This window comes from Protobothrops mucrosquamatus, unplaced genomic scaffold (genome assembly GCF_001527695.2).
Source record: "Protobothrops mucrosquamatus isolate PMUCROS unplaced genomic scaffold, P.Mucros_1.0 scaffold814, whole genome shotgun sequence".
Taxonomy (NCBI): Eukaryota; Metazoa; Chordata; class Lepidosauria; order Squamata; family Viperidae; genus Protobothrops; species Protobothrops mucrosquamatus.
This window is the reverse complement of record NW_015387077.1, coordinates 304,531-358,989: the sequence shown is the minus strand read 5'-3', so window position 1 is coordinate 358,989 and position 54,459 is coordinate 304,531. Positions and strand designations below refer to the sequence as shown.

Sequence of the window (54,459 nt, the reverse complement as noted above, 5' to 3'; positions counted from 1 at the left end):
TTTTATGATTGTGTGTATTAGCTAATCTTAGAAACTTGAAATAGGAACCGTACACAAAAAGTATTACTATTTTCCTGTTCTTTTCATATGTTTGTAACAGAGTAGAATCAGAAGTTACTTAGAATCAAGGAGACCCTCAGTGAAATCATTTTTCAACTATAGCCCTTCCAGTTTCAGAAATAATTTGTATATAACCCAAAATATATAACTTTGTTGAACATTTTTTTCTCATTTGTCTTGCTCTCTCTCTTCCCCCTTTCCCGATTTCAGATGGCTGACGCTGGATTTATTCACTGTCCTGTTGAGAATGCTTCCGATGTGGCACAATGTTTTATATGCTTTAAAGAATTAGAGGGATGGGAACCTGATGATGACCCCATGTAAGTACTCTGGAATTGTTATCCTAAGACTTTTAATGATACCAAGTGAGTTTTAGGAAAGATAGCTGAACAAATGTACTTAGACAAATCTTGCAAAACATTACATTTCATTGGTATAATTAAGGACGATAGAATTCTATACAAATATAGAATTGTAGTATTAGATATTAATAATTTATTATGTTATCTACTCTTTTTCCATAGTCCTGTTAAAGCCACGTCAAACAAATTAAGATATTTTCCATCGTTTAGCCACAGAAACAAAGGAGTCAGAAAAGCAAGCCAGCCCTTGGGAATTTTTGCTTCAAGAGGCACCAAAGTGATACCCCCTCGGGAACAGTGGGAGGGACTCTCAGCCCCTAAGGGAGCCCGAGAAATGTCCCAGTCTTCTGACTCCATCTTTGATGTATATAATAGCTTTTTATGTAAGCTTGCCCAAGCCTCTCCCAAAAGTGTTACACATTTTATCCAGTTAGAAACATAGGTTTTATGGCTATAACAGTGACACAGGAAGGTTGTTACTTATTCTATTCTTTCCAAAAGAATGGAAAGAACAATTAAAATAGTTCATTTAAAAAGATAGTCTGGTCCTAGAGCAGTGGTTCTCAACCTTTTTAATGCCGTGACCCCCAACCGGTCGTAAGTTGAGGACTAAACTGGTTGTAAGTCGAGGACTTTCCCTGCCCGAGAGCACCGCGCATGCATGGTTCCACCCCCTGCGCCGGCAGAGGCGTAGCTGGCAAGCGGCAGAGACGGAGCAGACCGACCACCAGCTGGCCCAGCTCAAGGGAGGTAAGGCACCCGCCGGAAAAGGGGAAAAAAATGGCGGACAGCCTTGCTTGGCGACCCCCGTGAAATGGTCGATCGACCCCAAATGGGGTCGCGACCCATAGGTTGAGAACCGCTGTCCTAGAGCAATTGTTATTCTACAAATGTAGAAATAGAACATAAGATAGAAAGGAAGGCAGCTGATAAAGAATTCCTATTTCTAGCTTCAGGGTGCAAGTCAGTTTCCCACAGGACCAAGAGCAGAGTTTCCCCACCTGGCATATGTACATGTTTGGGGGAAAGTAGTTGTTTAATAGTAAATTGGTGGACAAAAGGTTTGTGTGCAGTGGGGCATGGGATCCACATTAGGGTGGCATTCTTCACATGTAGTAGGCTTGCTAATTATTTTAATTGCCTTTAAAAATCCATTGCCTGATTATGACTTGTATTTCCAATTTCTAGGGAAGAGCACCGTAAACACTCCCCCAAATGTGCATTTCTTGCTCTACAGAAAGACATTTGTGACCTGACAGTACAGGAATTTATGAAACTTCGTAAAGAGAGGATGAACAATTTGATTGTGAGTATAACTTGCAAGGAACCATTAACTTAGCCTAAGTACTCTCATCACTCTGCAGGAGTTTGGTAGCATCTTTTCAGATTAACACATTTTATTAAAGACTAGCTGTACCCGGCCACACGTTGCTGTGGCTCAGTCTGGTAAAAGCGTGTGTTGCTTTTACGTCCAACAGATGGCGCTGTTTTTCAAAAAAAAGCATGTTTTTACCTGTCACAGGTGTGACATCTATATAATATAGGTATATAAAAACACGCGCGTTGTGTCAAAATTTCAAAGCAATCGGTGAAGAACTTTCGGAGATTTAAGATTTTGAACAAACGAACATTTACATTTTTATTTATATAGATTGAGCTACATCTCATCAGATGCATGAAATGCCAAACTGATATAAGAATTAAACTGGGACAACCCAGGGAATTGGGGACGGGGAGGAGAAGACAGGTTACTCAGATGTAGGTTACCTGCGATATAGATTACAAGTTTCTTATTGCATAACAATTGTGTTGTATTAAAGTCTATTGTGTTTGTCCAGACCTCCTGAGATAGCTTGAAGCCCTTTGACATAGGTGAGTTCAGCAATCTCTGATTCAGCAGTGTTGTCAAAGTTTCTTTTCTCCAAAATTGCTACTTTAACACCTGTAATGGAGTATCTATCCTGTGAGGTTGAAATGTTCTAATGTTACTTTGCCCTTGTTCTGAGTCATGCATTTGGTGAAGAAGCTGTAATAAAATGTGTTACCCTGAAAATATGCCTCAAGACTCCTTTCAGTTTTTATCATAAATTATTGCAGTTTTCCTTCTAGGATGTCTTATTACTCTGCTTTCCCTAGTGCAGTGATGGCAAACCTTTTAGAGACCGAGTGCCCCAAAACCGTTCCCGCCCTGCCCCCCACCCCTGCTCCGCCGCCCGCCCGCAGGGCCACCCACCGCCTCCACGGCCTGCCGCAGATCGCCCAGGCGGCCCTGTAGCACCATGGCCATGCCCTCTGCCCGCACCCCGCAGCATCATCTGCACGTGACGGGGCGCGAGGACGGAGTCTTGTCCCCGCTGGCCAGCTGCCATCTCCTTGGCTGCTCTGTTCTATGCAGGCCGCACCCGGGGGTGACTGTCCTCCGGGGGTGCTGCTAGTGAAGAGGGGACTGCGGGGGGAGGCGGGGCTGGGGCAACAGCGCGTGTGCCCACAGAGAGGGCTCTGAGTGCCCCCCTCTGGCACACGTGCCATAGGTTCGCCACCACTGCCCTAGTGTGTGGTAAGGGTCATATGGCTACATAGTCTTATACCCTAATTTAGCTACAGTGCGTAGGCCTGACTATTACTGGCTGATTTCTATCTTAAAGTGAATTATTTAGGTACATTTCTCTTCATCAGCATAATATCCTTGTATAGTTTTTTCTTATAACTCAAGAGCTGCCTATTTATTAATGAATATGTCTTTTTAATTTTCTTCTAGGAAAAAGAAGTTAAGCAGGCAATTATCGAGGTGGAGAAATATGCTAATCTGATCCGTGGACAAATAGACAACCTGCGTTCATAAACAGTATAATCCATTGGATGATGTGGGCTTTTTAACTGTCTAAATGGTATTGAGCAAAGTTGAATTGCTCAAAGTTTGCTGTTCAAGCTTAAGTTTTTTTTATAGTTATTTCTTATGGAATTCCTTCTGATGTGTTTATGAATAAATATTCCTTTTTATAAAATACCATGTTTATCATATTTTAATAGTTTCCTGGGCAAAGTTATTTTCCCAGTGTTGCCTGCAAACATTGCTCTCAAGTGCTAAATGAAGCCCTGATCCATTCTTGAAGTAGGATCAATTGAGAAGAGTGGGTGAACTGCTTTCTTAGGAAGGTGCTTTATTTTGATTATGTCTTTGGCTCTTTGGAATAGTTATCCTCATAGGGGTACTGTGAAAGAGCAGGCTGCTTAGAAAAAATGCAGGCACTTGTTGCGTTCTTTACCTCCTATTTAAGCCTTCTCCCTACATCAGCACTGCAGAGTTGCCAATAAAGCTGCAACCTTTAAACAGCTATAGGTAGAAATAGGAAGGGATGTGCATTTTGGAAGCTCCGCAACTACCAGCAAACCGAAAAGCAGCTGAACAAAAGAAGATATTTTTCCTTCAAAGTAGTGAATACCTCAGAGGAAAAGAAGCACAACAAAAATAGTGTCACAGCTAGGAAAAATGTAAGTACAAAATAATATGAAATAGTTGCAAATACTCTACATGCTGAGCAGTAATAGAAAAGAAAAAAACAAAAGAAATTCTAGAGAGAGGAATTAAAGCAGAATAATGTTTGAAAGAAGAAAACTTTGTTATATCAGTATTACTATAGATAGTAACATAGAAAAAATATAGAATAGGAGCAATAGAAAACACGTATAGGCTTGTAGGCTTCATATTTCACTGGTATAAACTAAAAAGAAATGTTAGAAAAGATTCCAAATATCTTATCATATGCTAATAGTAGAGTTTGCTTTGCTTATGAGAAAATGAACAGAAAATTATCCTTTAGTTGACTTGCAATCATCAAACGAAACTAAGTAGTGCACAACGAACTTTCAAAATGTATTGTTTGCAGAAAGATTGACTGGATATGTAGGATGAACAGTGTGATGATTCATCATCATAATTAGGTCCTGTATGGAGCACACTGGGCAGCAAGTGCTTTCCAGTGGTTTCGATCATTCACAGCATCTTCGGCATTGTCCCAAGGGACATTAATAGTCTTAAGCTCTTCCTTAACTGTTTGGTACCAAGTTTTCCGAGGCCGGCCTCGTTTCCTCTTTCCTCCAGAAGGTATCCAACATAGAACAATTTTTGGATTCTGGTCTTTAGGCATATGTAAGATGTGGCCAACAAGCCACATTCGGCATTCATTCACTTGTCTCAATAGGTGTTCTAAACCTGATCTTTGTAGTACCTCTTTATTAGTGATGTCACGATATGAGATGCGAAGTATTCTTTTCAAGCAGCATTGTTGGAAAACATTTAATTGTTTAATCATCCTGGTTGTACACTTCCATGTTTTACAAGCATATGCAGTATTGCAGTTGGTATAACAACACTCGTGAAGAGTTTTATCTTTGTGGTAATACTTATAGCTGCCATAGACCAAACTGGGCACATGCATTGAAACACAGCCGCTGCTAAACTAAACTAAATAAGAATTGGAAGAACAAGGCATTGAGCTATCATGGTGACCACACCTGCAAATGCAAATGAGATATGAGAAAGATGCAAAAATATATGGTTTTTACAAAGACCAGACAACGTTAGACCAGATACTATTGTCATCAGATGACAAATTGATTAAGAAACTGTACAGCTTTCTGTTAAATTTAAAGATGGAAGATGAACAAGTTAAAAGTTTTTTGGGCAAAAAACTTTGGGAACAATGTAGAGCTAGAAAAATGGCAAAACCTATGGGAAAGAAACTACAAAATAAGGAGGGCAGCTACTTATAAAGAAAATTTATATAAAGTGGCACTCACCACTTGCAAGATTAGCAAAAGTGTTTAAAAATGTGTCTAGCAATTGTTGGAAATGCAAACAAAATCCAGGCACATACTATCATCTTTGGTGGACATGCCCTAAAGCAAAGAACTATTGCTCAAAAATACATAGGTGGCTAGAAAAGATGATAGAGCACATGTAGACTATAAACTGGAATTATTTCTTTTAGGCATAATTTCAGAAAATTATAAGAAATGTGTATACTTAATATTACATATATTAACAGCAGCGAGGATTATATTTGCTCAATACTGGAAAAATGAAATACCATCTGAAGAAGATATAATTAAGAAAATTTTGGACAGTGCAGAAATGGATAGGCTCACATTGAAAATGAAGGGGAAGCGCCTCATATACAGAAAACTTATACAAAATGTTTTATAGATGGCATATGACACCAGTTAGATTAGCGAGAATGTTTAAAAACGTATCGAATATTTGCTGGAAATGTAAACAAAAACCAGGTATCTACTACCATGCCTGGTGGACATGCCCTAAGAAAAAGAAATTTTGGTTTAAGATCCATCGATGGCTGGAAAAAATGACTAAAATACAAATAGAATTTAAGCCAGAATTGTTTTTGTTAGGATTATTAGGAACTAATTATGGAAAAGAGAATAAATATTTAATATTACATGTATTGACAGCGGCGAGAATAGTATTTGCCCAATTTTGGAAAAATGAAGATTTACCATCTGATCAGACTATAATTACTAAAATTTTAGAATGTGCAGAAATGGATAGATTAACTTTAGAGATCAAAGAGAAAGAAGACTCTATCTACTTTAAAACATGGGAAAATTTTTATCAATGGCTAGCAATACGATAGAATGAGAAAAGATTTTGAAATTAACTTGGATGAATGTGATTTTAAGCATTAGTGATTATAACTAATTAATATTTTATTAATTATGGTTATTTAGTAAGATGAATATTATTTATTTATTATCTTTTATTCTTATGATTATTAACCCAGTTTATTATAATTGTTTAGTATTATATACAGTAAGTGATGTTTATTTGATTTTGGTACCCGGGCGGTAACTTGCTTGTTAAGCGTGGATTTTTTGCTGGGGGTAACCCCATCACTGTACCCATCCCCAATTCTCTTACGTTTACCTTTTCCTATACCCCTACTGATCCCATCCATTTCCTATCCTTATAAAACCCAATAAAATATTTATAAAAAGAAAAAAGAAAATGAAGGGGAAGCAAGATTCAGAATACTTTCAAACATGAGAATTTTTTTATAAATGGTTAGAAAAACGCAATAAACGGTAGGAATGGAAATTGTATTACGATTAATGTTAAACACATAAACCCAGACAAAGTGTTGCTTATTAAATATTAAAGACTGTTACTATAAAAATTAATAAAATATAAATAAAAGAAACAGCCGCTGCCATTCTAAGTCAATATAATTAATGTCCTTATCTGTATCTCCATTGATAGATATAATGTTGCCAAGTTAAGTAAATTGTTGGACTTTTTCTATAGCCTGGCCATTGACTGCTATAGGCATATCCTGAGCATTTCCGACTTGCATAAACTTGGTCTTCTCAAAATTTATATGTAAGCCAATTTTGTTGGCCTCGTTATCTAAAGTGGTGATCATTTCTTGCAAACACTCCTTTGTTTCACCAAGCAGTGCAATGTCATCCACAAAAAGTTGCTCTATGCATATCAAAACTCATGGAGAAGAGAAACAAGAATGGAGATAGTATACACCCCTCTTACTCCTGTATTGATGTTAAAGAAGGCTATGTTGCCACATTCTGTTTGAACACAGCAGCTAAAATTATAATACAGACTTTTAAAGATGTTGATAAAACATTGAGGAATACCATAGAACTTTACAATATTCCATAGTGATTCTTCATTAATCGAATCCAACCACTTTTTGAAGTCAATAAAATTGATTTCCATTGAAATTCTAAAACTCTTTTAGATGATATTTCTTAAGGTCAGGATCTGGTTGTTTACCAGAGTGTCCTTTCCTGAATCCTGTTTGTTCTTCACAAGTATGCATCCACTTGATGCTGCAATCTCCTGAGCAACAGAAGGCATAGTAACAATATTGTGTCTTGAACTTCAGTAATTGTAATTGGTTTCATATTAACTTCAAGGTCTTCTGGTTATGCAATGTTGGTAAAATCATAGATTAATTGTGATGTCGATTCACAATTATGTAATTCATTCCTTCTCAGTATTACTCTAGATTGCCTTTTAAAAGATTTAGGAAAAATTGAAAAGGTGTCAATTTCTTTAAATGATGGTGGTTAAAATAGATGTGGGATTTAGATGCTTGCCAATTAGCTAAAGAGCAGTGATTTTATTTCATTTGTAGATCTTAAAATATCGGGTCCCTGTTGGGAATTAAATGATGTGATTGACCATTTAATTGTGCCCCTCAAAACAAGAACTGCTCTATCACTGTAGCTTAAAATGGATCCTGCTCTTTAATAGTTAACAATATTATAGAGAAAAGACAGTCCAATTGTAGTTGAAAGCTTGTGGTATTATCAGTACTTATAACAGCCACACAACATATATTGGAACAAATCATTCCTTGTTTGAGCAATACAAAAACTTTATTGCAAGAATAGTTGGTGTTGTCAGGTCTGGCAAGTAAACAACTGTTTTGTAATAAGCCTCTGACTTCTATTATTTCTTTAAAAATTCACTTTTCAGGGTAGAGATGGACAAAAAGGTAACAGGCAGGCCCTGTAGTAAGGCTTTGTTTAGTAAGCTGATTTTTATTTAATTTTTTTAACTACAGTAGGCTTATACAACATTTCCAGCATGGCCAGAAATCACTCACATTGTGAGACTGTAAAGGTCTCTCACACTCTCACAAAGCTTAACAAGCTGAACAAACAGTCTCAGCTTGGAAAGATGCTTTATGCTGCTAAAAAGTTGAGAGCATTCCTAATGACCTCCAACAATGAGTTGCAGTGGGTAGCATTGCTGAGTTTCCTAGAAAGTTAACTATGCTCTTTGCTTAGTGGTGAAACCATAACAGATCCCTAGTGCAACTGCAGTCATTCATTCATTGGCATCCTTCAGTCTCGAGAGACTATGGTATTGTGCTCTGGAAAGAGGTCCTAAGGCAGCATCTGGTGTGGCTAAAAAGGCCAATTCGAGAATGGCAGTCCCTTCCACACTGATACAATCTGTTCCCTGTCCAGCCCCCAGATTTCGCTGGTTCGGGGACTGCCTCTTTACTTCAGCCTGCCGCACACGTATCTCTTCGAATTGGAGAAGGCCATGCTGCGTCTTTAGCCTCCAGACTGAACGATCAGAGGTCAAGGATTCCCAGCTGTTAATGTCCATTCCCAAGGCCTTTAGGTCCCTCTTGCAGATATCCTTATATCACAGCTCAGGTCTCCCTCTGGGGCGCTTTCCCTGCACTAGTTCTCTATACAGGAGATCTTTCGGAATCCGACCATCAGCCATTTTCACGACATGCCCAAGCCAGCGTAGACGTCGCTGCTTCAATAGTGTATACATGCTAGAGATTCCAGCACATTCCAGGACTGCGCTATTTGGAACTTTGTCATGCCAGGTGATACCGAGAATACATCGGAGACAGTACTAGTGAAACAATGGCACTGCAATTTCTTGATACATTTACACTAATTCATACCTCAACAGGATATTTCTAATAAGACAGGGTGGCTGCAACATCTTTCAGATGAGAGAGAGTCCTACAGCTAGACAGGGTGGAGCCTTCCCCCCCTCCCCATCCCCGCCCCACATAGCAAGTTTTTGGATGCCACTGAAGGGCAGTGAATCATCCATTCACTGCCTGGTATTGAAAGTTTAGTGATTAATGGAAGAGGATATTGTATTTTCTATTTCATAATTTTGTTTCTTAACAAATTAACTATATGAAGGGAATACAGGGTGATTGTTACATTATTTGACGTAGTATTGCCTTTGTGAATGGCACTTTGCAAGCCTCTTGAATCCCTTCCTTGTAATCTAGGGCATACAGAAATAAAGGAAAAGAGAAATGTGCTTACTTCAATTATGGATATATTAGAGCAATTGGAACATAATAGGAACCAGGGAGATTAATGGCTCCTCAGAAATAATGAGTTTTGAGGAAAAACTTAAAGCATCTTCGATTTGGTTAGCATGATTATTGCAGATGTTTCAAATGAATGTAGGGAATGAACACAAGAGGATGGGAGAAACTTCAGCAGTGCAGCTTAAATATGTTGAGTCTGACAACTATTTTTGACTTGCCATGTTTACTAACCCAACTAAATGGATAATTCAATAAACAAAATCAATGCAGCATAAAACCATGGCTTAATATGAATTGAGAACCCAAGCTTTATAAATATTTTGGATACTTCTGAGATGTTTTAGCGCTTGTTAGCTCTCACTTCAGACAGTAAGTTCTTTTTCTGCTGTTATCCTGGTCTGTTTCCTTAGCTTCTATAACTAATAATTTCATTTGCTTGGTCACTTGCAGCATTATTGCTCAAATCAGAAAAGATTCAGGTACAGAAAAAAAATGCTTTTTTCCAAACTTTGCAGTTTTACTCCAAGAACGAGAATGGAGTTGTCTGTTTTGTATCTGTGAATTAAGGGTGTGAGAGAGAACCCCTCAGCCCCAACCCCTCTTAATATTCTTCTCATCTTGAGGGGCATAGACCCAAAAACTGACCAGGACATCCCATCCCAGGTTTTAGCGTATTGTATGAATCTCAACTGTATTTCTAGATGGGATGGAAGCAGATGAAAAATGAATGGGAGAGATCTAGTCGGGTTTCCAAGATCTGGTTCTGCTGTTGTGTGGTACAGCCTCTCTTCTGGATGAAGCTGGGTCTGCCCTTTCGCCCACAGAGGCCTCTTCGTGCTGTTCCCCAATTTGAAGTACAAAGGCCGGTCGCAATTGACCCCCCCCCCCGCTACCTGTCCGTTGTCAGTTGACTGGGCGACTCTCTCATGGGCTCCCCAGAGGTCTCTCAGAAGGTAGAGCTGCGTCCCAAAAGGGGGCGTCTCTCTCTCTCTCTCTCTCTCTCTGTCTCTCTCTCTCTCTCTCTCTCTGTCTCTCTCTCTCTCTGTCTGTCTGTCTGTCTGTCTGTCCTTCTCTCTCTGCAGCTTCTCGGCTCCTGCTCTCGCCGTGCTGGAGGCGGGATCATGGTATGGAAGTGCGGGGCGGCTCTGTCCCCCGGCACGCTCTGCCTGGCCGCTGCGCTCAATGGGCTACTCAGCTTCGGCTTCTTGGCTGCGGCCATCGGCACCGACTACTGGTACTTGATCCACGTGGATGGGGCTGGGCGCAACGGCAGCGCTCGGGATGGCGAGCAACTGAGTTCTCACTCCGGGCTCTGGCGACTCTGCGAAGGTGAGGGCTGAGGCAACCTTGCTTGCTCCTTGCCTGCCGATGCCGCTGTGCCATACCATCTCCCTGGCGTGGACTGGACTCCGTGGCTAACTGATCAGTGGCGTTTCCATCCATCCATCCATCCATCCATCCATCCATCCATCCATCCATCCATCCATCCAGGCGGCGGCTTTTAGCGGCGGGGAAAACCGCACCCGCCTGGGAGCTGCAGTCCCCACTGAAGGCTGAGCGCTTGAGGCGAGCGAGTAGCGGCTCAGGACGTTGAACTCAGCTCGCCCTTCATGCCCGCCGTCCCTCTCCGCACATTTGTGCTCCCTCAGTTGTTTTCCTCCGCTAGTTGAATAATATGAGATAGTTCGACGACAAATGCGAAGGATTTTTTTGGGGGGGACTCCTAACTCTCTTGTGGCTTTCCCTGGGTCTCATTAATGCCCCCCCCCCCAATCCCTAGATTCAGTATCCCGGTGCCTTTCCGGTACCCGTGGGAGCTGGGGTCTGCAAGCTCTAGAAATACTGGCTTAAGAGAATAATTGTTCGGAGAAGAGGAGAGAGCTGATTTCCTGGGCAAAGGAGACAACAATGGAAAAAAAAAACACCGGGTGTTGCTGCCGCCAAGGGCTGCTGTCTGCTTCTTTAGCCACCAGTTCTGAAGAATGCACCTCATTTTTCATGTATTTTTTTTTTATAAGTGCAAGCCCTACTGTTGGGAAGGTACTTGCTACCGGTATCTCTTTCTGATGTCTAGCGTGACTTTTAGTATCTCTCCTTGTCAACTGGATTCCCGATGAAATGGCACGGTATATGCTGGATCCCAAAGCTGATCCTCAGCGTCTGCATTGGGCTGTGAAATAAGAGCCTTACTTTTGTCTTCTGAGCTTTGCTTCCTTTTGTCACAACTGACTGTAGCATGGAGACCCCTTCTTCTAAGTATAGGGATGGGCATTGTTATGGTCGCCTCATTTCTCAATATGACATAATCTGGGGAGGGGAAGAACTTTTATGGCAGTCGAGGTGGGTGAAGTATGCAGTTATCTACTTGCTTAGCTAGGAGAAAAGGGTGCCCGCCATCCAGAGAGATTTGGAACAAGCCAGGCAGAGTCTCTTTCCCACCCAAGAGACACACATCCCCATTCTTCCCATTTGATCTTCCTCCAAGTCACATCAGATTCGTGCAACTGGGTATGAAATGAGGAAAGCGTGCCCCTGCTGTGATATTATCCTGGGAAGAAGTGAGAGCACAACCGGCTATCTAAAAGGGCTTGATTTGCCCCCTCTAACTTTTTAAAGAGATTTAATTGTCAACAATCAACTAAGTTACTGATCTTGACAAAAAAAAAGCACCTCTAAGTACCGTCACTCAGCACAAATGTTAGCTGGACTGCTACTGTTTAGTTTTAACTTGTGGCCTTTTTGAAGTTTTTACTGAACTAGGGCATGCCTGTTGCTGATTTTGCCTTGGTCAGCATTCCAGCACCCTGAACCCCATTGCTAGGTGTCTGTTGCTTTTCTTATGTTACTGCTTCCCCAGGACAAAATGCCTGTATGCCCCTGATCGACCCCTTTGGCGCAGAGAGTTGGCTGGTGCCGGCATCACTCCAGCATCTTATCTGTGAGTAGAGAGATTTATGTGACTCCAGCATCCTTGACGGTGGTAGGAAATTTTATATTGCTCTTCCTATTTTGAAATGCACACTTGTCCTCTGTAAAAACACTCAGTTCAGAAAGGGGGATGGAGCCTTTTGTAAAGCCGATTATTTCCAGAAGTGGGCACTGTTTTTATTTTTGGGCATGGGCATAAGGGGAGTATTTGTTCTTTCAGAGAAAAATTGATAGATGTTTAAGAAGGAGTGATGTTTCTGGCAGAAAGATTCTTGTAATTTAATCGATGGATATTCCTTTATTCAACTTCTAGGATTTTGCTTTCTTCTTTTGCTATGCCACTGTTTTTTCTCCCCTTGTCAGACATGCATCGAGCCTTCATGGTCTTGCTGCCACTCAGTCTCATCCTGATTATTTTTGGCTGGATCTGTGGGATCATTGGCTTCTTGGCCCAGATTTCCTGGCTTCTGCTCTTCACAGGCTGCTATTTTCTATTGGGTGGTAAGTGAAATTATGTCCGGAAAGATTTTGAAGAATCCCATAGCTGCATCTCTGCATTGTGAGCGTGCCACCTACTCCTTGTCGGATCTGACATTTCAAATGGCAGTGCATGCTTTGTTTATTATCAAATATTCACCCATATCATCTCAGATCCAAGTAGTACCTCTTGAGATTATGCAGGGCAGATTGTATTTTTAGCAATTGAGACTCATAGCAGACTTGGACATAGGTTATCTGTAGCCATCTCATAATAACCGGCTCAAATTGCCAGCAAATGAAGCGGTGGGATTGCTGTAACAATCACATTCACTATGTTAGAAACTATAAATAATTCATTTATTCTGAAGCTAATAGGACATATGACTGAAGCGCAGTTGGTAGCTAGATTTATCCAGGTCTTTTCTGGATAGAATCCCCAAGCATTTTTCTGGCAGGGACCACTCTCCTATGAGACTTATTTCTTGGATACTTACAGCAAGATCTCTCTGGAAACTATTTTACGATGGTGTGGCATATAAGGATTCCCTTTATTAGAATGCAAAGATCTATCTAGTTTACAAATGCTTCTAGAAACTTCCAAGCAAACAAGGAGATGGTAGCCCTGCCTCTTTGCTTGATCATCTGTTTGTGACATTGCTCCATTTACCTCCACTGATACCAACAGAATGAATATATTTGCTACTCAAATTGCTTCTCTGATGACCTTTTCTCCACTTTTCTTCCCATTCAGCACTCCTGACTCTGTCAGGGACAAGCACCTATATCTGCTACTCCAAAGCAGCATTCATTGAGACTGTGCGTATGTTTGACCGACAGCGTTTTGACCGTGTCCATATTACTTTTGGCTGGTCCCTGGCACTTGCGTGGCTCTCTTTTGGCACAGAGGGTTTGGCTGGCATCCTGCTTTTCCTGGCTGCCCAAGGACTCCGTCTGAAGCTGGATGCACATTCAGCAGACATTTAATTTTGGGAGAAAGTGGGAAAGGGGTTGAAATGAGACAGTGCCAGGCCTGAGAAATAATTCTGCTCTGCAATATTGTTTTCCTTAATGTTTCTTATAGGAAAGGCTGATACTCACTCCCAGCTCTGTTGTAAATACAGCACACACAGGTAGACTGTGGGGCTACAGGGCCGAGACTGTGCCTATGAATTACTATAGAAGAATCCCTGGTGAATGTGAAAGGCTAAGGGGTAGCACAAATGGAAACTTCTGTTAAAAAGACATCATGATTCCAATTCTGATTGTTGTTTTAATGAACATTGGCAAGGAACATAAAATTGAACTCCTGCTGTGCAATATTTAGTTAAGGCATGCAAGCCAGGATTTGTTGCCTCTCCAAGAATTATGACAAATCTGGCTAGTTTGCCCTGATTATGTAATGCATTCCTTATTTCTCCTTTTCTTCAAAGTATGACTTAATTTCTGCCTTCTGATTAATCTGGCATCTCTTGAAATAAAACAAGCAAATCTAACATCTGGCTGCTGGTTTCTTATTCTCTCCTTGAAGCAAAAGGAAAATGTAGCTTCCATGTACCACAAGTATAAAGTAGTTATCTGTGCTGTGAAAATTGGATTCTCCAGAATCACAGAAGACCTCATTTAGCAGATATAATTAAATAGTTTGGAGTAACCCAGAGAGGTTATCTCCCATCCTACCTTAAAAATGCAACAAGGTATAAAAAAAGAAGAATGTACAACAGTGTCTCTTTCCTTGCAGGAAGCAAGAATGATTCACAGTCAAAACTGATCTTGATGCAAAGAGTTTTGGAGAACATTGGAGCCATAGGCCTTCAGACCTACAAACCAGCTGTTTTCCCTCACCCTGCTGAGATAGGACTGGTTACTTGCAATCTGCTACTCTCCTATTGTTTATGCATGGTGTTTTAATGAACTTAAAAGGTTTTAGTGCAAGGATATGACATAATAAAAGATGGCATACACATTGGACCAATTTCTGTCTTAGCCTTTGGAGTTTTTTGGGAGCAGAGAATGGGAAGCAAATTTCCCTAAACATACCATGTCTTAAAAAAACAGAATAGTCAAGGAGAGTTTTAATGGAAAGGGATGAAATACCCAGGTTGGAATCTTATTCTGCTAAATGCTTCTCTCTTTGAGAGTAAGTCTAACCTAGCTGGCCAAGATGGGTATATTTTGATGTAGTCTAGATTGGTGTGCTAAGCATCAACTTCACTTCTGGTGTGCAGATTGACTTGTCTTCCAAAATATATAATTTAAGCTCTGTTACTTTGATGTTTTTTTCCTGGAGACTTATAATGCCAGATAGCACATAGGTAGAATTGACCCTATTGGATGAACTGGATGTTAATAACTTAGGCCATGACTGCAACACCTTTCTCATTCATGAGTTCACATAACTGGGCAGGAGGTAATTACTGCATGGTAATACTGGTTTCTACTATTACTGGACTGATAGAATAGAACAGAGTACAGACCGCTATAGAAGAATTCTGAGGTGAGAAGGCTGGGATGATCTGTCATCCAAAGCACATTAATTTTCAATGTATAAAAACTGTGCCTATTAGGAGGAAGGGACTGAGTAGTTGCTGCAGAAGGCTTCAACTTGCACAAACAGATTTGAAAAAGAATCCCAGGAAAAAATGTACTCTCCGGTTTAGCTCAAATAGTTAACTATGCAACTCTCTTGCTCTTTATCTTCCTCATAGGAATGGTACCTTGAGCAAACCTATTAGACTGGAGGCTAAAACATATAAGGAACGGTTGCGGGAACTGGGTATGTCTAGTTCAGTGGTTCTCAACCTTTTTAATGCCGTGACCCCAACCGGTCGTAAGTCGAGGACTAAACCGGTCGTAAGTCGAGGACTAAACCAGTCGTAAGTCGAGGACTAAACCGGTCGTAAGTTGAGGACTACCCAACCGGTCGTAAGTCGAGGACTTTCCCTGCCCGGGAGCACTGCGCATGCGTGGTTCCGCCCCCTGCGCCGGCCGAGGCGTAGCTGGCAAGCGGCAGAGACGGAGCAGGCCGACCACCAGCTGGCCCAGCCCAAGGGAGGTAAGGCACCCGCTGGAAAAGGGGAAAAAAATGGTGGACAAAAAAAATGGCGGACAAAAAAAATGGCGGACAGCCTTGTTTGGCGACCCCCATGAAATGGTCGATCGACCCCAAATGGGGTCCCGACCTACAGGTTGAGAACCACTGGTCTAGTTTAATGAAGAGAAGGACGAGGGGGGACATGATAGCAGTGTTCCAATACCTCAGGGGCTGCCACAAAGAAGAGGGAGTCAAGCTATTCTCCAAAGCGCCTGAAGGCAGGACAAGAAGCAACAGGTGGAAACTAATCAAGGAGAGAAGCAACTTAGAACTAAGGAGAAACTTCCTGACAGTTAGAACAATTAACCAGTGGAACAACCTGCCTCCAGAAGCGGTGAATGCTCCAACCCTGGAAGTTTTTAAGAAGAGACTGGATAGCCATTTGGGTTTCCTGACTGAGCAGGGGGTTGGACTAGATGACCTCCAAGGTCCCTTCCAACTTTATTATTATTATTATTATTATTATTATTATTATTATTATTATTATTATTATTATTATTATTATTATTACTACTACTACTACTACTATTATTACTATTATCATCATCATCATTATTATTATCCATACAGCTTAATCCAACAGAGCAGTTGTCAGAACCTACCTTTCTCCTCCAAGAAGCTTATTCATGGGCTACACTTCCGTGATGGGTTTCCTTGCCTTTAGCCAGAGGACTCCTGGCAGGGGATACCCACCTCTTGTCGAACAAAAGGGGAAAGAAAGGGAGGCCACATGGGAAGGCACTGGAGAATGCGAAAGCCAATCCCCTCTGAATCCAGTTAGAGGCCTTGTTTAGAATCCTGAGAAACTTCTGTTGCAACCATTTCTTGGTTCTTGCAAGCTCCACTAAGATTGGTCTGTCCAGGTGTCCAATTTAGCTACATATCCAAGTAATAATCACAGCCTATCCATTTTTGTTAGGAACAGGAGACATCGTGGGAGTGAGAGAAGATTTGGGCAAGAAATTACTATAGTCTTCTTTTCACTACAAGGTTATTATTTTGGAAGCAGTGAGGTGGGAATACATATACAAGATAGTGGTGTAGATCATATTGCTGCTACTCAAAATGGCCCAAGATGCCCATTTATCGAGAGAACAAGATGATTCTTCAGAAAAAAATTAGTTGGGCTAAGAAAGGCTGGCTGGCTCTTAAGATTTATCTCTTTGAGTTACTGAATGAATCAACACCTCTGGGTCTCTCCCCTCCCCCCCCATCTGAACAATCTGCCTTCTCAAGGCAGAGGTGAGGATAGTACTTATTCCTGTGCATCTGCTGGAATGTGTATTCCAATTCATCATGACTCACGATCCCAAGAGAGGAATCTGAAAGGACCCCAACTTCCTATTCCGGGATGAAGTGGGTAGGTCCATTATACCACTTCTATTTAATTATCCCTTAGCACAATAATTTTAATATAATTGCTGTTCTAATTAAATATAATTATAGAGAGTTGTGGGCAAGTACTTTGTGTACACCTCTACATTCTGAAACATCTTGTGCAGAACAAAATCTGAAGTGCTGCACAGCCTGATTTATTAATATCGAGATGGGAGATTATTACAGCCAGACTGGAAAGCTGAAAAGAAAAACAAAACAACTCAAAAAAAGCCAGTGATGAATCATTTTCATAACATCGTCAAAAAGCAGCATGGAACATGTCCATGTCATCACCAGGAGTTAAGCTTGTCTTGAGAGAGGCCCCTGCTAAGTTTCATCTTAATATTTCATATGCAGAAATCAGAAGAACTTAGGAATCTAAAGATGAAGGCTTCTTAGCCATTATAGGCGCATCTCATTAATGTACCTATCCCAGGAGAAGAAAAGGAGGCTTATACTAATGGCCACTAGAGGGAAACCAATGACCAGGTTTCTCTGCCTTCCTGTAGGTATTTCATTCAGGTTTGTGCAAACTTTGCAAAGTAGCTCTCTAAATCTTGCAGAACTGTAACATCACAAAGCCTTGGTAACTGTTAGCAGCCAAGTTACCTTCTGATCTAGCTCAAGTTCATTCATTTATTTCAGATGCAATCTGGGGACTGTGTTTCAGTCTGACGTTGATTCGCTAACAATTGCAGTGCCCAGTTTCTCAAACTGGTGTTCAGATTTTCCTGGTTTTTCTAGGGGGTCACTCAATGGATTCCTTTTGCTGAACTAAATCCAGGAGAGAAACAGAAATGGCTATTAATTTCTTTCATGGGTCCTACTTGCTATAAGGACAGAGATAACTTTCTCATGTTAGGTTTAAATAAGTTCCTAATTTGAATATCAAACTCATGTGGACTGAAATATACATTCAACTGTTCTAAATTGTCTCCTAGTGTAGTACACTTTCGCATGAATAGAAAGAAAGAAAGATGCATTTTTAGTATACTGTATCAGAACATCTTCCTATATTAATCAGGATGCACTGGACCAGGGGTAGGCAACCTTGGCTCTTTTATGACTTGTGGACTTCAACTCCCAGAATTCCTGAGCCAGCCAGCCTGCACTGGACCAATCCAACTTGCCCCAAATCTGTGCACTGCAGGGTTTCTTCTAACATTTATGTCTGATTGTTTCCCATAATAGTGACACATGAATAGTGTTAAGAGAACAGCTGTGAAGTAAGGGATTCTGTGGGGAGAGGGGAATTGTAGATAGTCTTCAACTTACAACCATTTATTGTAAGTGACCATTCAAAGTTACAACAGCACTGAAAAAAGTAACTTGTGGCCTTTTCTCACACTTACGATCACTGCCGCATCCCCATGGTCACATGATCAAAATTCTGGTACTTGGCAACTCACTCATATTTATGATAGTTCGAGTGTGATCATCTTTTGTGACCTTCTGAAAGCAAAGTCACTGGGGAAGCCAGATTCATTTAACAACTATTACTAACTTAACACTGCAGCGATTCACTTAACTGAAAGGTTGTAAAATGGGGCAAAACTCACTTAACAAATGTCTCACTTAGCAACAGAAATGTTGGGCTCAATTGTGGTCATAAGTCGAGGACTACCTGTAGAGTAAAATGCAAAGATAAGGCTTCAAAGACAAGTATTTTCACAAAGACAAGTATTTTCAAAGACAAGTATTTTCACCAGTTTTATATTTGAACAAAGATTAAAGTTCCATCTATTATTTTTTTTTGAAGTGTTGCTGGTGAATTACATTTTATCCCTTTATATAAGATGCAGTGATAAAATGTGTAATTTATTGCTGTTTGATCTTTTCTGGAGGCATCCAATAATAGAACTAGACTTCTATAATTACAGGGAACGAAAGCGTCCCACTATCAGTAATAACACAAGCATCAACATGCATATCCTTCCTTTTTAAAAATGTTATGGTGGCTCTTCTCTCCCATATTCTTCTAGCTGTCATGTGATCCCTGGACACATATCAGTTCTCTGGTGCTCTTACCTGTACCCTTTGCCATAGAGATGAGCAGAATCAGTGCCTGTAAAACTGCAAATAAGTTCAGAATATGATTGCAATGTGAATCCTGCCATGAGCTGCCTCTTCTGCTTGCATAGGGTCCACACTCCTCTCTGCCTGAGCCACAGTATAACTCCTGTCTGGGCCAGGCAGATTCATCCAGTCTCTCTGTAGAACTGCCACACAGCAATTAGTCTCTGTGGTGCAGTAACTATGAGTATTAGGCTTTATATCTGAGACAAGGGAAGATATATTCAGTCTCCTGGATTAACAATACTTTTTTGGTCAGGAACAAATTGGCTGTAATTTTTAATATGATGCTTAAGAAGCAAGGCTACCTAGCAGGCACTAAGAGGTTGGCTCTTTGTCTGGGTCTGGCTGAACAGATGTCCAAAATTCTGCCCTGATTCCTGTTCCAAAAGATAGTAACCACCCTGCCACAGGTCCCAAGGTTTGTATAGGCCCAAACTGGCTTTTTATTCCCAGGCTGGGTCTAACTCTGAGCCCCTCCTTGGCTCCAACAGTGATTCATTGCATTCAAGACAATCCATCTGTCAGTTGCTTGTGGCCTCGGTTTTTCAACTTTGCGTTGGCAGAGGGCAGAGGGCTGGGTGCCAAAGCGGAGGAGTGAGAGCAAGGAGACCCTTGTACAGAACTCCACCTATTTCTCTACATGTCTACCATCTCTCCTACTACCCTGCTCAGTGTAGCCCCCCCACCCCCCAGAATGGCGTCCCACTTGGAAAGAGCCCAAACAGCTTGTTTCTTTCCCTAGCACAGTGTTTCTCAACCTTGACCATTTTAAGGCATGTGGACTTCAACTCCCAGAATTCCACAGCCAGCATTGCTGGCTGTGGAATTCTGGGAGTTGAAGTCCACATGCCTTAAAATGGTCAAGGTTGAGAAACACTGCGGAAGTTAGCAGAACAAACTACATGGCTGCACCAGTCACCCGGCCGCAATACCCTATTCAAAATACCTGGCAGGGGAGCTGTAGAGTGGGATGTATTTATACATTCGGCTTTTTAGGTTTTGCCTATGGAAAGCAAGACGTGGGGCCAGGTCCGGTTCTTGGCATGGAGAGATATACCCCCTCCCCCGTTTTCAGGTTTCCAACCAGTCTAGAATGGGGTGTGTGGGGAGGTGAGGCGGCGGCCACTGGTTAAAACCTTATTCCCTTCTTTTTTGCGGTGGGTCCTTTTGGACTCAGCATGCCGGCGACGTAGAGCCGAGAGAGAGAGAGAGAGACTGACTCTTCACGGAAAGGAGCCGAGAGGAGGCCGCCAGCAAAAAGGAAGCGCTCCGCTTTCTGCTGCTGCTCGCGGTTCCCGAAGCTTGGCGCGCTCTCTAGCTCGGCTTGAGGCGCGAACTGGAGCCGGAGATCTGCGTGTAGTCTTCCCTACCGCGGTGCCCTGAGGGAGCTGGTTGGCGGCGAAGGGCGGGCAGGTTGAGCCGCATGAGCGGCCTCTCCCTCGTTGCCTCCCGCTGTGGGGTCTCTCGGCCTTAAAAATTTTCCGCTGGGCCACCCAAACAGAAACGGGGGAGGACTGGGTGGAATCGCCCCAGGGAGAAGGGAGGTGAGTTGTCGGGAGCAGCCGCAGTCCAAACTTTCTTTGTGCTCTTCGCACAAAGAGAGATGAGCGGGCAAGAAAAGGCTTTTTTTCTCTCTCTCGCCATCGTGGATCACACCCAAGGAAGTGGCTCGAATGTGCTTTTTTTGTCATTGTGTGGCGGAGGAAACTCGAAAATTGGGCACAGCGAGGAGCGCGTTTCCCAAATGAGAGGGAAAGGTAGACTGCGCTTTCCACTGCCTCTCTACTAATCCCCCACTGTTGTACAATACCTCTCCCCACCCCATCAGTTCAAGGCGCAAGTCAAATGGTAAAGCAGGCTTTCCCTGCAGGAACAGCCGCCTCTGCTCACTTGCTTTCTCAGGGCCTTTCAAGCTACAGTGCTAGTCAGCCATCCTTTAGATCAGTGTTTCTCAACCTTGACAAATTTTAAGGCATGTGGACTTCAACTCCCAGATTAAGAGCTGTGGAATTCTGGGAGTTGAAGTCCACATGCCTTAAAATTATCAAGGTTGAGAAACACTGCAGATGGCAGAAAGCAATTTATCTTAATTCATTTAAGTGCCACCTGACTCCTAAGGATTCTGGGTGGCTCTCACAGTACAAAAGAATAAAATACATTGCAATTCAAAAACAAACTATCAAGAAGATAACGAAGCAAATTAAAACACATGCCTACAAGATGGAAAATCTGGCTGACAAACTCACAAGCAGTTCCAACCATCGTAACCCAACATCTGGGGAGAAAGCCAGGTTTTCATGACTCTGGAATGCTCTCCACACAGGAGCCACCTAGAACTTGTGGAGAGGATTCATTCCAGAGGGCAGGTCCTGTGATGGAGAGGGAGTTCCTTTTGGATCCCAAAAGATCACACTGTTTAATTGAAGGGACTTGAAACATGTCAGCCCTCCTAGCTTGTATGGGCTGTACAAATACCATGGGAGGTAAGATGGTTCCTTAAATAATTGCAGCATGTAGGGCTTTATATATCATAACCAGCACTTTGAATTGCACCCAAAAGCAGACTGGTAATCAGTGTCACTCATATGAGCATACTGAGGCCTGCCGATCATTGCCAACAATGCTACATTTTGAATCATTTAAAATTTCTGAGCTGTCTTCAAGAGCAGTGCCACGTAGAGCATTGAGCCATGGGCTGACTAGGTCATGAGTGATTGAAGGGCCTCCCGATCCTGGAAAAGCCACAACTGATGAACCAGATGAAGCTTCTTGGTCACATGTACCATCTGCTGTATTATCAGGTAGGAGTTATGAGTCTAAGAAGACCACCAGATTGTTCAATGAGTGGAGAAGTACAACCTCACACAAAGTCAAAATTGCAGTCTCCCTGGATTTAGGAGGCCCTAACAACTGTAGCCATTCAGACTTATAGGATTGAGCTTAACATGTTTTCCCCCTCCTGCTATTTGACTGCACAGCATTCAGAAACTGGGACAGGACATTGATAGCCTCACTTGGCCGATCTCTACAGTCAAGATTAATTTGGTATCATCAGCATACTTATGGTATCAAGCCCCAAACTAATGGATGACCTCAACAAATAGTTTTATATAGGTGATAAACAGAAGTTGAGAAAGCATGGAGCCCTGAGGCAGTTCATAAAGGAGGGATCTAGGGAACCTTCCCCTGACCAACATCAACTAGTGGCTCAGTGGTTAGAATACAGTATTGCAGCAAGCTCTGTCCACAGTCTGGAGTTCGATCCTGATGTGCTTGAAGTTGACTTCAGTCTTCCATCCTTCCTCGGTAAAATGAGGACCCAGATTGTTTGGGGCAATACACTGACATTATAACTGCTCAGAGGGTGCTATAAAGCACTATGAAGGGGTATATAAGTCTAAGTGCTATTGCTATCCAAAAACATTGATAGTTCTGAAGGAAAGAAGAGAACCACAGAAGAACAGTGCCACCAGTCCCCATAACCTATCCAGAAGTATATTATGGACAAGCATATTGAAAGTCCCTAAGAGATCAAGAAGTACAAGGATGAATGCAACATCTCCATCCAGGCTTTTGCTATAGGTCATCAACAAGCGTATGACAACTGGTATGAAACTTGCTCTCCCCATTGCCAGTCTATTCAGCCTCTATTGCCTCTGTTCTCAGTCATTGAACTTGTCTCCAGAATAATGGCTGACAAAGCCAACTACGCTGCCCCTCCCCAATCAGAGCATGTTCCTGCCACAGTTAAGTGCTGACCGTGGAGAGAACCTCCAAAAGGATTACAGATAAAGAGCAAGTGAGAAAAGCCCATGGAATCCCACTGGTTGCCTCTTCTAGCTCCCATGTTTTCTTTCAGGAACTCCATTATTGCGAGCAATCCAGAGAGAGGGCAGAGAAAGGAGCATCCATTTCCTCCTCTTGTTCACCTTTCCCTACACTGCCCTTTTGGATGTGGCATGTGCACAATTTACAATACTTTGGTGTGATGCTGGCAAGTGCTGCACTGGGCTCAATTTTTTAACCTGTGAGGAAATAAGAAAACACACCTGCTTGCATCTGATATATGGACTTCCCTGTTCCAAGACTTAGGTGACCTTTGTTACGTTCTGTTATCAGGTAAAAATATTTTTTAAAGTGTATTGCAGGTATCCTCACGCGACTAGTTGTTTAATGACCATTTGCTCTCATGCTGGCCTTGAACGGGTGCTTTATAGTTGATAAAATACTTCTGGCAATCACGCCAGCCACCAAATATCAAATGTCTTGGTAACCTGTTTGCATTGTGACTGGTTGCCAAGTACCCTGTAATCCTGCGATTGCTATTTGCAATCTTCTCTGCCGGTTTCCTCAGAAAATCAATGGGGAAGCTGGCAGGGAAGGTTGCAGGCAGAGGGTTCGTTTCCCCAGTGCGCTGAGGGATTTACCTTGTTGTCTTCCATCTCTTCCAGGAAAGCTTCTTGTGCGCTGGAGGAACAGACCTCAAATCTAGCAAAAATGCTAGGGAACACAGTGTTCTGAGCCCGTGGACCACAAGGGCACACAGTTACGTGCTTTTTCCCTGTATTGTCCATGACTGTCTTATTGCTTATCAGTCCTGGTGGTACTTTATATCTGCTCTTAATCTGGCATCACGGTTTCCAGTGAATCATGTGAATTCTTCAGATGGTGAGTCTTCAGTATAGGATCTCTGAACTCTCACATCTGTCTTTCCACTGCTTCTCAAAACTTCATCTAAATTCTGACAAATTAAAACTGACGAAATGCTTAAATTACATGTAGATGATCCTTGTTGTATACATTAATCTGTTAAATAAATATTCATGCCTTCCAAAAAGTTACATCGGAGCAGGGGTGGTGATAACATTCTTGAAGAAGATCCCTGGGTTACATTTTCCATTCTGTGAGTGTATCCTACCAGTTATTAATCAGAATATTATTGGGTGTTAGACTAATAATAGAAAATATATTCAGACATTAGACACCTGATATATGGAGCAAGTAAGTCCTTAATATGTTTTATAAAGCATGTTGGCAACCTAATTATTAATTGAAACTAAAAATTTTGTACTTATGAATTGGAAGAAATTATCTTTACCTCCACTAACTACTCAGTTTTTGAAAAAAAAGAGTATGTTCCGCTCCTCATTCCTAGTACTTTGGGCAAATGGGTTTTTATTGTTTAGGAAAATTCTTTATTAGCAGCAGCAGAGGCATAGTTATTATTATTATGTTTAAATTCAAGGAGTTCAAATTATTGGATTGGCAGCTGCGTGACTTATAGAGATATTTTAGAGCCCCCTTATTTATTGAACTGGCGAAATGATATTGATTATTCAAAACCTACATACACACATTGCAGGCGCACATTTATTCATTATAACATCTCCCTACACCCTTCCTTCAAAATATTCTGAGTTGCATTTTTGAAAGAGGAGAAGCAATGTCTTCCTCCTATTCTGCCTAGTGATATGTTTGCAGATGAAAGCATTCTTCCCATAACGGAAAATTAGTGAACTTTTCCCACCATTCTCTCATTATCTAATAATAGTGGATAGAATGCAAATCCCTGCTGAAATAGGAAGGATAATTCAGCAGCATCTGAAGACAGAAGAAAAAAAATGAAGAGGTCAGAGGTTGTTGTAATTTTGTTGTAATCCCCAGTAATAGGGATGTTGCTCATCCCAAAGCACAGTGGCAGTTTTGGAAGGATTCTGAGGATCATACTCAGATTTTGGAAGGCCTTGTTTTACATATGCATAAGCCTTAGTTATTTGATTTTTTTTAATCCTATCTTTATTACGTTTATAAGTAGCTAAAGGAGGCAAGCATATTATATTTCTTTCTCCTCCTATTCTTCCCACAACAATAACCCTCTGAGGTGGGTTGGGCTGAGAAAGAGTGACTGGCCCAGAGTCACCCAGCTGGCTTTCATGCCTAAGGTAGGACTAGAACTTACAGCCGCCTTCTTGAATCTAGGCCAACACCTTAACCATTAGTTCAAACTGCCTGGAGATGGAGATGAGAAACAGGTTAGACCCAAGATTTCCTCAACCTACTTCTCTTTAGATGCTAGTTGGGAATTATGCATTGAACATGTTTGCAGGGCACCTAAAGTTGAGAAAGATCTTCCTATTTTCAGTATTAATTCAGTTTCTTTCAGTCTATTCCAGTGATGGTGAACCTTTTGGAGACCAAGTGCCCCCAAACCAGCCCACCCCCCAGCCCAGCCCAGCCCCACCCTGCCTGCCCGCAGGGCCACCCACCGCCTCCACGGCCCGCCGCAGATCACCCAGGTGGCCCTGCAGCACCAAGACTGCCACGCCCTCCGCCTGCGCAGTCTTGTCCTCCTGGGGGACTGCTGGTGAGGAGGGGGCCGCAAATGGAGGTGGGGCTGGGGCAATGGCACGGATGCCCACAGAGAATTGTCCGAGTGCCGCCTCTGGCACGCATGCCATAGGTTCGCCACTACTGGTCTATTCTAATGTTCCTAGTTACGGCCTTTGTTTTCTCCTATAGTTGAGATGCTACTTTTGGAAGTGCCAGTCTTTTGAAAAGATACCAACAGACCTGCTTGTTCCCTGGTGAGATAGGCTAGTTTGGCCCATGTTGCACTCTCTCTCTCACACACACACACAGTGACTGGGTGTCTGTGACTGGGTGTCTCTCTCACACACAGTGACTGGGTGTCTGTCGAGGGGCAGGGAGAGGAAAACATATTCTTAGCTATTACCAGGAAGGAAGTCAGAGATATGAACTTCATTGCTCGGAAGATTGGTCTCTTCCCAGTTACAATGATAAGTCTTCACTGCAAAGCTGACCCCCTGCTCCTAGGGCAGCTGCATAATAAGCTCTTTATAAACCTTTTTGTAGTTGATTCACGATATTTTGTCCTTGGGATCTGGAGGCCATTTGGAGCACAATGCTAATTGAGTTTTTAGAAATGGAGCTACCCAGATGGCCTTCTTACTTACTTGATCTGCTTGTGTTTGTTTGAATATAAATGTGAATATTTACATATGCACACACGGGTATATGTACGTTCTGACTTTAGCACAGTGCATTATGCTCTACAGCTCTTACCCTCTTTCCCTATACCATGGAGCCCTACAAAGTCAGTGAATAAACAACAAACCACCCATCCTGCAGATACTGTTCACCATATGACAAGGGCCAGATGTTAACAGTCCTGTTTGCTTATTACTTTTATTTCCTCTCAGTTCCAGTAAGTTGTCCTGCCCAAGTAGCTTATGATTAGGCAGCAAGAAGCCTCTAATCTTGCCAATCTGATTTACTGTCATTGAAAATAACTACTTCCCGTTAGCGGGCACAGGCTTGGGAACATAGTGCTGTACCACAGAGTTATCCTACCAGATGTATCTCCTTTCCTGGCTATTTCGCCAGCCACTTAAATGTTGGTTAAGCTGGGCAGTGAGATCAAACAGCACACCAGCGGCTGGGTGGGTGGCATTGGCATAGAAAAGGCAATGAAGAGAGGCAAGGAGACTTAAAAAGGGGCAAAGAGAGATCAGAATATCAAGAAACTGCATAAATCTGTCCAGAAGATTGTTAGGACCCTGTAGAAGCTGGAAAACAGTAGCTTGGGTGTGAGACTCAAGCAGTAGGCAGAGCAAAATCTTGTGGAGGGTATGTTGTGTAGATTGGAAGAAGTCTGACCCTCCAAACATACTTTGCATCCTTTTACATCTCCAAAGGCTTTGGCAATTAATCAAAGGAAAGACTGCCAGGAAATCAGTAGTTATCAACTCTTCTTTCTTATGGAAAAGCAACAACAGCAGAACTGCCTCTCTCACACACACATACATACACACTTTTGCAAGGGATATTCTCATTCATTAAACCATAGAGTGCCAGGAAGGCATTGGCCAGACTAGAAGCCACCTGAGAAATGTGGGAATGCCCTGTTGGAAGGTTCTTGGGTGTGAGAGGCTCCCGGTGCACGTTTTCTGGGTTGTGTATTAATCATTTGCCTTGTCTGGTTTTGTCTTTCTGACCTGGAAAAAGGCTGTGCAACTTGGATGAATGAATGAGCTCGTAACCCTGAGGCTTTTCTGTTAAGCTTAGACTAGAATATTACTTCAAGGTTATATGACAGTCTTTTTTGTGCATGTTTGTGGGTGGTAATTAATTTAACTTTTCATGTGGTTCCTATTGTGCTCAGACTGTGTTATAGTCTAGCGGGAATTACACTTTCTGAGCAAAGTCCAGTATTTTATGCCAGGAAAGTTGCATTCTACAGTAGTTCCTAGTTAGAAAACTTCTATCTTCTGAAGAAAGAATGGAGCCACAATTGCAGAAATACCATAGTTCATCTCTTGGGCATAATTAGTGACATAATTCCTCAGACAGAGCAAGTCTATGTTGTAATGTTCTTCTTTTTTTTTTTTAGATAAAAAGAAACATTCTCATCCTTGATTTCCTAAGACATACTCAGTATTAAACAATCTGATGTTAAGCATATTCAGTGAGGATGTTAGCTATTAGCTGTGACAGCTAAATGCAGCTTCTGTATTCAGTGTAAGCATAGTTTGGAACATAGTTGTCAGCATGGGGCACACAACAGACTAGAGCTATTGACCTTCGTGTGTTTGAATGATGTGTTAGAAATAGAACTTTCTTTAGACTCTGACAAGCCCAGATCCTCTCTACCCTTCATTAAAGCACACCTGGCTTTTTTCAGACTTTCTCACAAGCCTGGGAAAAAATGTCACTATTTGAAGGAATAAGTTAACATTGAGCTGAAGGAGTACAGCTATATTAGTCCTTGGTAGCCAACCATTAGGAAAAGTTTGGAGCACCTGTTCTGATTAACACATATTTTTTTTAAAAAAGCACCAGCTTTCTTGAGCTATAGCTCATTTCATCACTCTCTGCCTCTGGTGAAGTGAACTGTAGCTCATGAAAGCTTAGGCCTTTTAATCAAATACATTAGTCTACAAACCTGCTACTGGGCTAATTAAAGTTAATGTGTCTCTTAAACGTAGCCACAAGTTTTCTCAAGCCCTGTGGAATCTTGAAAAATGGCAGGCTGCTTTAATGAAGAGCAAGGAAATGCTGCCAACCTTGCCTTCCTTTTGGAGATCAAATTAAGTCTGTTAAGCGCTGCCATTAAATAAAGTGAAGTTTAAAACAGCTAACAGTTCCTCCACAGCCTGAGTGTAGGAAAATGCTTTCTTGTTTCTTGAGAGGATGGAATAGGGAAATCCATTTTTATTTAGATTTATTTTCCAAACTTTCTAAAGAATTTCATGGCTAAGGCCCAAGATAGAAAAGGAAAAGCAGTATAAGATAGTTTGATAGCTACCTTTGGAGAGGTTGCAGAGAAGTTTTGAAATAAAGGGCTACTTTAATAAAAAGCAGAGATTTATGGTATTCGTGCTAAGCCTGAAACACTTCTTCTGAATCACTTTTGAAGCATGCACAGCTTTAGCCCACACATCTGGTTTGGGAATTCTGGAAAGTTTAGCCCAGATAGAAGGGAGTTCAGATCTGGAGAAGGCTGCTGTATCTCAGGGTTGCCTCATTTGCTGGCACGTAGCAATCATGTCTTTGAAGGCAGCGTAAATCTGTTATCTCCTCCCCTTTGATTTTTCATAGCCAATAATATGCATTTCTCTCAGACACACATCCACTCCTATCCCCCACACCACCATTATAATTGATTCAAGGCAACATTGATTGGAGTAAGATATACTCTAGCTCCACCCTGCATCAGTCAACAATTTATTTTTCATATTCATATTCCATCCAGATTTACATCCTGCCTGGTTTGTTGAGTGTAGCCTGTGAATATTTTCTTCTGCTGGTTCATCTTTTCCCGCTCAGTTTTCCAAAGACTATAACAGTCAATAAAATAAGCCCCCCCTCAGTCCTCTAAATACAAAGCCTTATTTATATCAAATTTATGTAGCTGCCCATACCAGAAAAAATTACTCTGAGCAGTGAACATTTAATTTATATATATAAATTATGAAAAATTATGAAAAATATGAAAAAAGCCAGGTGTGCTATATATATATATAATTATTATTATTAAAAAGCACAAGACACAAGTGGATAAATGTGAGCTGCAATCAGGGAGACCCCTTAAGATCTCATTGATTTCCTGGGACCCCCCCATGCCTGAATGAAATAACCAAGCCTTGAGGGACTTCTAGAAAATTAACAGGGATGGAGTTAAACTCACTTTCGGAGGGAGAAAATTCCATGAAGCAGGTGTCATGGCAGAGAAGGTCCATCTCCTGGGAACTGCTAATGTAAGTTCTGTAACAGACGGGACCCACAGCATGTCTTCTCTGCCAAATCGGATGGGACAGGTAAATATAATTTCAATCTTAGCATTATGTTCTGGAGAAAAAAAACTTAATACAACATGATTCCAACTAATTTTTATAGATGATTTCAATGAATTGCTTGGTGCATTTCTTTGTTCATGTTTATTTATTCCACCCGAGCCTGTTTGGATTGTAGTGGGCTTTAATATTGTAAAATAAATAATTTAAACATTGTGTATTCTGGACTTGAACTGACTTCTGCGAAATAAAATGCACATCCATAATTTGCATCATCTCGGCTGCTTACTTCAGTTTTCAGATTGCAAGACAGAATAACACATTGATGGGAAGTTGCACAGAATGGCAAAAGCACTACATATGGACTAGTATGGCCAGAGATCTTTTTGACAATGGAGATGCTGAAGCAATGTCACAGCTTTATAAAATGACTTGATAATAGTTTCTATTAGTACAGCTGTAACCTCTTGCACAGGTTTGACAGAGAAACTGGTAATATGGGTTGGGGCATTTATAACATCACAAACAAGCAAGCAATCCAGAGTTGTAGAGTCAGCAATATCACATTTCTTTTCATTTAGTCCAGATCTGGTCCAAAATCTTTAAAATCCATGAAGTAGAATAGGCAACCTTACTCCTTTCTGTCTTCTGGACTCCTATCAGCTCCTGTTAATGTAAACAATACAGGTAGTTCTCGACTTATAACAGTTTGCTTAATGACCATTCAATGTCACTGAAAAAAGTGGCTTATGACCATTTTTCACAGTTACGACATTTCCAGCATCCCCTTGATCATGTGATCAAAATTCAGATTCTTGGCAACTGACTCACATTTATGACGGTTGCAGTGTCCCAAGGTCATAAGATCACTTTTGCAACCTTCTGACGCAAAATCAATGGAGAAGCCAGATTCACTTAACAACCGGGTTACTAAGTGATTCACTTAATAACTGAGGCAAGAAAGGTCGTAAAATGGGGCAAAATTCACTTAACAAATGTCTCACTTAACAACAGCAATTTTGGGCTCAATTATGGTCGTAAATCGAGGACTACCTGTAGTAAGCAAATGTGGAGAGTGCCAAGCTGCTTAATTCTACTTAAGATGAATCTCTTAGCATTTCATTTTCCATATTATCCTCATGGAAAACATTGTATCCGACCACATTTGGATGCAAAGCCTGCCATCTCTTAGCTAATGCAGCATTTCTCTGATACCAATCTCGGTAGTTGAATTCTCAGCCAAAACTCAACATTGGCAACAACAGGAGTAGAGGAATAAGCATGGGGGAAGTTGACCTCAGTCAGATTGGAGAACAAAATTCTTTGCATTTCACCTAACTCCACCCCTGCTTGGGGTTGTAAACTGTTTCACAGTAACCTTGATAATGAGTGTTGATAATGAGGGATCATCTTGGAAACTTTGAAGATATGCCAATGAAACACGTTTCGAGGGAGGCTGAGGGCTGTTTCCTCCTTCCTGAGTAATCCCAATCACTCCTTTGCATTTCTCTCTCCCCTCTCTCCCCTTAGAAATTAAACATTGGCAGTCTTTTTCCAGGGCTGTTGTCCAGTTTGCTGTTTTTCTGTTCTGATGTTTTCTGATGAATCGGATCTTTGGGAGGAGGAGTTGTGGTAGTAGTAGAATGCCACCCGCTCTGCCATTGGTGTTGCCATGGTGACTCCCTCCTACCTGCCACAACAACTTTTCCAGTAAACCCCCTGCAGAAGTCTGGGCTTCCCGACAGCCCCGCCCTCTGGCTGCATAGTGGATGGCGGGCTGGGGAAGAGGAATGAGGGTTTATTTAATTATTTGTGCTCTTAACCCTTGGCAGACCAGAGTGGAGAACAAGGATGGTTGGTCTGCTGCAGATGTGTTTTGGTGATAAAAGACAGTAGCTCCACTATGTGCCTAAGAACTCAGGTTTTATGAAAGAAACACAGAGTCTCCACTTCAGCTTCTGATTTGCGGTTATAATTGTGGGAGAACTCCCAGCCCGCCCCGATCCATTTTCCTCCATTATAGTTTCCGAACTCTTAACTGCGTTTTTTTCTGGTCTGTGAGAAAGGAGGAGTCAGGCAAAATCAACATAAACCTAAATGTAGATTAGGTAAAGTTGAAATAAGTGCGATCAGGCCTTAGCAAAATGGTTTTGCCTTCTGCCTGTCAGGTATAGTTTCTTTTTATTTATTACATTTATCCAAACTCTTATTCCCAGGGCAGAACACCCTTTAATGTAGTAAACAATTTTGTTTGTTTAGAAACAAAAAAGAGTATAAAATTAAACAGTGAAGAGTGGTGTGTATAGTTTTGACTTTCCTTCTTTCTCCCTCATTTAACTCTGGTCTTTCCAGGATACTAGTTACTCTGACACAGTGTCCTATTCTAATTTTATAATGTGAGAGTAAGAAAATCAGTAAAGTTGGATTCTCTATCAGGTTTAAAGGGACAAACTGTTCCTTATATAGAAGGAGGTGGCTTTTGATTCTGGTTAATTCTTTGGCCTCCCCCTTTGTGTTAAAACGGGAGGTACTTTTGCCTGAGAAGTGGACCGTTTATGTATATTCCTTTTATTAAATTCCAACAGCCTAGTATCTTTTCACCACCTTTGTCAATCATCTTTCCATTAAAATTATGACATGATACAACAGCGGGCATTTACATAGATATTTCATATTTCATTTCTATAGATGCACACACTGTATTGTTGAAAGAAAAATCTCCAGTCCAAGCTGGGAATAAACAAAATGGAGACTGCTTTAGAAAGAAGGTTCTACTTTATTGAGTTGCAGAACCAGACAGAAGTGTAGTTCTGGAGCAGCTGACCACATGGAGCTGGGAGTGGTGGGTTTTTATGCCTTCTTGGGCTTTTGTGTTTGAGGTTCTTCCTGTGCCTGTGACATGAACTTTGACCTGGGCTTTTGAGTGTGGTCTTTTGGTATTCTCATGGTGGTGGGTTAATCCTATTATGTCCTAAAGGTCATGTCCTGCTTCTCTGGGACTGGGGCTGATTGCTATGTCCTATGTTGGATTTTTGGGTGAGGGGTTGCTGGTTCTAATCCTACCACCCTACTGTTGTCAGCTATCAAATCTTGCTCCAAGGGATTTCGAAAGATCCTGTCTTGAATGGGCTTCTGCAGGTAGCATTTGCCTAGGAATAGGACCTCAGTCTTTCCTGAATGAGATTATCATGTCTGCATTTCTACAGAGCTGGCCTCTGCCTGGGGCTATTAAGAAAACTGGGCCTGCTTTTCTGCCTTTAAGATCCTTTGGGGAAATATAATATTCTGCCTTTTTAATATTCCCCCAAATATTTCCTTCTCTGGGGGGGGGGACTTCCTACAGTATATAGATATTCAAACCTAATTCCATGGGTAAATCAATCGTCTCCACAACCCTGTAAATAAGAACTGAAACTGCAGAACAGGTGGCTAATAGGATAATACGTAATAATATTAATATATTAATATACAAATGTATTAATATTAATAATGTATTAATCTTAATAATATATTAGGCTAATAATAGTACTTAATACTGAAGATTTCTGAAGGGCCACAGGTTGGAGCAAATGCCATACAATGCCATTTGCCTCTTTCATTTCCTTTCTAAAGCAGGGATGGTACAGAAATATAAAGTGCTTTAATTGTTTTCTCTGCAGCCCAGACCAGGATGAATAATTGAGAGGTCTTTTGGGGGGAATTAATTAAAGCTATTATTGACAGTAAATAACTTTTGCTAAGATGATCAACAGCTTAAGAGAATAAACACAGGGAAGCGTCCACCTTAGAGTTTACATTCTTCGCCTGCCCCTTTAACAACACTGATGATTGCAGATTCCGGATGACTACTAAATGTCAGTCAAGAGCTTCCTTTATCTCTTTGCTGTCATGTCTGTAGCAGCCTGGATTTCTGCAACCCAGATATGAAAGCCCAATTGTGGGGTCCCCACAGGAAGCATTAAGACCTGCAAGAGAAAGGGCATCAGAACTATTAAAGCATCTGTCACGGAATCAGCCATTGCTTATGCTAGAAACAAAGTCCTTGGATACTCTGGCATATTCCCTGAACATACCTACCAACCGCTCTCTTACTTTTCTTGCTCTCTTTCTCCTACAGTAAGTGAAGGAAGCTTAAAAACACGAGTGACATACAACCCATACATGATCCGCAAAATTCCCAGCGACCAATAGAGGGCAGTCATGAGATACCGAAAGCACTAATGCGTGTGTACCATCTAGTGGCCTCGAAGGGTATGGCAAAGAAAGACCTTTGGGACTCTGAGTTCAAGGGAGGGTGGGAAAGGGATGCTTTGGGAACTGAGCAAGGTCTTTGCAGGGATTAGGCCCTCCTGCTCCTGCAGTGGCGCTGGCCAAAGCTGTTCTTTGTGCTTCCTCAGATACGGTATTTAAATTGCTGCAGTCTGCTGGGTGAGACGGCTCCTGTTTGGGGGAGGGGACGCCTGAAAAATTTCTTCTGAGAGTCTCCTTAACACTCTGGAGGCGATGGAAGGAATGTCTGAACTGTGTGTACATGTGTGCGTGAGTGGGGAATCTCTGTCATGTAAACTACTCAGGCCCACACAGCTGGAATGGGCGGGAAGGCACGCCGTGCCTCTGAGCTAGGGCTGTAGCTTCCTGCTTCTTTTGTTTAGCTCCATAATGGAACAAGCCCCACGTTGCCTGGTGAGACAACAGAACAACCATTGGAGACTATTAATTCACTGCCACAGTTACTTGTTGCAACATTAAGTGGGCAGGCTACAATGGCTCCACTTTTGGGGGGGAGTTGGGGAGGGAGGATTTTTTTTTTTGATGAGGAAACAGTCTTTATTAAATCAAGCCAGGCAGTGCGAAACAACTCAGAATTGCTGGCAAGGAGCGTTCCGCCTTGGCTCTTGAGAGCAAAGTCTTGTTTTGGGGCGCTCCTTGTCTCCATTTGTCACTGACTAGGAAGAGAATAAATAATTCCCACAGCTTCACAGTGGAGGTCCTTTTCTGAGCATGGGAATTTTGCCACATCTGTTTGTCAGAATGCAATATGTGGTGAGGAGGTTGTTACTTGACTGCAAGGAAGGTTGATTCTTAACGAAGGTGATTGCAATAGAATAAGACTAACTATTCTTGATACATAGCAAGCAACCTCCTCTGAGACTGAGCATACTTACCGGTATTTGGGAATCCTTACCCAATTCTTGCCGCAGAACAGAAAACGCAGTTGTATTTTATTTATTTATATCCTGCCTTTTATTTTTACAAATAGCGCAAGGCAATGAACACACACACAATATTCCTTTCTTCTGCTATTTTCCCACAACATCCCTGTGAGATGGGTTCGGCTGACAGAGGGTGACTGGCCCAAAGTCACTCAGCTGGCTTTCATGGCTAAGGCAGAACTTGAACTTACAATCTCCTGCTTTTTAGCCTGGTGCCTTATTCACTAGACCAGGGGTAGGCAACGTTGGCTCTTTTATGACTCGTGGACTTCAACTCCCAGAATTCCTGAGCCAGCCAAGCTGGCTCAGGAATTCTGGGAGTTGAAGTCCACGAGTCATAAAAGAGCCAACGTTGCCTACCCCTGCACTAGACCAAAATGGCTGTATGTATTCATTTCATGAGCAATTATGAGGACAGGAAACTTCTGGATAGGAATCAGGCTTGTTTTTTTTACTGCCATAAAACAGTAATGTATCAGATTAGGGCAGTGGTGGCGAACTTATGGCACAGGTGCCAGAGGTGGCACTCAGAGCCCTTTCTGTGGGCACGCGTGCCGTCGCCCCAGTCCTAGGCCTTCAGCTGGGTTTTTTAAAACCTTTTTGCTTTAGGCCTCTGCCGCCGTGTGCAAAAAAAAAAAAAGGTTCAATCAATCAGTCAATTTCAACTTCTCGCGGGAAAAAAAATCTTGCAAAGTTGGGATTGAACTTTTTAGTCCCACCCAGTCTGTCGTTACCACCGCAGCCATGCCCACCCAAGACACGCCCAGCCAATGGGTCACACCCAGCCAATGGGCCACACCCACCCGGCACCCGACGATGCATAAGTGGTTTTGGGTTGCAGTTTGGGCACTTGGTCTCTAAAAGGTTCGCCATCACTGGATTAGGGCAAGGAGCAAACATGGATTTAACAAGTGTTAAATGAGTGGAATCATCAAGGGATGCAAGTTTTTATTAGAGTACCCCTGATTCTTTTGATAGAAATTATTTTATGAGGGATCCCTGATTATTTTCTCTGTGGTTTTTCCTAGTGTGTCACCTAACACGGTCATGTAAATAAAGTTAAACTCTGAATTAGATTAGCACTTTTGTAGCTATCCCAGCAGGACTCGGATGACCTTCATGCTATTCCTCCCCCTCCCCCCTTGCATTCCCAGAAAATGGGATTTCCTCATGGTCTGCAGCTTTGCCAGGAAAGTCTCATGCTTCACAGTGCAGCATAGCAATCAGGACATGTGAGGGTGCCTGGCTCTCGATGATTGTTGCCAGCGATCCTGAGGTTTTATTTGACGGATGAGAGGCGCTGTTCTGGGAAACAAATATGGCCATTTCTCAAGGGACATCATTACAGCACACCAGTGACTATATTCCCATTGAAGGCTCTGTACTTAGTTCAAGAAATGAAGGCAGGCTCTGTGCTACAGTTAAGCCACAACACTCCAGTTGGTTTAACTGGGCACTGCCTGCAGAAACACACACAGCACTTCATATTCTTCCCCAAAGTACTGTCAAATCAGGATATTTAAAAATAAAATAATTTTAAATCAACCAACTTTAGCTCTGCCGATAACCCCTTCAGAGGAGGGGAAAGAGGGAAGTGAGTAAATTCAGGCAAAACTTACATTTCTAAGTTCCTTATACTGTATAATATTAGATTTGGATTGTTTCCCCTGCCTTTTTAATTTTTATAAATAACTCAAGGAGAGGAACTTACCTAATATTCCTTCTTCCCCCTAATTTTCCCACAACAACCCCTGTGAAATGAGTTGGGCTGAGAGAGAGAGAGGGACTGGCCCAAAGTCATCCCACTGGCTTTCATGTCTAAGAGACGACTGAAATTCCTAAGTCTCCTGGTTTCTAGCCTGGTATCTTAACCACTGGACCAAGCTCAATTTATAGAATAGTAAGAACAACCAAATATATTTCTTCCCTTAGGAAGCTCCAGTCCTGATGTGGCTCTTCATTATATCAGCCAATCTTTCTGAAAGACCTCTGGAGTTCAGATTGTTGTTTTCTGATTTAAATGCCTCTTCTAAATATTTTCTTGGCTTCCCCTGCCTGGTGCAGCTTGAAGTCCCCAGCTGGAATGCAAGTGAGGCAGGAGATTTGCCTCTTCCCTTTAGTGAGGCTCAGACAAGGATTTCCTTTCTTACTGGCCGGGCTGTTTGACTTGTTCCTCTGCCAGCCATTAATATACTCTGACAAGCCCAACCATCGGTTTCCTATAAATCAACCCAGTGTTAATGGGTAGGGAGCACAGCCTACAAAGCCCCTTGCTGGTAATTGCTTTGAAAACAGAATAGTTGAGTCCATAGGCTGACTCCTGAGACAGAAGATACCCAAGGAAGGGAGCTTTCAAGTCTGGAGGATCTGATGCAAATGTGGATCCTGGAAGTGAGAGGTGTGTAGATTTAGAATTGTGAGAGAGCAATCACAGCCTTTCTTACGAAGACCCTTCTAGTTCAGGTTTTTTACTCAGTTCCAGCAGTGTGCTAAAGGTAGTGGGGATTTTTTCCCTTAGGAGGGTGGCAACATGATATGGATATTTAAATGGATTAATCCTACCATATGTCTATCGTGGGCAGACAGATCTTGAAGTAGGCTCTAAATTCAAACAAAACCTGCAGGATAACAACTGGCAGCTGTGCTGCATTAAACCTATATCATCCCCAAGGCAAGTCACTGTAGATTGATCCAGTGAGGCCAATCCCAGCGATCAGCATCTGGTAAAGAGAAAAGAAAGCTAGGTTTCTTGGAAATGGCTCTTCAGGGATCACATTGTACTCCTAGATTCCAGTAAGAAGATGTAAGTTAAGGGATTTTAAAAATGTGAGATTCCTCTAATCCAGCTCAACCAGATGTTAGCCATATTTTAAACATAATCCCCATTATGCACATTTCATTTTGGCTCTATTGTTTTGAATTGCCTCTCTGCCAGGATCAAGATGAATTGCACAATGAGGCGGTTTCCAAACAGATGGCTCCTATCACTACTAATCAAATGGCATCCTTCAGCTATTACTCTTTTCCTTCTTAGATTCTTGCTGGGGATCTCCCCCGGAATGGAGAACATTGAACCCTTCCAGAAAGAGATATACAGTAGTTTCAGGGTTAAAATGAGAGTATTCTCACTGATAAAATGTTATAACTTGCAAATGTGAACAATTTCAATATATCCCTATGTGGAGCATTGCATCCATGGGTGGGAAAACGCAATTCTCAAGCCATTTTCACATATTGCAGCACTGTGCCTAGGTAGCATAGTTTGCTCCCAAATAAAAACTGTCAAAACAATTTAGATTCACGTTGAGCATGTTTTAAATTGGTTTCAGAATGACTTGGAGACAGGTTGATCAGGAAGAACTTTATATCTGAATCTCTTCCCTGTAAAATTCCATTAATGAAGCAGGAACATTGCATAACAAGAAAAGTTGTTGGAACCATCCCAAATTGTGGGTATCTTAGTCTTAAGGAATTTTAATCAGAAGTCCATCTAATGGTCTTAGTGGTAAGGCATTCAAGGTTGCATGTTGAAAGAAAATAAATTTTGCTGCCCTTTCATATCCTTGAACAGTTTCTCCTTTCCTAGTTGGTTAACTTGATTGGCTATTTCTCACTAGGCCTAGCGATAATTATTTCTAGCTGATTTTAACTTGGTTCATGAAGCATATGTGCACAATCTTATGTTTAAACTATGAGTCTATGTAGTTTCAGTAGCTTAATTCCTTTGAATTGGCATCCATAACAAGGCCTAATGATACTCTCAAAAATGAAAAAAAATGGTTACTGTCTTGTAAGTAATTAGATCTTGTAAGATCACTGTGTTCTTACATAATTGCTGGTTTTTGATGTCCACAACATAGCAAAAATCACTCAACATGCTTTTGTCTTGAAAAAGTTGATTAAGTTTGCTTGGATAAATTATCTCACTCTTAATTATAAGTTCACCTGACTCTGGGTCTCATTGTCTACTGATATAGCTGTCAGAATGTAAAACCTGATCTGGCTGCTTACTCATTTCTAGATTTCACTTCCAACTTCTTCCATTTTACCATAGCGATGTGCTAGCACTCCCCTAGTTCTGATCCCCCCTCTTTTAAGAATCTAAGATCATTCCTGCTGGATCAAGCCAAAGACCTACCTAGCATTAGAGGCCAACAAAATATACTAAGAAGCCCACAAGGAGGCCATGAGAACAGCTTCTTCCTCTTTTGCACACTGGCATCTGATATTTAGGGTATGTTGCCTTGGATTCCAGGGACATTCCATAGTTATATAAACAATAAAGCTAGTGATACAAGTTGTTTCCAAGCAGAAATTATTATACATGTAATCAGGGCTTTTTTTTGTCATAGAACGCCCAGAATGGAGTTCCGGCACCTTTTTTGGATGGAACCTTGTAGGGTAGGCAAGGCAGGTTGTATGACATGTGTGAGTTCCGGCACCTTTTTTTTTATAGAAAAAAAGCACTGCATGTAATAATTGATCTTCCAGTATAAAATGCATGCAAAATGCAATCAACTGTCCATATTTTATGAGCAAAGAACTATATCTGGCCTTCAAGTATTTGTTTTATAATTCATTCATACCTTCTTGTGACCAAACCACATCAATATACTTACTTCATGTGAGCCATTCATTTTGTATTCAGTCCAAGTTCATTCAATAGCCATTCCTTCTGACTCTATTTCTTTTTATTTTAACAATGATGCTTCTTAAGTACCCCATTCACACAGCATTCAGCTTACTTTTATATTTGTCTTGATATACCTTAACTCTCACTTCTGTATAATGTAATGAACAGAAATACATTTTTATTTCTTTATTTCTTTATTTCTTTTGATGAATGTTCTTAATCCCTCCACAATTTATTCTTGCAATAGACCATATACCACCCATTTTTCCAGTTTGCTACCTTTCAAAACATACAGACTGGTACTTAAGAGCCCCTTTGCACACACCTAGATTTGTTTCAAATATGATACTGAGATTAGAAGTTGGTATCCTTAGAACAGAACTCATAACTTTATTTGCCTAACTAAACTCAATCTGCTCCTACTGATAGCACCAGGTCCAAAGATGCAGAACGAAGCATGGGGAAATATAAATAAATTGCACACTGGACTTCTCCTTGAATACCTGCTAAAATCAAGTGTAAAATAAGGAGAAGATTAAACAGTGGATTAGGGACATAGAGCTACAATATAGACTCAACCATCAGGGTTGAGACAGTATATCTGGTGGCATTAAAGTAACATACAGTATATGTTTAATACAGTCATATATATAATATGTATATATATATAATATCTTTTTGGTTAAACTTCATGTATGCATGAATTCTGGTCTAAGATTGCAATAAAGCACATACTGCCTATTATCTTCCCACCAGCAATTGCATGACTTAAAATTTCTCCAATCTCTTTTTATTGTTAGCAAATGTTCCATGAAGGTTTATAAATTCTTCTATTTGCTCTATGTTGGGGCCATTTATACTTTTGCTTTTTATAACAGTTCACTCAATTTGCCATTAGCTGTGCACTCCATCTTCCTTGTCAAAAAAGCTACTTTGGTCTTGCCTAGGTGAGTTTTCAGATACGTGTTCCTTGTTGCCTCAAACAACCTATCTAATATTCACTGCCAGTTCTCCAGGTTCTCAACCAACCACAGAACATTCTCTGCATACAAAAGTACATGCACATCCAAATCCCCAAAACATGCAACTTTAACAAAACCACAAATATTGCTTCTATGTTTGTTCAACTAAGAAGATTCACACATCTTTGTCTTAATTCTTTGTTCAGTGTGGAACCCTTTCTCTTAGAGCTCATCTGTAGAAATATAACTTGCTCCGGCACGAATATGAGCCACTGACCATCTCTTGAAGGTATGAATATACAGCATCATTCTTTACTTTCCCCAGACTGCTGGGAAGGAAACTTCTGTCTTCTTTTTTTTTCTTGCTTGTTTGCTTTGCATTTACTGACTTGTGCTGTATCAAGTGGTGCTGTCTATTTTGCCTGCTGGGTTTTGTTTTATTGTACGTAAATATGTTCACTCCATTTGACCACTGTGTATTGTGATAATCCTCTCCTCCAATTCCTGGTTAGTGCCCTTCATAGCCAGTTCCCACCCCCCCCATAAGTTCACCAGTAGTATGGTGAAAAGTGGAGGTTTCTTTCTCTTGTCTTTACAAGCTTACTGATGGAAAGGTGAAACAGTGAAGCTTCTGGGTGTTGTTTTTTTTTTGCTTTTAACCAATGAAATGAAGAATTTTTTTTCCCATTTTTCTTTTCTAGACCAAATAAGGGGGAAAACTGGTATAATTGTGGTGTTTTCTTTTTCTTTCTTTACTGGTTTAGTAAGGGTGAAGAAGCAGGAGAATCCATCAGTCAAGGACCATGTTTAGGAATATAAGGCCATCACTTGAGCCAAAGCAGAAGAAAGAGTTGAAGGGAGAAGAGGAATTTCTGAAACTCGTTTTGTTTCCAGCCATTTATGCAAACTGACTGCAGTCTGGAAATCTCCATATGGGTCCATGGATACATACTTCTGCTGCTCAATATAATTGTGGTTAATCAGATCAATCTCCCAGGACACTGCAACGGTCATAAATGTGAGTGAGTTCCCAAGCGTCTGATTTTTGATCACGTGACCACAGGGATGCTGTGATGGTGTAAGTGTGAAAACTGTCATAAGTCACCTTTTCCAGTGCTATTGTAACTTCAAACGGTCACTAAATGAACAGTTGTAAGTTTAAATTTTAGTAATATAGACTGGGCCACTTGTGTTAGTGTTATCTGCTCTATAGGCATCTCTCCCTGATAAGATAAGGACAGTGTTTGTCACTTTTGGCACATTTCGGCTAGTATGCCACAAGAGCAGTTCCAGCCCAGTTTATGCTATTCCAGATTAGGAGTTAAGCGGTTAATCTCTCTTAGCCCAATATACCTACAGGGGGTTGGTGTAGAGGAAAATAGTTTTATACAAACTTTTATTTATTTCAGTATTTATTAAACACATTTAAATGGCTGCCCATCATAACTAGAGGAATTCTGGATAGGAAACAAATAAATTAGAAGCACAAATGTGCAAACGCAAAAGCACACACAAAAAAGTCTAGTAGAGAGTCCTTAAAAATTGCTCTAACAACACAAACACACCCATGCTGGATACTACTAAACTTTCTGATCACAATGCCTGGAGGAAAAGTTGTGTTTTCAGGCCAGCAGGATTGAGAATACCCGAGTCTCAAGGAGGAGATAGTTTTATAAGGCAGGGATCAGGACAAAGAATTTTCCAGGACTCTTTTTAGATCGTACCGGATGACATTGCTTTATCAAGTGGATGCAGAGCATGCCCTTCCTGTCACATGGGATGGGTTGGATAAAAACTACCGGGAATAAATTTGTTTAGAAGTGTTAAAATCTGTTTTCCTGTTAGACCCCCAGATTACAATTACCTGTGCTAAATTATAATGATGATAGAAAGATACTGTTTTCTACAATCATTAAAGTTGTAGGTTTAACTATTATCTAAATGTTTTTTAAAAAACAAATGTTATTATTATTTTGGAAAATTGCTCTTTATTCAAATGAAAAAAAAAACACCTACAAGTAGTTCTCAACTTACAACCATTCATTTAGTGACTGTTCAAAGTTACAATGGCACTGAAAAAAGTTGCTTATTATCATTTTTCATATGATTGTTGCAGCATCCCCATGGTCACGTGATTAAAATTTGGACATTTGGCCACTGGCATATATTTTATGTTGGTTACAGTGTCCTGAGGTCATGTGATCACCTTTTGGAATTTTCTGATCAGCAAAGTCAACAGGAAAGCCAGATGCACTTAACAACCCTGTTACTAACTTAAGAACTATAGTGATTCACTTAACAACTGTGGCAAGAAAGGTTATAAAATGGGGCAAAATACACTTAACTGTCTTGCTTAGTGACAGAAATTTTGAGTCTTAATTGTGGCTGTAAGTCAAGGACTACCTGCAGCAAACATTCATGCAAGACTTAGTGTGGGTATATCCAAGAGGCTCAGCCTAACAGGCCAATGAAGCTTTCTCTGGCCTTTGCATGTCTTGCCATACATGTGGCAAGATGGGGATGGTGTAGTTATTGTTTGTGAGTGTATATGAGAAGAATTGGGCCCACATGTGCTTGCACGCATGCGCATGCAGGCACGCACACATACACAAACAGGCACCTACAACTCACATCACTTTCAGAAACTTTCCACTCAGGAAATAGTCTGACTCAATTGTGGTGTGGTGATCAGGTGCTGTGGGTATCTGGTGATCTTCAGGAAGTGAAAGGCTGTTGTCTCACACCACCAAAAGATCAGGCTGCTGAAGTAGAAATAACACTTCCACAAGCAGAGAAAATCCTCAGGGTGTGAGCTCAGCTAACCATAGTGGCCACATTTAGCAACCATGAAACCCTTTAATCCACAGACTTTTGTTGCATTAATTCATAGGCGTGTAGATGAATATCCACTCGTGTACATATTGGCACTATAGTTGTCTGACAGGATTTGAAAGGCAGAACACTAGATGTCCTGTTTTTGCCCAAATTTATATATCTTCTCACTGTCTGTGTTTCTCTTCCCATGTGTCTTTGATGGTGTCTTTGGTGTTACTCCATAATAGCAGGAAAAAATGCCCCAAAGCCGAAAAGAATATGGTAGCAGTGCTGAAAGAGCTTTTTTTGTGGGGGGGGGGAGGAGGGAATTGTAAAGTATTTATAGCAGAAAATAAGGAATCCTAGTTTATTTAGATTGTTGACTACATGTCTCATACTCCCCATTTAGGACCACTTGGGGTTTAATATCTGCAGGACAATGTTCTCTATTCTTGGTTTATATGTACTGTATCAATGCTAGATAATGTGAAAAATAATCTCACCCATGTTGAATTAATTATCTTTGAAGTAAGCAAAAATTGCTACATAGTATTGCATCCTTGCTGTCTATTTCGTACTCTAATATCATTGTGCATATGTGGTATTTCTTGTTTATCTGACTCATGTGTGTGGCCTATGCTGTTCTCTGAATATAACTAATTGGCAAAGTAATCATTTTCTTGAGTCTAGATAACTCTTTCCTTCTTGGTATATTGCGTCGAGCCTTCTGTAAAAGTGATTGCTATCATCATTATTTTCAAAAATGCATTTGAGGAGGTTCACAAGCAATGAGAAAGCTACGTTTAAATCTGAAGATCTGTGCAAAAACTGGCCACTAGGAGGAGATGAGAGTTTAAGTGGAAATAGAAATCAATCCTGAATTCCAGGCAGTCAACACATCAGAGGGATTTCTCAAGGTGGAACAAATTACTTCCATTCAAAGGATTACAAACAGAGTGGTCTGGTGAATATGATACTGTATCTGGAACTGTTTTCATATGTGGGCAAGTCAGAAATTCTGCAGTCATCAGAAACAGTCATCCTAACAGTTTATTCCATAGGGTTGTTTGGATAAATAAAAAAAAAAGTCTTACGTGCTCTTATTGGGACAGGGTTTGTATTAAACTGGGCCAAATAAAGAGCTATTTGTTCTCTAGCTTGATTTTCAGTAAGGTAAAAGCAATCATCTCCCACGATGACCATGTACTGTAAAACAACTCCAGATTTATCCACTTTTTTTGCTGGAGAGGCTATGAGTCACGGCCTGTCCCAGATTTGAAGGTATCTTTGGCATCATATTCTCTGATGATTTAATTTCTCCTCCCTCCCAATGAGCTTTCTTGGATTTAGTGCCACTGATGGAAACAGCAACATTGCTCCCCCAAGTGTCACAAGTTTTAGTCATGGCCCTTTCCTACTATGTCCTGGAGCAACATTATACAGGGGATGTTCCATGAAATGTTCATGTTCATTTTAAGATATACAGCAGTGGTTCACCCCAAATATAACAAGTGCTGATGCCAAACTTGCCCTGAGCTTCACCACATCACAGAAATGGGAAAAAGTAATAAATCACCTTCTGTCTAGCGTCTGTTACTAAATGGGTGGCCTGTGTTTAGTTAATGGAATGGTAAGTCTACCTGTTCCATATTTTGTTAAATGTGGTTTCTGTCTGTGACAACTTAATAGGAAATTTTGTACCTTGTCCCTGGGGGGGACTTCCCTCCCCCTTCTTCCCTACACCTCCTTGTTGTGGGAACACTGGAGCAAATCTTCACTCTGTCAAAACTGTGCAATGTCACAAGGTGGGGTTATTCCTCTTGGCCTTTTTTCTACTGAGTTTTTCTTTTCTTTTGCTCAGTTGTGTCTGATTCGGGGAGACTGCCTGGACAGTTTTCTTGACAATATTTTTTAGAAGTGGTTTGCCATTGCCTCCTTCCTGTGGCTGAAAGTGACTGGCCGAAGGTCACCCAACTGGCTTTGTGCCCAAGGGAGGACTAGAACTCCCAGTCTCCCAGTTTCTAGCCTGATGCCTTAACCGCTACACCAAACTATCTCTCACTGAGATTTTAGCTCCTCCTAATTTCAATGTGATAAGAACATTAGAATTTGAAGGCATTTACGCAATGTCAGTGATCTGTTATTATTTATGATTCTTGTTAGATAGGCATCCAGCATCCACCTCTGGAACTTCTTCTGAACCTCTTGTCATCGTTTTTCCCCCCTGTTCCTGGTATATATATTCTCTCATCTATGACTATTTGGGTATTCCCAATTCTGCAATCTGATAATTTCTACCAAGCTTCTCTTTCAATGGTACGCTTATTCTGAAATTAAATTAAATATGAGAAAGATGAATCTGTGTTCAAATCAAGTCTTTTTCAAGGACTAAAGCAAATGATACTAAGCTGGAATGTGACAGCAATGTTTTATGTCTGGAGGTTAATGTTCCCCACTGTGTCATTTTCATAATCCACATTGCCCTCTCTCTTGTGCTGCTGTTTCTTGTAATAGAAAACTGAAATACAAAATGTATACTCATTTGGAATCTATATTTCAATACTATTTTATTCCTTCAAATTTGTACTTTTTCCAGAATTTAAAAACAGCTGAACACTCTCTCTCTCTCTCTCTCTCTCTCTCTCTCTCTCTCTCTCTCTCTCTCTCTCTCTCTCTCTCTCTCTCTCTCTCTCTCTCTCTCTCTCTCTCTCTCTCTCCTCTTAGCAAAAGAGAATGATGATTGACCTCTTCCTTTTTCTTTGATTTAGGTTTGGTGCCTTTAGCTTCATAGTTAGGCAGAAGAATGCTTTGATGCATGCAAATAATTGGTTGTTGCATATGTCATGTTCGTATTTATTGGCAAGATAAGATCATGGTTTCTGAGGAGGACATCCCCCTGCTGGAAAACCCCAATTCAAGTTGAGCAGATGTCTGCAAACTTTTGCTTCAGGAAGTGGCCACATTTTCAAAAAATAAAAGGCACATTGCACCCTGGAGCACATCTCAGAGGTGGCTGCCATTGGTTGCCTGAGGCTTTCTGCTGCTTTGATCCCTTTATCAACACCTTTCTGTGCTGATGATCCATATAAATAGAGTGAGTGCATCATGACAAATCTACCTTAAGTGAATCATATCCATACGTTGGATTCTGTGTGCCAATAACTAGTACAACTTGAGGTATTTCCCGTTCCAGCTGTTACTCTCAAGACATGCCCTCCACAATAGTAGGTGTGTAATCAGTTGTGACTCATGGGTTACACATATATTGACAAATATTGGAAAAGCGTAGAGGAAAATACCTTTCACCTTAGTGGGATCTGCAGTTAACAATTAAATAATGTACACCAAATTTGTTTAAACTATTAAAACGCTATTAAAAAACTAGAATTTAATCAGTGAAATAATGCTTCTAAGCTTTTGAAAGGTTAAGTTTAAGCAATCTTAAGTTTATGGGGTTAAACAGCAGACATCCGGAGAATTGGGAATAAGCAAAGTAAATAAGTACATTTCTGTACTGTAGTTCAGAATTATTAAAGATGTGTACAGCCCTGTCCTATGTGTACAGCCCTGTCCTATGGCAATCTATACAAAAATACAGTTGAGATCATTACAACTTATCCTAGTTATAGTAGGCATGTGTAAATTTGTAGTCCAAGACGTAATTGAAATGTGAATTAATAAAAACTCTTCCATTGCTACTAGGAAAAAAAAAATCACAATTAAAATAATGAAACATTAGAGGTGAGTTCTCTCAACCCTGGATGGATTTTCTAATTTATCTCAGTAGCAATAGATTAATATCCTAATATTTATATATATGATAAATTTGTATGGTAAATTTATATGTCTACAGTACCTGTTTCTTTGCTTAATTTTTAAGATTTTTTTGTATTTTATATATCTTTTTTCTCTTGGATGTTATATTATGTACTAACTAAATAACATACTTGATAATATTTGTTAATCAGAGTTCAGTAAATATATATATATATATTTAAAAGAGTTTGAAATCTGAGATCTAATGAATCTTGCTTCAGAATAAGTATGCTGACAGTTGGATTTCATACAGCATCTGTTACAGTTAAACCATTTGAAAATGTAATGATGCCTTAAGGCAGGGGTGTCAAACTGCCGGCCCGTGGGCCGGACGCGTCATCCAAAAGCCGCACCCATCCCATTGCCGGCAATGGCAAAATCGGCCTGATACGTTGCGCGACGTCACGTGACGTTGCGAGTTTGATACCCCTGCCTTAAGGCCTTTCTTGGCTTAGTAAAACTTCAGTGCAAGAACTGTTGAAAAAATATATTTCATTTTTAGATTTTTTCATCCTGCCTTTATTAGTTTATAAGTAACTTAAGGAGATGAATGTATCTAATACGCCTTCCTCCTATTTTCCCCATAACAATAACCCTGTGAGCTGGGCTGGGCTGGGCTAGGCTGAGAGAAAGTAACTGGTCTAAAGTCACCCAGCTGGCTTTCATACCTAAGGTGTCACTAGAACTCACAGTCTCCTGGTTTCTAGCCTGTAGCCTTAGCCACAAGTTTGTATATGATCTTCTTAATTTTCTGAGCAAAAGAAGAGATTTTTTTTCTTCAGAGGCCAATATTTATATAGTCTGAAGAATATGTACTACTTGCCAGATTTGGGCATTTCAGATGTCTATATAATTAAGAGTCAGGTATAGTGGTCAAGATCCTGGACTAGAAACTGGGAGACTATTAGTTCATGTCCTCCCTCCAACATGAAACTCAGCTGGGTGCCTTTGGGCCAGTCACTTTTTCTTAGCTAAAATCCATTTCACAAGGATATTGTGGGAAAAACAGAATGTGGAGGCATCAAATATACCTCCTGGAGCTATACAGAAATAAAGGTTGGATATAACTCTAATAAATAAGCAATCAGCCATCATTAATCTATATTTGAAAAAAACTGGATAGAAAATCAAATAGCATAATTTCATGTAGATTATGCAATTCTCTCTCTCTCTCTCTCTCTCTCTCTCTCTCTCTCTCTCTCTCTCTCTCTCTCTCTCACACACACACACACACACACACACACACACACACACACCTAAAAGTCTGTAAGACAGCTGGTTTGGTGTGGAAGTTAAGGCATCAGGCTAGAAACCTGGAGACCATGAGTTCTAGTCTGGTCTTCCAGAAAGCCAGCAGGCTGACTTTGGGCAAGCATCTCTGTTTCAGCCCTAGGAAGTAGGCAGTGGCTAACCACTTCTGAAATTTTGCCAAGAAAACTAGGAATTAATCAAGGCAGTCCCCAGGAATAAAAAAACAAAACAAAAAAATCCGTAACCAATTGCATAATACAATTCAAGCTATAACAAACACCTGACTTTTAAGAAAAGATGTGACTTTTAGGAACTGGTCCCTTGGTTCCAGTGTATGCTTAATTAAAGATGCTTGTTTGGCTGGATCACTTCCCTTACTGCAGAGAAAGAAAAAGCACGTTGAAGCACCCATTGATACAAGCACGCTCTTATCTCTAATCCTAACATATTGAAAGATATTCCAGATCTTCCTTAATTCAATCACAGATTGTTTTGGAGCTGGTTTTGGATATTGTGCACACACACACACACACACACACACACACACACACACACACACACCGTAGGCACTGATCTGAGTCTGAACTTATCCCTTTGAATTTCTGGGTACGGTCAATGGTGTCCTGGGTAATAACATCTTGGGCTCACTCCTATCTAAAATATTTTTTAATCAGATGATTAAATGAAATTTAAATCTATTATTATTAGAAATATCAGCCAACATTGTCAAGGTATATATTGCATATATGAGTCTTCGAGTAATTTGATCAAAATGGATGATTTAAAAATGAATATTTTGCCATAGACAATATACTGTATAGTATGTTTAGTGTTTCTTGGGATATTTCTAAAATATATTTTTAGAGATGTCCTACATCAGTGATGGTGAACCTTTTAGAGACCGAGTGCCCAAACTGCAACCCCAAACCCACTTATGCATTGTCGGGTGCTGGGTGGGTGTGGCCCATTGGATGGGTGTGGCCCATTGGGTGGGTGTGGCCCATTGGGTGGGTGTGGCCCATTGGGTGGGCGTGGCTGCGGTGGTAACGGCAGACTGGGTGGGACTAAAAACTTCAATCAATCAATTCCAACTTTGGAAGATCTTTTTTTTCCCCGCAAGAAGTTGAAATTGACTCATTGATTGAACCTTATTTTTTGCACACGGCGGTGGAGGCCTAAAGTGAAAAGGTTTTAAAAAACCCAGCTGAAGGCCTAGGACTGGGGCGATGGTGCGCGTGCCCACAGAGAGGGTTCTGAGTGCCGCCTCTGGCACCCGTGCCATAGGTTCGCCACCACTGTCCTACATTGTTTGGTGAAATTCTCCCCCTTTTTTCCCACTTGTTTTCAGTTACAGAAGATGGTTTCAATTCCCCTGATGAAAATTTCTATCCTAAGGCATGTTGGTTAAAGAAGGGCATTTCTTGGGTTAAGCATAGTGGAAATTTGCTCTCTTGGAATCAGCATATTTGGCAGTTCTTCTATGCTGGCATATATTAGGGTCCAATTGCCTTAAAAAGTAAAATCTTTCCTACTACAGGTAGTCCTCAACTTAACAACAGTTCATTTAGTGACTCTTTGAAGTTACAATGGCACTAAAAAGAGTGACTTATGATCGATTTTCAAACTTACTTACGACCTTTGCAGCATGGTCACATGATCAAAATTCAGATGCTTGGCAACTGACTCATATTTATGACGGTTGCAGTGACCTGGGGGTCATGTGATCACCTTCTGTGACCTTCTGACAAGCAAAGTCAATGGGGAAGTCAGGTTCCCTTCATAATTGTGTTACTAACCTAACAATTGCAGTGATTCATTTAACAGCTATGGCAAGAAAAGTTGTAAATGGGTCAAAATTCATTTAACAACTGTCTCACTTAGCAACAGAAATGTTGGGCTCAATTGTCATAAGTCAAGGACTACCTGTATATTAGTTGCTAGAGAGACATGGAATGCAACAGCATATCCATACTGACTCAATCCTTATGATCATGCAAAATTATTATTTCTGTGGAATCGATACATTGAAAAAAGCAGTTTTTTTTCCATTGGTGAACCTAGGCAGACTAAGAGGCATATCTTTTCATGCAATTACTAAGATCAAATGATGGCTTCTTGTTTCCTTGAAGATTGCAATGTCATTCCCCCCCAAGGTGCAGATTGGTAATATTTTACTTATCGATGTCTAGACATGTATCTGGCAACAATGAGTGTCTCATATTCTCCTTAACAAAAGAGAGCTTAACATGTTCTTTACCAAATAATGAAGTTCTAATAGCTACTTCTGAAAACTAGTTAGAATGTATTAAATTGTAGGCTACTGAATATTTTGCTTAGTATGTGTCACCTTTGCATTGGCTAACTTGGTTGTTGTCACTGAAAAATTTGCTTCTTAAGAGACAAGACAGGCATTTTCTTACTATTTTATTAAGCTAAATGAATTAACAAGAAGAACATGTAACTAGATACAACAGTATTAATGTCACAATGTTAACTTCAAACTTCATCATCACCAAAATGGGGAAAAAGGCTTGAAAAGTTAGGAACTGAACAATTTTAAGACTTTGATTATATTCATAAAAATTCTTCATTGTGATGTATTTTTTTTCCTAGTGTTAATTTTTTGAGCCAACCTCAATTTCTGAAAAATCCATGGTTCTTTCACGGTATTAGCCAAGAAGAACATCTGCATTATAACACACTGTGATTTAATTGGGACGGTATAGGTTCTCCTGTTTGAGCAGCGGGCTGGACTAGAAGACCTCCAAGGTCCCTTCCAGCTCTATTCTATTCTAATCCAAAATCATATGAATTATTCTGTTGATATCAAATCAAAATGTGACAATAATAGATCAAAATGTAGCCAGAGTTGTTAATGAGTCCTGAATTATATTTCCAACAATAAGTGTAGTGTAACCAACCAGAATTACTATGTTTTTCAGGCATCCAATAAATCTGAAGCATTTCCTTAAACCCACTGGAAGATTGTAGAAATTTTATATTGTTTAATGCAATTTTCTCTTAGTTTACTAAGCCAGAATGTTCCAGCTCATTATCCCTGAAGTTGAGTAAATACCAGTTTCATCAATTTCTTATTAAAAAGGGCTACTGGCTTAAGAAGTACAGTTAATTCCTCCAAAATCTCTACTTGTACTGGATCTTCGGAAGCTGCAATAGCACCTGAACAAATAAACAGAATAAGAAACACTGAAGTTTAAATAAACTGCCAACAAGCATTCTAAAGTAAATGAGTTTCTTTTTTAATTTTACGAAAGTATCATTTGATAGAACGTTTCAGAAATGAGTTGATCAAAGTAATAATGTTGTGAGAAGCTTGATTGGGATTATCTTATAAGACTTTCATGAAAAAGGCAATCAAAATTATGTCTGCAACCTATTATGATTTTTAGTCTGTCTCTGTCTCTGTCTCTCTGTCTCTCTGTCTCTCTCTCTCTCTCTCTCTCTCTCTCCCCCCAGCTCACTTCACAGGGTTGTTGTTGCGGAGAAAAGAGGAAGAGGAAGGTGTGTGGATATTTTCCCTTGAGGCAGGAAATAAATAAATAAATATATGTCTGGCTGTGTGGAAAGTTAAATGTACCTTCTCTAACAAGTAATTGTAATTTGTGCACTGAAAATCTCACAGAATGACCTGTAAACCTGATAGATCTGGATTTTTGTTCCTCTTCACTGTTCCACACCTTCTGTTTCTTCATCTGATGTTTCACTTTATTTGTCAGCCACAGATTGTCTACTCCACAGATTATGGCCAGACCTTAAATCTCTGTACTGGAAGGGGAAATCATAGTAAAACAGATTCTGAAAAATTTCTGCCACTTCCAATCTCTTTCTTTTTTTTCCACTTTGTTGGCACAAGAGAGAACTTTCTTAGAAGCAGAGTGGGCGCCTGACTGTCAAGGAAAGGGATTTCTTCATTTCCCCTAAAGTACATGTCTGTACAGGTGCACATTATCTGTCCTCCACTGAGACACTAATCCAAGATTACTGTTTGGTTAAATGAAAAGTGGGAGCTTTTCAGGCATTTCCCGTTCTGATGCTAAAAATGCCTGTATTTTCTCCACTTGAAATTGGAGTAAAGTTGATGAATTCTTTCCCATTGTTGGTATTTCCCATTGTTGGTAATGTGGCCTCTGTGGGTCTCTTCTGCGTGGCTTAAGAAAGGTCTCCTATGCTGACACAATCCCTCAGAAGAAACCAAAGCAGACCGGTGCTTTGTACACACAGAAGTAGAACCGTTGTCAGCCCACATCAATGCTGACTGTATTCTAAACTGGAAATACTGTCATATTTCTTCATTTCTTAGAAGGTAGTTCTCTCCCACTCCAGCCACTGTAATGGGTGGCATAGAATCATATGCAAGGATAGTGGGAAAAGGTCCTATGGTAACTGTATAATTGCTGTTAATGTTAACATTCAGTTGCTTTCATAAACCTCATAGTACAGATCATCCTTTACTTATGCCCATAATGGAACTTGCCCATTGTGGTTGTGACAGTTGTAAAGCAGGTCATCACGTGATCAGCTTGATTTTTTTGACCATTTCTTGTGGTGAGGGTTAAGTGAATACCAGGATGCTAAAGCCACTGCAACAGTCGTTAAATGAACCCGTTGTTCGCTATGTGATGTTTTTGTTGAAAACTGGAAGTAAATATCTTTTTGGGCAAAAATGTAAATCACAGTTACATGATTGCAGGATGCTGTAAACAGTCGTGAATGCAGACTGGTTGCCTAGCACCCGAAATGTAATGTGGTTGCATGGCAGGAATTTGGAATTTTGGAACCGAGTTGCAAATACCTTTTGGGGGTCCATTGTAACTTTGAGTGATCGCTAAGCGGCTTGTCATAAGTCAAGGGCTACCTGTATGGTAGCAGTATTTCCTAGCAACATGAATGTAATTAATAGGAGCTATTTAGTGGGAGGGGGGAGCAGGGGAAAGAGTTAGGCCATTGATTAACTCAGGGGTCTTCAAACTTGGTCCTTTTATGACTTGTGGACTTCAACTCCCAGAATTCCTGAGCCAGCGTGCCTGGCTGAGGAATTCTGGGAGTTGAAGTCCACAAGTCATAAAAGGGCCAAGTTTGAAGATCCCTAGATTAACTGATTCTCTCCCTCCCACAGCCTTCCCATTGATGAGCTTGAAGGAGTATTGACTGACTCTCTTGGTGATCTCAACATTTTCCCTGCATTTCAAGGTTGGCAGCAGTGGAGATGATTGCAGGTCAGTTTGAACTTGCTTTGGAAGGGCTGGGAATGAAAGCATTGGAGGTAGTAGAAACGTTCTGTACGGACAATTGAGAATCAGATTTGATTCTCTGATCTAAATGGAAGCTTCCTGTGATCCTCTTGACTAAAAAGAAGCATTAAAGAGATGGAAGAATTTACTTTGTGTTTCTATATCGCTTTCTTGTTTAGTAACAGGGTTAATCAAAGAGGAATAGAAAAGAAACAGACATACGTGTTAGGTTGCAGAAAAGTGAATTTCTATGAACTCAAGCAGCAGATAATCAGGTCCAATGTCTTGAAATGAAGAAGATGAAAGCAATCCAGTAGGGATGGAAAATCAGTTAGTATGTAGATAAGAATGCAACAATTAAGAATTGTCGGTATAAGTGTATTAAGAGTTATTAGTATAATTGATCAGGGGACTGCCATGAATCTGAATTCAGTAACACATTAGGCAAAGTTTTTTATGCTATCCTCAGTAATAAAATGGTAAAATATGGGCTAGATGTGAATGATCACACCCAGAGATTATTCATCAATAGGTCCTCATCAGCTAGAAGAGTAGTGTTGAATGGAATACCAGTAGCTTTTTATCCTGAGTTCTGTGCTGTTCACCATTTTTATTAATGATCTGACTGAAAGGATTAAGGGTTTGATTATTAAATTTGAAGAAGATACACCTTTGGGGGAGTGACTATAACTACAGAAAAAGAAGAGAAAGAAAAGCTCCAATGGATATAAACAGGTTTGAACAATGGGCTGAAACAAGCAAGACAAAATTTAACAAGAAGAAATATAGAGTCCTGTTCCTATGGGGAAAACAAAGGGGACAAAATAGGATGGAAGAGATCTGGGTGGGTACTATTACATACAAAAAGATATCTGTGTTTTATTGGATCATCAGTTGAACATGAGCCAACGTGATGCAGCTGCTTAAAATGGCAAAATGCTGTTTTGGAATTGTTGTGTTCTTTGTATCCCCCCCC

General features: G+C 40.7%; 2 protein-coding genes across 2 annotated transcripts; both read left to right on the top strand.

Moving 5' to 3' along the window:
* Positions 1-270: 270 nt before the first annotated feature.
* BIRC5 (baculoviral IAP repeat containing 5) lies at positions 271-3,412 on the top strand (the record flags this gene model as incomplete). The annotated part of the gene is given in 3 exon segments (XM_015818895.1): positions 271-380; positions 1,611-1,728; positions 3,181-3,412. Coding segments are annotated over 3 exon segments (312 nt in total), but the record flags the coding sequence as incomplete, so codon positions are not given.
* A 6,986-nt stretch (positions 3,413-10,398) lies between these two features.
* On the top strand, positions 10,399-13,669 carry TMEM235 (transmembrane protein 235). The gene is made up of 4 exons (XM_029284670.1): positions 10,399-10,606; positions 12,135-12,215; positions 12,569-12,706; positions 13,437-13,669. Exons 1-4 carry the CDS (start codon positions 10,399-10,401, stop codon positions 13,667-13,669), a joined length of 660 nt encoding a protein of 219 aa, XP_029140503.1.
* The last annotated feature ends 40,790 nt before the right edge of the window (positions 13,670-54,459 follow it).

Bases quoted from the DNA above. Each gene is read 5' to 3' on its own strand.
- TMEM235 (XM_029284670.1), top strand. From the start codon at position 10,399: ATGGTATGGAAGTGCGGGGCGGCTCTGTCCCCCGGCACGCTCTGCCTG. The intron at 10,607-12,134 runs GTGAGGGCTGAG...CTGCTTCCCCAG, and splicing joins GCTCTGGCGACTCTGCGAAG to GACAAAATGCCTGTATGCCC. The intron at 12,707-13,436 runs GTAAGTGAAATT...CTTCCCATTCAG, and splicing joins CTGCTATTTTCTATTGGGTG to CACTCCTGACTCTGTCAGGG.